General features: G+C 45.5%; 2 protein-coding genes across 2 annotated transcripts; both read right to left on the bottom strand.

Annotated features, from left to right (window-relative positions):
- Positions 1-17,413: 17,413 nt before the first annotated feature.
- Positions 17,414-23,879, bottom strand: LOC311324387 (aquaporin-3-like; the record flags this gene model as incomplete). Its single annotated transcript, XM_084456849.1, has 6 exons — positions 17,414-17,630; positions 18,120-18,337; positions 18,445-18,560; positions 18,695-18,832; positions 19,172-19,298; positions 23,772-23,879. 6 exons carry the CDS (start codon positions 23,877-23,879, stop codon positions 17,414-17,416), a joined length of 924 nt encoding a protein of 307 aa, XP_084312975.1.
- Positions 23,880-27,933: 4,054 nt separating this feature from the next.
- nol6 (nucleolar protein 6 (RNA-associated)) lies at positions 27,934-39,398 on the bottom strand. The gene is made up of 26 exons (XM_084457614.1): positions 39,284-39,398; positions 38,840-39,052; positions 38,435-38,551; positions 38,152-38,331; positions 37,846-38,014; positions 37,364-37,492; positions 36,937-37,100; positions 36,688-36,808; positions 35,779-35,837; positions 35,553-35,654; positions 35,344-35,459; positions 34,797-34,974; positions 34,512-34,634; positions 34,182-34,330; positions 33,972-34,059; positions 33,721-33,861; positions 33,438-33,555; positions 33,145-33,299; positions 32,834-32,997; positions 32,437-32,589; positions 32,139-32,236; positions 31,899-32,023; positions 29,507-29,596; positions 28,674-28,874; positions 28,457-28,558; positions 27,934-28,253 (listed from the first exon to the last, which is right to left on the bottom strand). Exons 2-26 carry the CDS (start codon positions 39,038-39,040, stop codon positions 28,104-28,106), a joined length of 3,393 nt encoding a protein of 1,130 aa, XP_084313740.1. The 5' UTR covers positions 39,041-39,052; positions 39,284-39,398; the 3' UTR covers positions 27,934-28,103.
- Between the last annotated feature and the right edge of the window lie 32,691 nt (positions 39,399-72,089).

Genomic DNA, 72,089 nt, shown 5'->3' with positions numbered 1-72,089 from the left:
TTCTTATCCTCAGTGTCTACCAAAACAGGTGAGAAAGCATGCATGTGTACACACACACACGCACACCACTGCTGCTCCAGAGATGCGACCAAAACAACCTGGATGACAGTACTGCAACACAATACATGGTAGTTCAAAATAAACTTTTCTAATGCCCTGTTTCCTAATGCACTGTTTACCTGTGCCAGGAGGAAGAAGGTGGTGTGTGTGCTGAAGACATACACCCCTACTGGGGATGTCAGTCAGCCGGGGTCCCCGGTGCCCAACGATAGGGCCCCCCTCACCAAGCACGCCCTGCGCCCACCCCACTCACCAGCTCTACAGCGCGGAGAGATCCTGATAGAGTGGAAGGATGGCACCGTCACTCCGCTGTTTGACAACTGCGTCATTGAGTGAGACTGTGTGTGTGTGTGTGTGTGTGTGTGTTTGTTAGTGATGGGAAGTTCAGATCTTTTTTGCTGAATCAGCATTCAGTAAAATTCACTCAGATGACGGTGAGTAGCGATAAATGTACTAACCCACTTAGCCATAGCTTATGTTAATGGCCTAATGTTAGCTGTCGACGTTGTTGTAACAGTCTGATTTCGCTATAGGCTATAACGTTATCAGAAACCTTTGTGGTAATTGTGAAAACAAGTAGCTAACTCCAATCACTGCTGTCTGCTGCTATAGCTACGCCAACGGTACTTCAAGTTGGCCTCTAGCCTATTACAGAGTGGTCTACAAGTAGGCATGTTAGATCTAGACCGTCCAGGTTTATTAGGCTATAGTAGGGACCTAATCATAGCTATTCTACACAGTGATCTACACACCAAAAAGAGGATTTATGCAGACAGGCTCGTCAACAGCCTCTCGTGCTGTGCTGTCATTTGATTGTGACGTGCTTGTCAGGCCAGAGAAAATTGCAGAAAACGTTTCGCTTTTGGTGTGAAGAGACTAATTGAGAAATATGGGTTTTGATTTTATTTTATTTTTTCACAAGAATATTCGCGTTTGGGGTGAAAATACCTTTATGATATGTAAGCCGCAACGTAACACAATTAGACACTCTCCATGCTCAAAAATGCAAGACCGCATTTTTTATAAGTAAAGTGATTGTGCAGTGAAGGAAAATGTCTTGTCCAGCTGTCTCCCACAGTTCATGGCCCAGTGCGAATGATTTGCTCGTTCTTGTTTTGGCCATATTTCACTTAAATGCTATTTGAAATAAGTTGTTTTTCTTTATTTTTTTTTCAAAAAAAGTAGCCTGGCATACTCTGTACATTGTATGCAGTTTCTTGTATCAATGCCCTCGGCCATTAGTTTTATATTGGCACCGAGATCGAAACCGTGTTTTGGTGGCCTACTGTACTGTACTTTCTTGCTCGCATGAAAGACAATTTGCCGACCTTCAACAACGAGCAAACTCATTCTGGATTGGAGGTCACACGATGAATACACGGCACTGAATGCTCAAATGACTCACTGAGGCGAAAAGATTGGTCCTAAAATATTGAATGTCATGAATCACCCATCACTATTGTGTGTGTGTGTCTGTATGAAAGAGAAATAGAGGGAAAGAGAATCTGAGAGGTGCTCATTACATTGCAGATGCTCATTACAACAACTGCTTGTCTAAATTTCATCTTAAAGATGCACTGGTGCGTGTTCGCTGGCGTGCATGCGTTTTACCCAGTATAAGCACTTGTTGGAATGTGTGTAATGCACCTTTCTCAGAAGTAGCTGGCATAATGGAGAGGAAAGGTATCAGAGAGGTGCCAGAGAATACAGCAGGTCTTGGAGTGAGTTACAGCAGAGTACACGCCCCAGATGAACTGGACTAACAGGCTCTCTAAGCTACTGTGACCTATGGCCAGGTGCTCTGGTGTGAGAAGGTGTGCGTGCTGGCAAGGACCAAGAATGTTCTACTCATTATTGGTAGAAAATAAGGCAGAAGTATTAGTGTTAGTATGGCACCAGAGCTGGATGGAAATAGGACAAGCTCATAGAGAGGGACAGTGATCATAGTTTACAGTTTGTGAAGTTAGGAGCATATCAGTATTAGGCCAGGGTTAGATTATTTGTAGAGACACTGGTTAAAGGTGAAAAAGAAGTACTGTAGCTTTGATAAATGTCTGCCTTATAAATTAATAATGTACTCACTGACTGACATAGGTAATGTTTTAAGAGACTGACCTAATGTAGATATTTAATATATTCAGCAAATATTCAATGCACTTTATTTTGCTAGTAACAAAAATACTGTATACCCTCTTACATTCATTGTTACAGTATGTTTGCTTTTCAAAGCCATACTTTCTTTCTCAGTTGTTTCTGTCAAATGTACAAACAATGTATATCACTCATCTCCTGAAGTAAAGTGCCTGAATATACAATAAATACAGTACCGAGTTGACATTTGCAGTGCTTCTGCGTATTTTTTTGCACAGTGGCTAGCCGTTGCCCATCAACTCCATATCATGTTTCCCCTGTGTAGCACAGACTTCCATATAAAGTGCATGACTTAATTCGCAATTGACACCACTGCACCACGAAGCTTTAGGGAAAGGGGAAATTGAAGCTAAAAAAAGACCTTGTAAGAATGTTAATGTAAGGTCTTTAATGTGCGACTGTACAGTATAGGTCACAGATGTAGTCAGGCTGGTGATGGGATTTTAGTGAATTTGGTATTTCCTGTGGCATGGAAAGTTCTCCACAGGAGTGTGTTTACTGTTAAAGGTTGTTTTCATGTTGGTTGGAGAGGCAGGGGTAGAAAGCATTGACTCTGTTGGGCAATTGATATACTGTATGTATATCATATGTACTCTCACTCGGAGGTCTCTGATAAATCAGAGTTTAGCAAATGTGCCTATAGGTCCGAATGTACAATGTGTAGATGAGTGTGTAAATAGGATGCACATGTCTTTTTCATAAAACAATATAAGTGTTGCACAGTACTCATAATTCAAACATGACTCCCTTTTCATCTAATCTTATTCTTCCTGTATAATTTCACCCTCTGGTAGACTAACGGTTTGACAGGCTGGTTCCCTCCACCCTACTGTGAATGTTTAGGTTTAATGAGAGGGGTGTTCAGGTTTAATATGCAATAAACATCACCCTGACAATAACAACACACCCAGGAGCACCAAAGACACCAAGGACAACACGCCCCAAAACAACAACTCCTAGCTTTGTGTTGCTGCATTTTGTGGTGCTCGGTGCTGTTGTGTGAGTCTCTTCTCTTTATTCAGGAGGCCACATCACATACATCTCTCTATTTTGATTGGCTTTGTCATTGGTTCTTGGTTAGTCATTAAATGATCACACAAACACAAATTTGGATCGAGACAATTACAACAAACAACAGATGATTGAGGAGATAAACTGTTGCTCCTGTGGTTGACCTCCATCCTCTTTGGGTTGGAGAGTGTGGTTGTGGATTTCATTGAGTAACACACAGGACAACATAACACCACAAAGTTGTTATGGAGAGGATTTATGATTTCAGAGGCCCTCTCTTTCTATGGACCAGTTAAGGAAAGCACCGTTGATTCAGTACAATGAGACTGTTAGAGCATTCATGTTCTGGGGACAAGGTTGACTTTCTACAACCACAGCCACATCCTGCTCATCTCTGAAGATGTCACTACACCACAAAGGCACAGTTCACTGAAGAGGCAGAATCCATAGGGTCAAAACTACTACAGTGTATGGTTTTTAACATTGTAAAAGATATTGTGATAAGGTACTGTATACACTACATCCAGAAAGTGCTCACACCCCTTCACTTTTGTTACAGGCTTATTCCAAAATTGATCAAATTAATTTTTCCCTCATTAATCTACACACGATACCCCATAATGACAAATGAAAAATTTTTGTTAATGGATTAAAAATCAAAAACTGAAATATCACAAGTACAGTACATATGTATTCAAACCCTTTACTCAGTACTTTGTTGAGGCACCTTTGGCAGTGATTAGATTAGTAATTAGTTGATTGGAGTCCACCTGAGGTAAATGCAAAGTAAAAGGCACATGACAGCCCCCTTGGAGTTTGCCAAAAGGTACATAAAGGACTCTCAGACCATGAGAAACAAAATTCTCTGGTCTGATGAAACCAAGATTGAACTCTTGGCCTGAATGCCAAGCGTCACATCTGGAGGAAACCAGGCACCGCTCATCACCTGGCTAATACCATCCCTACGGTGAAGTATGGTGGTGGCAGCATCATGCTGTGAGGATGATTTTCAGCAGCAGGAACTGGGAGACTAGTCAGGATCGAGGGAAAGATGAATGGAGCAAAGCACAGAGAGATCCTTGATGAAAACCTTCTCCAGAGCGCTCAGGACCTCAGAGTGGGGCGAAGGTTTACTTTCCAACAGGACAACAACCCTAAACATACAGCCAAGACAATGAAGGGGTGGCTTCGGGACAAGTCTGAATGTCCTTGAGTGGCCCAGCCAGAGCCCAGACTTGAATCTGAATCTCACTGGAAAGACCTGGAAATAGCTGTGCAGCGATGCTCCCCATCTAACCTTACAGAGCTTGGGAGGATCTGCAGAGAAGAACGGAGGAAATACCCCAAATACAGGTGTGCCAAGCTTGTATCATCAGAATCAGAATCATTCCTGTGGGGAAGAAGCTGCCTCTGTGGCGAGCGGTCACAGTCATGGTCCTGATGGACCGCAGGGGGGAGAGGCACAAAGAGATTGTGGCCGGGGTGGGAGGGGTCGGCCGCAACCGTCCTGGCCTGCTTCAGGATCCTGGAGTTGCGCAGGGCAAGGAGGGAGGCCAGCGGATCGGATGATACACTGAGGTTTGGCCCTATCTTTGGCTCCAGAAAGTCGGTGATTCACCTGCAGGTGGGGTCAGGCACGCGCCGGTGGTAGAGCACGTACTCCAGTGTGGGCGGGAGGATGGTGATGAAAGCAGAGCTGAAATCCACAAACAGGATCCTGGCGTAGTTTCCTGCTGCGTGCTCCAGGTGCTGTAGAATGTAGTGAAGGGACATGTTGACTGCGTCGTCCACAGACCTGTTTGCCCTGTACGCGAACTGCAGGGAGAGACTTGCACTACCTAAGATGACTTGAGGCTGTAATCGCTGCCAAAGGTGCCACAACAAAGTACTGAGTAAAGGGTGTGAATACCTCGTGTCGTGGCAGCCGTGTATTTTATGAATTACAATTTGAAGTAGATCTCATATATTTACCAAAGCAGAGCGGGAGCAGGAAGAACCAGAGGAACAGGAAGCACGTGTCCTCAGGAAACCCGGTCTGACACAGGACTGTCATACAAGAGCCAATCTTATCTACATGAAAAACAGACAGAGAATGTTGACTGTCAGAGTGACATACACTCAACATGTCTAAACATCTAACTTTACAGTCCTAAAGCCTAGTGACAAACTGTTTCATATTATTCTACCGACCTGTTGTTGTGCAGTCTTGGGGTTGCTGGATGACAGGTACTTGTTTTCTTGTGGTCTGTCTGAGACATCCTTATGCGCAATTACACTGATGCTAAAGTAAGGAGGCATAGTCCCTCAGCCTATTCCATGGAATGTGTTGCAACTCAAGCACCAAAACACCAAAGGTGCCAGGAAAAATAGGGTAGTGTTGTGCTAATAAATTATTGTGCTGAGGAAGTATCACCGCCAATCACCATAGTGACATTGTAATAGTCTCTGTACAGTAGCATGTTTGAGGTAATCAAAATGGCATTAAGTAAGATTGAGGAAGACTTTCACTCTGTCTTTAAGTCTCTAAATGAAGCACAGTGCTGATAAATAACAGAGGACCAATAACAGAGAACCAATCACATCCTCTGAACATTGAGTAAACAGCACTACCATGAGGATGTAGACTTGGATCTCTAACCTCTCAAGATCCAGTGATACCAAAATAACTTTGTACCAGCAGGCTTTCAAATGAATACCTACTGTACCGATCGCTTGGTGTTATGCTGTCAGTTTTTGAGCATTTGTATTTCAACGGATTTTGTGTGTCTGTTAGTACGATCATTTTTGTATGTTTTTATCCAAATGCCACACATTGATTTTCCATAGGGAAAAATGCAGTGATTCTGCTCTATTCTACCCGGCCAGAGCAGGTACAGTCAGGCCGAAAGATTGGCCAATTCTCTCTAAAGGAGTTAACTTTAATGTGTTAGAGTTAGGAAATACAAAGGAACGGACAGTAGCCTATGTGTAGGATCAATCAACAGACAAAACTGTGGTTTACTTTAGAACTTACTTTCAGCAACGTTAATTCATGTGGGCTTTAGGGTTAGCAGATTTTTTGGGGATATATTTTTACTGAACAAAAGGTTACAGTAAGGTAAAGGTTTTACTTCCAAATAAAATTGAAAAAAAAGACCAAAGCAATGTCCCGAATGTTCTTTTAAACCCTGAATCCCTCCCTCAATGCCCACCCTCAACAACCTCCCCATATTAATCTTATAACCCACCCCCCTTCCCAATACCAGAAAAATAAGCAATTATTATAAATAAATAAATAAATGTAACATGAGGTGATAATACCGATACGGTGAGCCGTATTACAACAGTAGATATTATGAAAGACTGCACAGTAACCCATTGAAAGAAAGGAAGCAGGAATTGGACAGTCTTCTAAAGGAGGCGTTTGACTCGGGCATCATCGATGCCAAGGAGCTGGGATTCCTGACGGTGTAGCACCCGGTGATGGCAGCTTTTTACCTGCTTCCTAAGGTACACAAGGACCAGGAGAACCCTCCGGGCCGTCCAATCATTTCAGGTAACGGGACTCTTATTGAGCCTGTGTCCCAATATATAGACTCCTTCATTAAGCCCTTGGTAAAGACAATTCCATCTTTTGTTGAGGACACCACTGATGTTATAAACAGTATAGCCACACTAACTAATGTGGGATCCCACTATCTGAGTACGATGGACATTGAGAGTTTATATTCAAACATTGAACCAGATGAAGGGCTGTTTGCCGTAAGTCATTTCCTCTGGGAGAGGGAGGAAGACACACCCCCTTCAGATTTCCTTTTGACTCTAACAGACTCGGTTATCCACAACAATGTGTTCTTGTTTATGGATGAGCTGTATTTACAAAGGATAGGGGTCCCTATGCGTTCAAGTTTTTCACCTAATTATGCATGTTTGTTCCTGGGATGGTGGGAAAAGGAAACTGCAGTCAAGTGAGCCGCACTTTTTTCTTCCAAGGTCAAGTGAGCCGCACTTTTTTTTTTCTAAATTCAAAACAAGAACTGGGTGCGTACCTATTAGTAGTATTACGGTAAAACGGTGAAACGGTTTCTGCACTAGATATTTATATCGTCGCTGCTTCTTTTTCTTACACTGATATTGCTAATCGCACATTGGGACATTAATTTATATAATTAAGATATAATGTAGAATAAATAAATGTATGTATTTCGGAAAATAGGTAGGCTAGACGCAGAACTAGCCTATTTCTCAACCACTCATGCACTTGACGTCAATTCTGACTCTCTCTCTCTCTCTCTCTCTCTCTCTCTTCTCTTGCTCTCAGTCTCTCTTCTCTTGCTCTCAGTCTCTCTCTGGCTAAGAATATGTAATGCTCATGTAGTCAATATAATGTGAATTATCCAAACCTCTTCACAGGATGGATTTTGAATAATTTCCTCACAAAGTATTACTGTACAAACATTGTGTACAGTGTATTTTTCTCGTTCTTGACAAGCAATAAAAGGATAATTATACGGTGTTCATTAGAGTCTCTCATACATGCTTTCAGGACCTCTCCCTCTACCAAACTATCATTTTGACGGTCAATAATCCCATCACAAAATCCTACTGTAAGAACATTTTGATGGTTTTTCTGAATTTTGACAGGTGATTATAAGAGAAAAATAATTTTGTTCATGGGAGTGTCTCATATCCCTGAGTTCAGGACCTCTCCCTCTATCATGTCATGCAGGGATATTAGACTTTTACAGTGTAGATTTTGAATAATCCCATCACAAAATCCTACTGTAAGCACATTTTCACTGTTTTTCTGAACATTGACAGGTGATTATATGAGAAATATAATTTTCTTCATGGGAGTGTCTCATATCCATGAGTTCAGGACCTCTCCCTCTATAAATTCATGCAAGAATATTTGACTTTTACAGTGTAGATTTTGAATAATCCCATCACAAAGTCCTACTGTAAGCACATTTTGAGGATGAACACTCCCATGAACAAAATTATATTTATCCTATAATAACGTGTCAAAATTCAGAAAAACAGTCAAAATGTGCTTACAGTACGACTTTGTGATGGGATTATTCAAAATCTACACTGTAAAAGTCTAATATTTTTGTATGACATGATAGAGGGAGAGGTCCTGAACTCATGGATATGAGACACTCCCATGAACAAAATTATATTTCTCCTATAATCACCTGTCAAAGTTCAGAAAAACAGTCAAAATGTGCTTACAGTACGACTTTGTGATGGGATTGTTCAAAATCTACACTGTAAAAGTCAAATATTCTTGCATGAATTTATAGAGGGAGAGGTCCTTAACTCAGGGATATGAGACACTCCCATGAACAAAATTATATTTATCCTATAATAACCTGTCAAAATTCAGAAAAAGTCAAAATGTGCTTACAGTACGACTTTGTGATGGGATTATTCAAAATCTACACTGTAAAAGTCAAATATTCTTGCATGAATTTATAGAGGGAGAGGTCCTGAACTCAGGGATATGAGACACTTCCATGAACAAAATTATATTTCTCCTATAATAACCTGTCAAAATTCAGAAAAACAGTCAAAATGTGCTTACAGTAGGACTTTGTGATGGGATTATTGAAAATCCACACCGTCAAAATGAAATGTTTTCATAGTTTGGTAGAGGGAGAGGTCCTGAAAGCATGTATGATAGACTAATGAAAACCGTACAATTATCCTTTTATTACTTGTCAAGAACGAGAAAAAAACACTTCAAATGTTTGTACATTAATACTTTATGAGGATTGATTCAAAATGCATCATGTGAAGAGTTTTGTATAATTCACAGTATATTGACTACATGAGTATTAAATATTCTTAGCCAGAGAGACTGAGAGCAAGAGAAAGGCGAGCAATGGGAGAGAGAGAGAGAGAGAGAGAGAGGGAGGGAGGGGGGGGCAGCTCGGAGGAATCAGATTGACGTCAGTGCATGAGTGCATGAGAAGTAGCCTAGTTCTGTGTCTAGCCTACATAATTTCCGAAATACAGACATTTGTTTATTCTACATTATATCTAAATTATATACATAGATGTCCCAATGTGTGAGTCAGTTCTAAGGAAAAGCTGCAATGACGATATAAAATTGCATTCCAGCAACCGGTTCACTGTGTACCGTAATAGGTGCGCACCCCATTTTCTTTTCTGAAATAAGAAAAAAAAAGTGCGGCTCACTTGACCGTGGAAGAAAAAAGTGCGGCTCACTTGACTGCAGTGAAAAACAATGTGTGTTAAATTCCCGTAACCCCTTTTATCAGGTGTCCTATTATCGTCGCTATATTGATGACATCATAATGGTATTTGAAGGGAGTGAATCTGAACTTTTGGAATGTCACAAGTACATGAATTCTATCAATCCAAATATAAGGCTATCTATCGAGTATTCTCAGGACAGTATACATTTTTTAGACTTGACCATCTTTAAAGGAACCGAGGGACAGCTACTCACCACTCTATATAGGAAAAGCAGTTCTCGTAATACCATCCTAAGAGCTGACTCGTTCCACCACAGCCACCTCAAAGATAATATTCCATATGGCCAATTCCAACGCCTGCGACGTATATGCAGCCAGGAGGCAGATTTTGTGGGGCAGGCTAGGGCTATGTCCAATAGGTTTTCAGACAGGGCCTATAAACCCAGGGTTATCAAGCAGGCTCTAGACAAGGCACAGTGTCAGGAAAGAAACTCATTGCTTCAGAAGTGTACAGGACAGAGACATTTACAATCTCGCCCATTCTTTGTCACCACATACAACACACATTCTGAACAAATCAAACAGATTGTTATGAATAACTGGGCCATTATTGAAAGTGACTCTGGACTTAGGCAAGTTTTTCCTGAACCCCCCATTGTTTCTTTTAGACGGGCACCCACACTCAGGGATAGGCTCATGCACTCACACCTGCCACCTGACAGGGCGGCTATTTGGTTAACCAAACCAGTGGGAAATTATAAATGTACGAATTGTCCTCATTGTACAAATATGTTACAGAGTAAAAGTTTTATTGACACTAGAACAAACAGAACTAATAAGGTGAATGATTTCATTAATTGCAACACTACATTTGAAATCTATCGTCTAACCTGTCCGTGTGATGAAGGCTTTTTCTATATAGGACGCACAAAGAGGAGGCTGAGGGATCGCCTCTCTGAGCATAAATATGCCATTAGAATAAATAATCACAACTACCCCATGGCTAGACATTTTAATGTATATCACAATTCTAATGACAGTCATTTGCGCATTGAGGATCTAGAACATGTAAAGCCTGCCCAAAATCATCACTGATCACAACAGACTAAGCACTCTTCGAATAAACATAAGTGGAGAGAGGAATGGGACTCACAAAAAAGAGAATACATTCAGCATATGAGAATGACCCCTTGTCACGGACCGTGGTGGGGACAGATTGAGAAAACTTAATCAGAGGGAAACATTTTGGATCGATAGATTGGGTGCTCTAAGATACCCAGGGATAAATGAAGACATTGATTTTACATGTTTTTTGTGAATCACAAGGGGTCATTCTCATATGCTGAATGTATTCTCTTTTTTCTGAGTCCCATTCCTCTCTCCACTTATGTTTATTCGAAGAGTGCTTAGTCTGTTGTGATCAGTGATGATTTTGGGCACATTGTTTCCATTTGGCCTGTAGAGGGACCCATGGAGACCCACAAGTGGTCACCCATAGGGTGAACCTTTGAACCTTTGACCACAGGTGCCTTGATTTTACATCTCACCTATGGATGTGTTGGTGTCCTCCTATTGGCTAGGATATGCTATTTCAGGGTGTTAAACCCTACTGATCTTTATGACATATTAGCCCTGAAGAAGGTCCTGTGTTGACCGAAACATGTTGGCTTTTTTAGAATTTTGAGCAGCCATGATTTATTAAAGGCTTTTTGATATATCCTATTCCCTCGTTTTTTCACTTTTTGGAGTGCCTGGATTTATCCTCGTCTGTTTGGTAACTTAGTTTCCTTTGTCCAAGAGCACCTAACCAAATATGAACATTACTGGCCTATGATTAGAGCCATCCAGTGATTTTGCTCTTATCTAATAAATAAATAAAGTTGATATCTAAGATGATATCTAAAGCTGACTTGATTCCTCATTGTAACAAAGAGCCAACTCTAAAGAAAAATCAACATCTTCCTCACGGCTTGAACCCGCGATGAAAATTATTTGAGACTAACGCCTTAAAGGTATTATGTAGTATGTGGATTATTTCCCCCATCTAGTGTCTAAAAATAAGAACTGCAACAACACAACGTATTGGTTGCCAAAATGCCAGAGAATGCACTGTTTCAGTCATACTGTGATAAGATCTTCACTCCGAGAGGAACACAAGTTACACTAATCAGTAATCACAATCAAGTATTTCAGAGTGCCATGTAATAAGTTACGTTAGATGTTGTAGTGTGGAGATAACGTTAGGTCTGGCTATGCAGATTCCAAGAAAGATAACGATAGCTAGTTAGATAACTAGTGTTGGCCTAGTTAGGAGAGGCGCTCATATTAAAACATGTGCCCATATTTAAGATAAACATGAAACTTAACTTACCTAAGCAAAAGGGTCTATTTTAACAAATGCTGGGTTTTGAAGCCTCGGCGCTACTTATTTAGACGCGTTCTGTCCGAGTGAAATTATTTTTCCCGAGGTAGTCTTCTTCTGTGGTGGTGGCGGTGCTTTGAAGCTTCAACCCAGCATTTGTTAAAATAGACCCTTTTGCTTAGGTAAGTTAAGTTTCATGTACATATGAGCGCCTCTCCTAACTAGGCCAACACTGATTTATTTTGACGGCAAAGTGAATGGACCAGGAAAGGACTGTTGTCTGGCATGAGCGAGCGGAATGCGTCAACGGGACTGAGAAGGGCTACATTTCAACCAGACATTCCAGTGAAACCAGGTAGTCAAAATAACTTACCTGATATAAAATGGGCACTGCAAACGCAGTGATTATGTCCTCAGTCCAGTCCGTACGTTTAATAATGGCGATTTCGTCTGTCTTCCTCTGCTACTGTTTCAAGAATGCCCGCGCATACTTGTGCTGACTAGGCTGTAAAAGGGTCTATAATTAACAAATATGACCCACGCTCGTTACATAACTTCTATAACATCCAGTGACAAAATATGTCATGGTACCTTGGTATGTCCACACCAAGGATTAAACTCACAACCTTCGCGGTGATAGGCAGCGCACTATCCACTCGGCCACCGCTGACCTGGGAAAGCTGTGGAGTCTTTTTGTTTTGATGTTCTGGGACCACTGCCTCTTGTGGTAGCAACAATAGAACTGCAGGTCAACAACGACAACAGGGAGGGAGTGACAAATAGGATTCCCTCTTCATGGTGTGTCAGCTTACAGCCAACACACAAAAAACGAAAGAGTGAACGGTTGCAGGCTTACAGTATGTCCCCTTCACCTCATCTCTCAGTCACACAGCATATCATCTTTGACAGCTGTAAGCTAATGACAGGATGTTATATTGGGAGGTGGGTAACACAGCACTGCCAGATTAATTCAGTAGTATTCAGTATTCAGAAGTCCATTGTGGACAACCCCTCCCACCCACTCTTTAACGAGCTGTGGCAGATGAGGAGCACCTTCAGCCACAGGCTCATCTCACCCAGGGGCAAAACTGAGCGGTTCAGACACGCCTTTGTGCCAGCGGCCATCAGACTCTATAACAGTGCCTGAGCGCTCCTGTGGATATGTATGTATGTATGTATGTATGTATGTATGTATGTATGTATGTATGTATGTATGTATGTATGTATGTATATGTATGCATACTGTATGTATATATTTCTTCTAATTTAATTTAATCTATTATGTATTATTCTCTATGTATATTCTTTATTCTGCTGTAGGCCTACTTTCCCACTGCTGCTGTACTTTTCCACTGCTGGAACACCCAATTTCCCCCCACAGGTATTATTAAAGTATCTATCTATGCCTGGCCAGGGGCACTGATGAGACTGGCCAGACAGACTGGCTAGAACAGGCACAGACAGGCCTGACAGAGCAGCCGGCCAAGCTCTCCTAATGGAGTTCTCACAATAGTGATTTCGATTTTAAAACATGTTAACACGATAAGCACATATTGCAGTGTAAGATCATTCAACAGACAAGAGACAAGAGTGTAAGATCATTCAACAAACCTGAGAGATATTTTACAACTATACCAGTGTGCTATTCTATTCTATCATGCTTATGCACTACTATTATATATAATACTGTATAACATGCAAGGCAGTGAACATGTTTATCTGCAGCAAGGTAACTATAGCTAAATAACTAGCTAAAATAACTTAAATAAATGACAGGAACAAGCTACTAAAACCAAGTCATTCTTGCTGACTCCAAAGCCTTTCTAGAAAAATGTGTTACACAGTATAGACTTAAATTGGAATTTTACGCCAGAGATCACCCCAGGAAGCCTTGTGGTTTTACAAGCAATTAAGGCTGACAGTACTCCTATAAAGTCACAGGTATGTATCACAAGCTGTGCTATTGATAGAAAACACATGAGCACTAACAGTCAGTTTGGTTGATGCTGGGTGACAGCGAAAGCCTCCTTTAAAGCTGCAATTATAATTGAAAAGTTCATAGTTCTTAAAGCTGTATACTTCCTTGGAACATTACGTGCAGCTCTGTGTTAATTATACCTGTCAAAAACATGATTATACAAACATGATTATACAAAACAACTAATGATATTTTACATGAATCATGAGTTGACCTAAGTTCAAGTGCAGGGAGTAGTCAAATATGAGTGTGTACTCGTAGGCTGTGTGTGTGTGTGTTTACGCTGCTTAAACAGTATTACTAGAGGAAGGAGGAGCATTTGTTTTGTTTTTTAAGGGAAGCAATACATCTTTCCAATACCAATACTATGTGCATCAGTGTTTATTCTCATCATCATTGTCCATTAACGAAACACACACCTGCTCCCTTAAGGTAAGGAAATCACATGAACACTTAAGGCCTACATGTCCATGATGGAGCGCTGGGGAGAGGCAGGCGTTTATGTCATTGATGAGGAGTGATTCTGTTTTCCCAGAGGTGCTCTCTCTTCATAAATGTCTCACTGCTGGATACTTCACAGGAACACATAATATGATGTATCTGTTTAGAGACACTGGAGTGAATCGTGACAACAAATTTGGGCTGCACACACGCACACACATTTTTTTTTAGCCAGCAGCTCTAGGCCTATAACTCACTCTGTCATTGGTCGGTCGGTCTGTCGGTCCACAAAAATATCCGCAAAAATGTGTCTGGCTACATGCACTACGGTCTGGCAGCACATGTGTACATGGTCGCAGTTATATTGCGACTTCACGCTTGTTTAAATGCTTTTTCCCGTGGTGGTCTACAATCAGAGAAAAACAAGTATGAACCAGTCTGAATTAGTGATTTCAGGAAATAGTTTTCAACTACCCTTATAGACACGCTTTACATGCACATTACACACAAACACACACACACTCCTTCACTCTTCACTTGATAGAGAACCTGAACATGGTTAGAATTCAGTCAGGAGGTCACAGGAACTAGCATATCTGTGTTGCCCTCTGGGAAGGGATATGTTTGTCATGACATCAGTATTCAGTGCATCCTGGGATGGGTGATGGAGGAGCATGTTAGAATGGTGAGCAGGGTCTAACCTGTTATAACCTCCCTGGGTCTAACCTGCCCCTTTACATTGGGGGACAGATGGTTTGGAGGATGAGAAGGTGTGTCTAGAACTGATTTATTGTCCCCCACCCGATGAAATTGAGGCGGGCGACATTAGATTGACCCCTGTACATTGCTGCGTGTGTGCGTTCGTCCGTCTGTCACATGTAGGCTACCGGAGCTCACCACTTGGGGGCGCTCACCACAATTCATTTTTCCCATTGCCAAGTATATTTTGGTTTGTACATACAAAACTATGCTTGCTGTTTCAGTAAAAGTATAGTCTGTTCTACTCAGGAGCCCGTCTACTTTCTAAATCCACCGAGTTCAGAGCTTGAGGTGTTTAGTAGCTCTTTTGGTGCTTGTTCTAGTATCAGGGTTAGGTGCATTGTGGGTACAATTATCATTAGATATAGTCGTTATATTCACAACGTAGATCATCAGATAACCTATTTAGATAGAGTATGGCTAGGCCATAGGTTTTCCAACCGTGACAAAGTTAGTCATGCGGTTAGGTGAGGAGTCTGTGAGGTTCAGTCACAGGTGGCAACATAGTGATCCCTACTTCTTTGGGTCAGGATTGGGTGGACAGATGGACACAAACCTCACGTATAAAAGCAGCTACACTCCTTAAAAAAACGGACTGGTGCACATTGCATCTTTGTCAGACAGTTGAGCAGAGTCATTTATGCTGTTTTCTGGATTTCCAGAATTGAAAGTAAGAGCTCAGGGACCCTTCTACTTTTCACACAGAGTTTAGAGCTCTAGGAGTACTACATTACATTACATTACATTAGTCATTTAGCAGACGCTTTTATCCAAAGCGACTAACAATAATTGCATTTAATGTAGGAAAAGCCAATGTACTACTACTTGCCAGAACTCACAAGTGCATCTTCTCTCTAAAACAAGTGACTAAGAGCATAATCTAGTGCTGAAGGCAAAGTGCAAGAATTGCAATCTAAAATACAATGCAATAAAATAAGTGCTCAGGAGGGAGGATTGTTGTAGTACTTCTTGAAGAGATGAGTTTTGAGCCTGCGACGAAAGATGGGCAGCGACTCTGCTGTTCTGACATCAGTGGGAAGTTCGTTCCACCACTGCAGGGCCAGGACAGAGAAGAGCCATGACCGTGTCGATCGACCACAGGGGCCTCGGAGTGACGGGGCAACCAGTCGCCCCGAGGTAGCAGAGCGTAGCGGTCGTGAGGGGGTGTAGGGTTTGACCATGGCCTGGAGGTAGGAGGGGGCTGTTCCCATCATTGCCCTGTAGGCTAGCACCAGAGTTTTAAACAGGATGCGAGCCGGAGTAGGGAACGGAGTAGGGAAGTTGTGTGTGGAGAACTTGGGGTGGTTGAACACCAGGCGTGCAGCAGCTTTCTGGACAAGTTCCAGGGGTTTAATGGCTGACGCCGGAGTACTATGCACATAAAACGAATAACACTTATTAATAACAGCAATTTGCAACAGTAAACATGTTTTGGTACAAGTTTTGAAGGATTTAGATTTTAATATAGTTGTCTTATTGTGGTATTACAGTATCCCTAACTGATTCGGACATTAGACAATAGGATGTGTCTTTCTGTCTACCCCTCAGGCAGCATGATGTCAGGTGGCTGCTTTTAGACAGGAAGATAATAAGATGAGATAATTATCCAGGCCTGAGCACAGTCACCCAGGTATGCGCACAGACCAGACGTGGGAAAGCAGTGGAGGAGAACAGGAACACACCACAAAAAGAAATGAAACTCCATCCCATGACCCACATTTAAACAACGATAAAATAACTTTATTATGACAGTACAATACAGAGCTCCCAAGATGAACAAACAAAACACAACAAGGTCCTATTACTGCACAGGAACGAGCAGTCTGTCACACAGACACAGAGTGTTTGTTATACAAGGCACACTGATTCTCAGATAGGATAGGACAAGCCTGACCCAAAGGTACAGATCTTGTGTTTTCTGCTAAGAGCATAGTGGACCATTTGGCTGTTGGATTAATTACAAAAATAGACATCAGAATCCAAGGATAATGTTGTTGAGTCATACTCTCTCGAACAGACATTTTAAGTAATCGTTAAAACTTGACAAATGGAAAAGTTTCAGGAAAGTGGCCATTGAAATTCAAGAACTCAGAAAAAAAGCACAAATTCTGGTCAGGATACACATGTACATCTATATACAACTAGATTAGTAAAACTACGTCAGTATAAAAAAATAAAATACTGTTCCAAATAGGAGACACTAGGATACAAAGCTAACTTCCATTTCTTTGAAGAATTAATGTAATTCTGTGTTGATGAAGACACGATTTAATCTCTATTCAATCACTATAAAGTGATGTTGTCGACAATGATATCCTAGCTGATACTACTGTATAGCAAGAGTGCATAGAGATTTTTATGTCCATGCTGCATGTGTGTTGCAGTTCTTATTGCGAACACAGCTCTCTGAGTTGGAGATGGATGATGGATGAGGAGCAGTCACATGTCTCATTCCATTTCTTTGGTGGGCTCCTTGGGGTTGTCATTGTTGGAGGTGACATTGGTAAGTTTAAGTTTGACCTGGTCCTCCTGATGCTGGTTGGCCTCCCTGTCGCGAGCCTCTCCCTCCACATGGAAGCCCACCATCAGCTGGTAGACCACAACCCCAATGATGGTGCCCAGGAACGGGGCGAAGATTGGCACCAGGAACCAGCAGTTCCTCGCACTAAAGGAAAGCACAGAGGACAGCATCATGAGTATAGAGGCATCATGAGTATAGAGACATCATGAGTATAGAGACATCATGAGTATAGAGGCATCATGAGTATAGAGGCATCATGAGTATAGAGACATCATGAGTATAGAGACATCATGAGTCTAGAGGCATCATGAGTCTAGAGACATCATGAGTATAGAGACATCATGAGTATAGAGACATCATGAGTCTAGAGACATCATGAGTATAGAGACATCATGAGTATAGAGACATCATGAGTATAGAGATGGCCAGAGAGAGAACAAGGGGAAAAAGCTGATTCAATTCGATGTCTTCTAATATCTGCAAAGGGTCATTCTTCTACGGCAAATCTTGAATCTGATCATTAGTGCCCCTGGTCGTGAACGTCAAACATCGTCGGGTTATATTCAATTATGAAAAGATGTGTGTGGAGCCATACACAGAGAGATGGAGAGAGAACAGTGAAGGCTGACTCACGTGAAAACCTCAGTGCCCCAGCCTGCCAGAGAGGTGAAGAGGCGGGGTCCCAGGTCCCTGGCGGGGTTGACAGCGTAGCCTGAGTTGAAGCCCATAGACAGGCCGATGACCAGCACCACAAAGCCCACTGTGAAGGCCTCTAGGCCCTGGGGGATGGGGTTGTTGTAGGGGTCCACGATGGCCAGGATGCACACTATCAGCGCAGCCGTGCCGATGATCTATGACAGAGACAGATTAGAGGGTTTATTTTTATATTCTAGTATAGCCAGGTCACATTATTCTACATGAGTGAAACAGGGTTTTCAAAATCTATTTTCCGTGTTACCTGGTCAAAAAGGCCGTTGACGAGGGTCAGGTGTTTCCCGGGGTAGGTGGCGAAGATCCCAGCCGTGGCGTTTGGCCCAGTCACAATGAGCTTTCCTGCATAGTCCCACAGAGCGTCTGGAGAGAGCATAGACATAGGTCAATAGCATGACGCGTGATTTTATCAGCACAGATGCAAGGTTAAGACTCATCAAGGAGACAACTTCCATATAAAGCAACAACTTCCAAGGCACCAACATATCATCACTCACCATAGTAGAGACCAAAGATGATCCCAGAGCCGAGGAAAGCGCCCAGCGTTTGGAAGAAAAAGAACATTGGGAACTTCCTCCAGCGCTCTCTACCCAGCAGGCAGAGGGCAAAGGTCACTGCAGGGTTGAGATGGCCCCCTGGGAAATGCACCATGACAGAATGTTAACATTAAAGTACGACCGCTTCTCAAAATACAGCAAGAAAAAACCTCCAAAATTAGATCAACAGTATATGGTTGTTCATCACAAGACAGATTCCTAAAGTTGGCTAAACCTTAGAAAAGCTCATGGGAACCAAACTCCAAGGCGTCTGGGATCTCTGTGTCTGAACATGTTGGTGACATTAAACGAAATGACAGCAAACACCACCTAATAAAACAATTTATGACTGAACGCCTATAACTCCACCATACCTGGCAGATTTACGTAGCCAAATCTCTATGTGTTGCTAGCATGATGTGCCTCATGCGTGCCTACCTGACACCTGGCCACAGACCAGGATCCCGAGGGTGGCAGCGAAGCCGAAGGCAAAGTTGACGGTGAGGAACATTCCATGAGATCCTCCACTCAGCACCAGCTGGGCCACAGCACCACAACCAAACATCTGGGGGAAGGGGGTACAAACACAGTAGAGCTTTATAACACTTGAACCTAGAACACACCTCCACAATATCATAACCCAGACCTCTTCAGGGAGAAGAACGATATGTCTCTGTGTAACATTCAGTGTACAGGAGATGCACCGTAGTTACACAACAGCCATACTTACAAAGATCAGTAAGGCACACCGTTACAGCACTACAGGTTTGTGATTCCCTGAAGGTCGTGTTTGGAGTGAGGAGAGAGGGAGGATACGATCGCTATCAGTGAAACTGGAAGCCACGGTGATTTAAATGAGCTCCATTGTGTTTCAAACTGGACAGAGAGGGGAGGAGAGGGGAGGTGGGCTGTGTTGGAGTGTTGACATTTGACTCTCTCAGTAACATTATTTGATAACTTGATTCTGCCATGCATTGGGGAGGTAGTGTGTTGGGGGGGAGTATATTTTAAGGTATGGAACAGAAACAGGATCAATACAGTGTATGCTGTCATGGCTTTTAATCAACTATTGAATTGTCGTGTGTGTGTGTGTGTGTGTGTGTGCGCATGCCATGTGGGGATAACAGGAGTGCGTATTGTCTGAGCCGAAGCCAACCGTCTGAATTCCCTTGAAGTGGATGGAGTCCTTTCAGACCACAGGTCACATGTGTTGAGGTTAGCTGCAGGGAACCACACATTCAGCCAGAGACGGAGGGGCTGGAGCCTCAAAGAGGTTCACCACCACTAGGCCCAGTCTAAACTCTGGCTCCTAAAAGAACCAGCCTTGTGTCCTGCTGGAAAAATACAGGATATGGGCCCCTGGTTAGACATACATTCTTAGCTGTTCAAAATAGGTCTTATATCACACAGGGAGGCAGTGGGCAATGAGAACTAGGGACCGGGAACTCAATGTTTAAAATGAATCTCCACAAAGCCCTCACAATGTTGTCACAACAACATACCACGTCAACATCCCGCCATCACATTTGTCCAACTGTGTGGTCACTTCATGCTGTGTCCTCCTCACTAACAAGGCAGTGTCCTCCTCACTCCAACAAGGCAGTGTCCTCCTCACTCTAACAAGGCAGTAACGTTGAATCAACTGACACACCTGGTCACTCATGCATCCCCTCTCAACTAATAGCTCAGCAGGAAATGAGTGAGTCACAGGCAGGGAACATTTTAAGCTTGAGTCTTTCAGAACATCCCATGAAAACTATGGCTCTTTCTTTTTCTCTGCTCACATTCTGTCCATCGGTCCATTTCACAGAGATCGTCTTTTGACAGAGCCAATGTCACCACGGTGACCCTCGGAGACAAAGGACGCCTGTTGGCGCGCGCACGCGCGCGCACACACACGCACAATGGGGTGTGATTAGTGCCAGCACACCATACTGAAACGCTTGACTTGCGCCTACTTAAGAAGACGCGATGACATCAAACGTCTAAACGCACGTGTATAATTTCCATTGACAAACAATGGAGAGACAGACGTCTCATAGCTGTAACGTACCTGTAACACAGACGCTGTGCACATGTTGTTTACACGTATTGCGCATCGTGTGCGTGACGGCAACACTACAGGTTAGATGCGCCTCACATATGCGACACCAACACTACACATGACAGTTTGGTAAAATCATAGATGTACGTAGGTCTTGTAATGTGTGCAGAAATTGCATAGCGACGTGTCAAACGTGCCAGTGCCTTGCTAGCGCAGCAGACGTGTTAGCGGCCGCACGTGTAAGGTCAGTTGCCTTTAAATCATAGCTGGTTCTAATCTCGTCCTTTCCAATTGGTAATGCATTCTCAATAAATGGAATTCGCACATGTTAAGCAACTTGTTTTTAATAAAGCCTAATATCTGAATGACTCTTTCTTCGCAATTTAAAACAAATGTTCAGATACACGTGTTTCTTGTCAATAGAGGGCGCTGCAGCACCGTCAGCACCAGTTCGAACAGCCACAACCTATTTGAAAATGTAGCGATAGTGGAGATAAAACGACACATATCTAGGAAAAGTTATGCAAGGAGGGTCCTGGAATTTGATTGAGTGCAAATAAATATTCTTAATTTTGTATTCAATATGGACAAATGAGCCCCGCTCGCAGCTTCTAGTGCCCGCTGACTTAACACGAGCGTGCAAACGTTACATGCATGTGCGCAAAAGTGGCACGGCACTTTTTACACGTCACCCTCTGAGAATGTGAGCGACTCGTAACGCGTGCGTATATGCACGCCTATTAATCAGCTCGCCAAAGTACCTTTATACACGCAATGCAGGCGACGAAAGCACTGAGTGTTTGTTACGCTGGCACGAATCACACCCCATAACACACACACACACACACACACACACACACACACACTTAACTGATGACTCATAGTGGTTTATTCATCACTACCTGGGGCAAGGCTCACCAGAACACAGACCTGGTCTCCATATGCAGGCATTTAGGAAAGTGTTCACACTAAATGAGACACTTACACACAGACATCGAACCTCTTCCCTGCCCTCACCCCTCCCAGGCTCTCTCCAGCCTGCTTATTCTCTTAGTCATTAGTATTGGTGCTGTCGAACTCGATCAGAGAGGAACAAACAGGAGGTGTGCGTGTGTGTGAGAGAGAGAGAGAGAGAGAGAGAGAGAGAGAGAGAGAGAGAGAGAGAGAAGAGAGAGCACATTCATGTGTTGTCAGTGTCACCTATTGTCTCGTTGGTGTCCCACCCTGTTACACTAACGTGCCACACCTGCCTCTAACACCTTACATTTGACAGTGACATAGTTGGCTTGATGTGCCGTGTTTCTCCAGCTAGAAACCCTACTAGTGGAGAGCTGGAGTGCAGCTATAGTAGCACATGGCTACATGTATCACTTACAGTAGTGGCTAGATCAAGCTCTGGCAGGGAGGTAGTAACAAAACCGTAACACACCAGTAACAGAACCGTAACACCCCTCATGCCTTTGAAACACTCTCTTAAGCAGAGCAGTGAGAGTCTAAGTAAAAGAATCTCGAGTCATTCCAGCTTTCTGAGCCAAACGGTGAAAGTGACACAGACAGAAAGCCTGGGGCGGTATACTGGGCTGATTGTCCTGTCCTGTCCAGTAGGTACTCAAGGTATTAGCCTCCGCTAATTAAGTGCCCTTTCACAGCCAGTGGCAGGAAGAGATAAGTCTCAACCTGAATAATTGCCTCTCTGTAGAGCCTAGTGTAGGACTGTTTACTTAAAAGTGTTGTTTGTTTATTTATCATGGCAGACAGCCGTTGTCTGGATTCATTAATTTCTATGACCGAGGGAAGATGCGTTCCCAGAGGGTAAACTTCTCTACCAGGGTGTCCTATCAAATCCCTCATACTGGCTTTCTGTGGTCAAAGTCTTCACCCAGTCAAGTGTAAAGACGACGTAAGCATTGAACATTAAAAAAAAAAACATTAAGAAAAAGTTCAAACAGTGCCTGTTAACTCATGTCACAAGTGTAAAAAATGGAAATAAAACATTTCATGCGTACCTAGGTTCCTTTGCAGTGTGTGCGCACACACACACGCCCACACGCGTGGTCGTGGGGCGAGTTGTGTCCCCTGGATGATAGTGCAGGGTAAATATCATGTGTCCACAAAGACACCAAATGCTGTTCACAAGAACCTGTACCTGAACTGTTTGCTCATAACACCCATGGTTGCTGTGTTTAGGTTGGCACTACATCTGAAGGTCTGCCAGGCCAAAGCGCAACATATAAGCATTCATCGCTTTCACACTTTCAGATAACAGAGCTCACACAAGTCTGTCACATATGATTTACAATACTGGACTGAAAAGACTGGAAACCAGGTACAGTTTGCAGATAAGAAAACAAAAGGTCATGTCTAGTGGATGTATCCATCACAAATCTAGCAAGTAGTTTACATAATATGTTAATCATCACTTCATCCAGGAACACTAACGTCAGAGGCTGATTATCATTTATTTCCACAAATGGAATAAAGATAAGTTTGGTGCTGATGGCTACATAAGCACACAGACGGAAGCGACAGACACCAGGGTAAAAACAGCTAAATAACGAGGCAAAAATCCAGTGGGCAACTACAAGGGCAAAACAGGGGACTCGAGAGCAAGACGAGCCCAGGAGAGTGCAATGAACCAGAAGGGTGGAGGACGAGGATGGAGGTGAGCTTTCCAGCAAAGGTACCGGTAAGTAGGCTAGACTACACAGCACCAGAGAGCTGTGTAGGCCACCAGGAAGTCGTTTAAATGGACCGCCTTGCAGTGAGGATGGGCTGTGGTTGGATAATAGATTGAATGATTGAAACACAAGATTGCTTAGCAGGCTGTCAGCTGATTACAGCCGAGGCACCTGCCCTGTGTCCTGCATGAAATTACGCCACGCTACAAAAGACATTCAGAAACTTGACTTAAGTGGATCTTGAGGGCTGTGAGAGAAGTAAATAGAGAGTGGTGGTAGAGAGAGAGGGAGTAAAGATGGAGTAAAGTGTTCTTACCACCAGGATGAGGGTGCCCAGACACTCTGCCAGGGCCTGGCGAAGCAGAATGTTGCGGATCTGGAACATCTGTGCCAGCTTGCTCAGGTAAATTTTCTGCCGTCCCATGGTTGAGTGTTGATGCTTGGTGAGTCTCTCTGGAGTGCTGGGGGCAGCCAGGTAGGTCCTCCTGAGTGTGACTGTAGTGTCTGGTGCTCTGGCTGGCTCCTCTTATAGAGGCAGGGCCAGGAGCCAAACCAGCCTCCTCAAACCCGCTACTCCACCCTATCCGGGCCCCTCCCTCCCTCTCTCTCTCTCTCTCTCTCCACACTTCCCTCCCCCCTCCTCCACCCCACCCTCACCCTCCCTCTTTCTATATTCCCACTCTTTGTCATGCAACTGCACACACCCATTATCACAGATGCCAAGTCTCTCTTCCGACACTCTTTCTTTTACTCTTGCATTTTTTTCTCATATCTTTTCCCTGTGTTGTTTCTTTGTCCTCTGTCTGAAATTTCATCACCTTGTATTATTCCTACTTTGTCAGCTCTGAATAGAGTTGGGAGACATTTCTCCTTTCACCTTTTCTTTACTCTTGTTGTACACCTCCTCTCTTCCTTCACGTTTTACCTTTTTTCTTGATTTGATTCTACTATGACACCTTACCTCTAACTAGGTTCTGACCAAATAGATTACAATCTGTTCTTGGTCAAGTTGTGTGAGTGTGTGTTTGTGACACAAACAAATTTACACGACAGACAATACGACAGGTATCGGAATATTCCATGCTCCAGTGCATTCCATTCCTGTGTCAGTTGTCAACAGTTGTTCAACAAATTACCAACTTCTTCATGCCAGATACCCGACAGTATAATTCTGAGGCAGTGTGACTCAAGGATGTCAGTCAGGCAGTGTGACTCATGTCAATCAGGGAGTGTGATTCATGTCGATCAGGGTTGGCTGCGCAGGAATCACTCTCTCTTGCGTCAGGAAGATTTCACAACTCAACTGCCTGTTTGGACCAAGGTCTTGTTTTATCCAAGCTCATGGGTAAGTCTTTTATTCTAAATAATATAATATGCAGTATTTCTTTATTATTATAATAAAAATATAATCTAATTTGATCCTTTTCAGTACAGAAAGGATGCAGATTCTATCATATGCCAGAGAAAGAAACAGGACTACAGGCCTCGCTGCCCCTCCTCCCGTCGAGCCCAGCCTAGCTCGGCCCCGGCCACATGGAAGCACTTAAACCACACTGTTATAATCAGACTTTACTGGAATAGTTTGGCTTAGGATTGGGACACGGAGAAACCAAACAGGACAACAGAGTTTCCCGCAGGGTCGCCACGCACAACACAACAAGCAGCTTTTCTATACGTTTGAAGGCATACGGGCTGAGGCAGATGATTAGCAGATGGTCCATTGAGACTGGGATGCTCTCTTGCAGGGACATCGTGAGTGGGGGTTAATGGTTGTGGGCCGGTGTAAATATTTCAAAAAGTGAACCCAAGAAGGCTCTAGAGAGACATGGGGCTGAACATTCTCACTGTTGAAAATGTTCCATGGGAAAACAATGGTGCCACAGGTGTCTCTGTTGACTTGAGTGGTGTGTGTGGGCGTGCGAATCATACCAGATGTGCCAGTCTGCAGGTGGACCGCCTCCCCGGTGTTGCTGATGTTGGGGGTTGGAGCGGACAGGCGGGGCACGGTGTAGATTGATTAACAGACCTTCCAGTGTGTCAGAAAGCCTCAGGTGAAAAAGCTCAGCTGGTTTGAATCCCGGCTGTTTGATTTAGGTCCCTGGTCTAGATCTAGATCCCATGATTTAGACACCCCATCTCTGTTTTCCTAAGAGCAATGGGGCAATAATACTTGTTTTTTAAGCTTAAAGTATATGGCATAGCATCTGGCTGAAAATCTATTCAATCTAGCTTCCATGTGTAGGAGTGGTCATCATGCTGATGCAAGACGGCATAAGCTTAAGGGTGAAAAGAAAACTCAATCAAAGTATTGCTCAATCCACCTGCTTTTGTGATTCAGAGTCTGTGGTTGTGTGAGTCTGTGATTGGTAGCACTACAGAAACACACACATACAGAGATCTTCACTTTATCAGCAGCTTGTGACACACACACACACACCGTACTCATGCAAGTGTTGTGAGCGCAAAGGCAGTCAAGTGGGCTAAACTAGGCTACGCTAGAAGTTAGCAAGCTACAGCTAAACATAGCCAGTGAGCTAGTACATCATAGAAGCAAGCAAAACCACCATCCTTAATATCAGCTTACACTAAGCATACTGTAAGCCTAAAAACCATATCCTGTATGGTTATGCAAATAAAAGAGCTGTTGGGTTGACACACTACATTCATAATTCATACAGTGTACTAAATCACTTTGTGTTCCATATGGTGCAGTAAGACAGTGAGGCATATATAAGATTTCCAGAGTTTGAGTTGAATATGGAGTTTGATTCCCGGTGCTCCTCTTGCTCTACAGTGTAATTACACATAAAAGGTCTGTGATTAACAACCCCGGAACAGCCAAAAATGAAAGGCTACTTGTATCCACATAGAGAAAAGCAACAAAACTATGTTTCAGTTGAAACATTAAGCAAAATTCAGTTGAGCACCAATACTCTTAAACAAAATAAAAATAAATGTTTTTGGCCATTCTGATGCCCCATCACAAAAAACTTTTTCTATGAATAGCAACATTCTAGCTGACAAATTTACTTGAATAGGACCATGGACTGACGAGTCTTATGAGGATTTATCTAGGTATTTTACCCTTTTCAAAACCTCTTCTACATTTTATGCCTTTCTTAAGCTTTCTGAGAGCCAAGTGTCGCATTAGATACCGTTTCTCTGAGGATAAAAATGTAGGTGTTTCTCTCTAAAATGACAGACTGGTGCAGTAACCTCATATTTCTGACAGTATTTTACCTCTCAGAACTCTACGTTAGGCCAATGTAACACTAGCTGATAACCAATCTAGGTTATCAGATTGTATCGCATTTACTCAATTTACAATATCTATTGGCTTAAACAAACATGCACATGCCAATATATTTTTAAGCTAATATTGATTTGGTCACCGATATATTGTATATCCCTGTTCATGATGACTGAATGAAGCTGTATCTGTGGCTTCAATTACTCAGGCTGGCTGATTATATAACCTTGTTCCCAGGCTCTCATCTCGTGAGAAACCCTGATAAAGGACAGACTTCCTTCAGGACCGGGGGGAATTGAGGAACATCCATCCAGAGCTTCTCAGAAAACTGCCTTACCTGTCTGCATCATGTCATGATCAAAATCAGATATGTGGATTTTCTTGGAATTTTCTCTGAATGGAAATAGTTTGGAGGAGAGCATATAAAAGACCAATTTATGCAATCAGTCATTCAGTAGCAGTAGTGAGAGGCATGCACAGTAGGCGTTTCTAAAAAAAAACACAATATGAACTGGAAATTGATCCCATCTTCTTGACATCTATTTGTGAGAGTCACAAGCCACAAATGAGACACTAGGACTAGAACTACACCAGCAGCTGACAGTGACCACTGCTCCCTGTGGGCAAGTACAATCTAGAATGAACGCCTCCACAGATCTAGCGGTGACGGCATACAGTACTCATACTTTCAGGGAAGAGAGAGGAAGTCTCCAGGACTGATTGGCAGGTCTAGGCTTGCAGATCACCTATTATTCCCCATTCTTCTGTTTGGTACTAGAGGTCTCCGTTGATATAGGTGAGTCAATTGAATAATTCTCCAGTTCCGTGGAAGACAGGATTGAGCTTGGCATGAAATTGTGTCACCTCAACCTTACTGGCAGCATACTTAGAATTTACATGCAGTCTGACTCAGAACTCAGTCTAGTCAGGTCAAGATCAAACTACGTCTGACCGTAAAGTCAAAATAAAATCAAGACGTTTTCCTACAGTATAGGCCTACATATTGTTTATCTCATGGACAATGCTAATAATAAAGTGTATCGCCATCTACTGGTAAGCGTTCTAATTTCACCTTTACACCAATTCTATGCAATCAAATCCATAGAGTAAATGTAAATGTATTAATAAGTATTTAATAAGGTATCGTTCAACACCAACAAGACCAAAAGTCACATGGTTAGTCATATCACATGGTTATATCATTTTACCTCTGTGTGTATCCAGACTCATTATTTATTCCTGATAGACTTTTCAAATGGCTGGTTAGATTATATTGTTTTTATTGTCGTCATTATACATCATCCTCAACGAGATGCATTTTGTGTATGTGTGTGTGTGTGTCCACATCTCTCTGTATCTGTATATCTGTCCATCAGTCCCGGGACAGTGGACATGGGTCTACACCACCCATCTCTCAGTCCTGGGTTCCACTGACTTGACCAGGCCCATGCCCAAGATCCGGAAGTCCTCCAGAATGGCCTCCACATTGGGCATGGTGCGCGCCTCCTCCCCACTGACCTCCACGCGCCGGGCCGCCATCTGGGATGTCTGGGGGGAGATGCCAACACAGGACAGTGAGACAGAGAGACAGAGAGAGAGAGTGAGACAGAGAGAGAGAGAGAGATTGATATGAAGGCAGTGGTATAGATGGGAGATGGGAAATATCAAGAGGGAAGGGAGAACATACTAGAAAGAAGAGAGCAGCAGTAGACGGGGCCTAAGCTAAGCTTCATTCAGTATCTGTCCCGCACCTTGAACGGCATGGGGTTGAAAGCCTTTGGTTTCCACAGCACTGCGATCACGGTGCCGCCATACGGGTCACAGAAGAACAGGGCCAGGTCGCCGAACGCGTCCTGGGGGAGCGAACGGGAGAGAGCATGATGGGGGGGGGGGAGGGGCTACATGTAACATGAGCCAATGATGAATCAAGACATAAGCGCGTGCGCATCCGCACGCATGCAGACTCACCCTGAGCTCTACCAGGTAACAGCTGACAGGGTTGAAGTCGATGACCGGCAGGGCCCCTCCGGGGGCGGGCCCTCCGCCAGCCACGGTGCCCCGGCTGAAACTGATCGGGCTTGGGTCCACCGCTTGGCTCAGCAGCGGCACCTGCTTGGGGTTCAGGTGGATCAGGACGTCGTAGGCGTCCAACGGGGGGCGCATGGCCACCTGCACACAGCGCAAACGCGCACAGAGTGGGTTTGGAGTAAAACTAATCACTCAAACAAAACAAAACCAGAACGGTTTGTCGGGTACATTCTTTTTTTAAAGCGATGCGTGAGGGCCCCTGTTTCTCTTCGCAGATCAGTCTGGACTTCCCCCCTATATCTCGGACGATTTCAGCGGGAGGGAGTACTTGCCTTGACAGACTACTCCTTCAGCTAATCAGCATGAAAACTTAAGTCGAATCCTGTCAGAAGAACGGTGAAAGTGTCTTTTCCTCCAAAAAACTCCACTAGTGCATACTCATTCTTGTTTAATTGTTGTTATTGAGTCTATTTCTGAAATAACTGCACTTATTGCAGTGTACATTCTACAAAAGTTACCGCTCGTTGCTCTGGGAGACTGTTTTGCCAGAGGTCTGTATTTCATTTTCACGTATCAACTAGGGGAATCAATCAGGGGCGTCCCCACTGGGGGGCAGAACGCAGTCCCTGATTGGCCCGGTTGCAAATGCACTTTCTGGAAATCGTTCGAGATACCTGGAAGTTCCAAAGACTGATCTGCGGAGAGAAAGTGAATGTGAGGATGGCCTGTCGAGGTGAGGGCGTGTGGCGTGGTCATGTGTGTGTTTTCCTGACCCTGACATCCTGCGTCTCCCTGGCGTCCATCAGCTGAGGCTCCAGAACCTTCAGGCTCTCAGCAGCCACCATCACCACACGCTGCAGCATCTGAACACACAGAGCGCGCGCACACGCACGCTTCCTTTCACATTACAGGAATAGAATGGAGCAGCCGTAACCATCAACAGTGGTCATGCTGAATATGGTCACATTCATCTTCACAAAATATATCCATATCTATTCAATTGTATTTGTTTTATCTTGTTTGAGTCTGATTTCAGAGTGGTTTCTCTTTTCACCCCCCCCCCCTTCCACAAACATTGTACTGAAATGTTTATAATAAATTACTGTTCCCTCAGAGAAATCTAGGACATTGACAATGTTGCATGTCCCCATGTGATAATGAGCTCATCTGACAACTGACTGCACAGTTAAAGGTTATCTGATTGTCCGTCTCACCAATTATTGCCTTTCACAGATTCAAAACATGTCGTTTATCCTCCACAGAAAGCGCGGTGCGTAGAAATCTTTAAACTGCTTTTATATTAGCTGAACGCGCGCAGGTTCAGTAGGTCCTGTGGCATCAACGAAAGACTCACGTTGCAACACAAACCCAACACCCCGGTTCCACCCAGACGTGCGTTTGGGTCCATGACGCCCCACCAGAGGGGCGTCACAGTGCTGGCCGGGGAGCTGGGGTCCTCTATAAAGATGCCAGGTTCTGAGAACAGCTCAGTATCGAGTCAGAGTCCAGGAACTGAGAAGCAGGAAGCCTATCTGGGTCAGACCGGCACCATGGGGGGCTGTCGCCACCACCTCCTGCTCCTTCTCTGGGTCACAGCCATGTTTATCAACGCTCGGGGAGAAACTGCCGACCTCAAGTTGCGATCTCTGGCTGGTTTCAGCCATGCAGAGGACAGCGATGAACAGCAACTGGTGAGTTGAGACGTGACATGAATCCGGTATTTCTGGCCTTTGTATACTATCTGAGGTTAACACTATCTGAGGTTATCACTATCTGAGGTTAACACTATCTGAGGTTATCACTATCTGAGGTTATCACTATCTGAGGTTATCACTATCTGAGGTTAACACTATCTGAGGTTATCACTATCTGAGGTTAACACTATCTGAGGTTAACACTATCTGAGGTTATCACTATCTGAGGTTAACACTATCTGAGGTTATCACTATCTGAGGTTAACACTATCTGAGGTTATCACTATCTGAGGTTATCACTATCTGAGGTTAACACTATCTGAGGTTAACACTATCTGAGGTTATCACTATCTGAGGTTAACACTATCTGAGGTTAACACTATCTGAGGTTAACACTATCTGAGGTTAACACTATCTGAGGTTATCACTATCTGAGGTTATCACTATCTGAGGTTATCATGTCTGTATTTGGCTGGATGTCTGTTCAGCTTTAACCCAATGTTGTTGTTTTTTTAAACACAGATTAACGACCTACAAGGCGTTCTGGAGAGACTGAAAAACAACAGGTTTCTATCTCATGGGAAGAAACTCAGTCTGCTGCCTATGGTGAGTGAGTGACTACACAGTCAATCAAGACGAGTCTTTGCCGATTTATCTGAATGACTTTCAAACGGCTGTATCAATCAAACCGGCGATAACGGAGTATTGTTCTCCAGTGTGACGCAGGAGAGCAGTGCGCCCTGAGGAAAGGCTCCAGGATAGGGAAGCTCTGCGACTGCCAGCTGCCAAGAACCTGCAATTCCTTCCTGCTGCGCTGCTTGTGACTCACACTCTCGTTTACAACTGTGCGTGTTTTAGTGATTTAACTGCTGTAGATGGGCATGATCTTTGAAGACAAGTGTACCTTTGATAATCAATAAGCTTGTAAATTATGTTTCGTTAATTTGCCTACGCGTGTGTCCTATTTCCTACACCCGAGTTCATCCTTGTCATGTCTGGGTTTTCCCTGGCTTGTTTGATGTTCTGTGGGAATAAAGCCTTATTTAGTTTAACAGTTTGACCGTTGCATTGCAGTGTGTGTGTATAGTCTGTGTGTGTATAGTCTGTGTGTGTATAGTCAGTGTGTGTATAGTCAGTGTGTGTATAGTCAGTGTGTGTATAGTCAGTGTGTGTATAGTCAGTGTGTGTATAGTCTCTGTACACAGGATATGGCGCACTCAACCCACAAGACTTGTGGATTCTTACCGGGTGCGATTGTAAAACATACACAATCAAAAAGGGGAAAATCCACTCTCACAAAATAAATGTAAATGCTTCTTTTAATGCAGTGTAGCAGCAAACAGCGAACACTGACTAAGGCTGGAGGGCTGCAACGCGTTTGTTATTTACTGCTACGGTGCAATAAAAGAAGCATTTTAACTGATTTCCTGAGTGAGGATTTGACCCTTTCTGATTCTGTGTAGTCTCTGACCTGCACAGAGGGGGCCTGCTTGGTCCAGATAGACAGCTTCTTGTCGTTGGGCGTGGCGATGAACATGACTGGCAGAGACTCTCTGGAGGCCATGAAGTCATTCTTGATGTCGGTGTAGTCAGCAGCTACGGGCCAGGACAGGAGAGAGGGTTAATAACATCTCTACATTAGGGTGTGTGTTTGGATTGCACGTGTCTGCTTGTCGTGTGTGTTTGTGTGTGTGTGTGCGCACGCGCTCACCAGTGAGCTGGTTGTTCAGGTTGACTACCAGGGGGTTGTTTCTCCAGTCAAAGGAAGAGAGCAGATGGAGGAAACGAAGGAGGCCCACCTGAGGGGAACTGAGGGGGGGAGAGAGAGGGAGGAAGGGAGAGGGAGAGAGAGGGAGGAAGGGAGAGGGAGGAAGGGAGAGGGAGGAAGGGAGAGGGAGAGAGAGAGAGGAGGCAGGCGGGAAGTTCATAACTTGACACACTTACAGAGTGGACTGAGGAGACAATGGGATGACTGGTGGTGGTGAGTGGAGGGAGGGAGGGAGCGTTACCCGGGAGGTGTGAAGGGGGCGGGCCGCAGGAACAGGGAGGCCACCAGCAGGTCCGCTGTGTCCTCCGTGATGTCATCAGCGAAGAGCTGTGCTCCGAGCCAGCGCTTGGCCAGGCGACACACTGCCCCGAAACACGGGTGCTGCTGCTGAAGCCTGCCACACACACACACACACACAAAATAAGAGTGATGGACAAAAGCCAGATAAGGGAGATAAAGAGCCCTAATAAGAACCGCTTCAATGATAGCTTCAGTAGACTTATGGTAGATGCTAGCTGCGTTAGCTTCAGTAGGCTTATGGCTGATGCTAGCTGCGTTAGCCTCAGTAGGGTTAAGGTTGATGCTAGCTAACATAGCCTCAGTAGGCTTATGGCTGATGCTAGCTGCGTTAGCCTCACCCGTGGAGGGTGCTGGTCAGTAGAGGTCTATGGATGGTGGCCATCTCCAGGGCCTGGGCCTCCTCATTATCCCTGACGATCAGCAGCCCCTCCGGATTCACACTCTCCCTCAGCACCTGGGGCTCGCGGTGGTACGCCACCTGGATACGGAACACCAAGCCAGCCTGTAGACAAACACAAACACACATTTATTTTTTATATATACACTTATACCTGTCATGAATCAATCTTTAGCCAGCGAAAAAACAGTACCACGCACAGATGCAAACACATAAACAAACACACAGACCAACAGCCAACAGGGGTCCCACCTTGCAGACGTCCAGGTGTGTGGGGCAGGCCTGGTAGGTGTAGCGGTGCTCTCTGTTGAGCAGCTCTCCCAGGCTGATGTGGAACGCAGCCTTGATGTGACGGATGGCCTCTCGGTCCTGAGGCCACTTCCCACTGCCCTCCATGTGACAAATCACTACAGCCATGGGACACACACACACACACACACACGTACACACACACACATTAGAATACTAGTCTGGGGCCCTTATTTTAACACACAACTACACGTGCACGCACACACGCACATACGCACACACACACATAGTGGTACCTTTGATAGGGGTGATGTAGGCAGGGCAGGGTTTGCCCTCCCGAGGCACCAGAGCTCTGGACGGTTTCTCCCGGTCGAAGAAGGAGTAGTCCATCTTCAGGGCCACCGGGGGGAACACCTGTGCGTTGGGGAGGAGAAGGGAGAAGGCGTGCGGTGTCAGGCTGTCCTCCATGCCATACCTGATCTGACTTCAGCAACAGAGGTTAAGGAGGTTCAATTGAACTGTCATGTCTGTGTCTGTGTGTGTGTGTGTGTGTGTGTGTGTGTGAGTGGGGGACTATACCTGGGTGTAGCGGAGGGCAGGGTGGGCTCCCTGTACGGAGGTGATGGACAGAGGGAGACCCTGCAGCGCCCACAGCTGCCTGCTCAGGTCATCGTAGGACTGGACCACGTTCAGACTTTCCTCCTCGCCTGTGCCCAGCGCCTGAGGGACACACATGCGCACAGACAGTGAGGGAGTCGTCAATCAGTCCAGTAAAACTACCCAACAGCACCCTCTGCTGGTGAAACATGGGACGACAAACTCAGGCCTACCTCACGTCCTTCTTTAAGTCCTCCTTTAATGACATCGTCCAGCTGCCCCCCTATGTATCGCACACATGATTCAGGGATGTCAGCATGTCTGAGAAAAGAGGAAAAAAAAGAAGTTAGATCCCCTTGTTCAGATAAAGAAAAATATAGAGCATTTAAACCCCAAAACTTTTTCCATTCCTTCCCTCCTCCCTCCCTATTGTGGGTACGTACAGCTGCAGCAGGTGTGTGAGGACCTGTCGGGGGACCAGTCTCTTCTGACAGGCGCTGTCCCCCTCCCACAGCACGGCCTCGGTGATGGCCCCGTCCTGGAACCGGCGCAGCTCAGAGCGGGGGCCCCACATCTGACGGAACTCTATCGCCTGCAGGGACACACGCGCGCGCACACACACACACACACAGTGTAAAAATACACACAAACACACACACCTTAGAGAGACTCTAGCCTTCAAACACGGCAATGAATAACCCACATATTGTGCATATGAATGCAAACACACACACCGCACACACACGCGCTCACACACACTGATGCTACAGTACCTTGGGGCTGTCAGCTGGGGGTCCTCTCTCCAGCACAGAAGAAGCCTGCTCTGGGTTGAGCAGCAGTCCGAAGGACAGGGGAGGCTGGGTCTTGTGCTTCGGAGCTTCACTCTCCACTGACCACTGCACACACACACGCGCTTACTAAAGAGGACTGCACAATTTCTCATCGCAGCTCATTCCTTGACTACCTCAGCCGTTTCACAAATTGATCTAACAGTACATAATCAGCTAATCAATAGCATCCATTATTTGGGTGCTCTACGAACAAGGGGGAACGCTCACCTCAGGGTCAGGGGAGAGGGAGTGGGTGAGGAGGTGGATCCTTTGGCCCAGGCCTCGTTGCAGGAGGGACAAGATGAATGGGAGCGCAGTGTGGACGTAGTTCCCGCTGCGGTCCATGAGCTCGCTGAGCAGGTTCATCTTCTTACAGCTCGACTGCAGCTTCGCCAATTCACACAGCCTGAGAAGGAACACACAGGCGGGGGCGGGTAGAGGAACCGTCTGGGAATCCAAAGGTTCCCGGTTCGATTCCGGCTCCTCCCGGCAGCGTGTCGAAGTGTCCTTGGGCGAGACACTGAACCCCAAATCGCATGCCTTGCATGGCAGCTGCCGCCACTGGTGTGTGACGGTGTGTGTGAATGGGTGAATGAGAGAGGCCGTTGTAAAGCATGCACCCCATTTACCAAAAGAGGGCCGACCAAGAGTGAGTGTGGGTAAGTAAAGAGCATGAGGAGGCGCTGTGAGAATGAGCATGAAGATGTGTATATCTGAGTGGACGCAAGCTTCCGTGTACGGAGTCAGAGACCAGGCTGGGGGCGGAGGGTCTTACTGGAAGACGTGGTCCGCGGCCCTGACCATGGGCTTGGGGGTCATCAGCAGGGCGTGGAACCCGTCCACCGTGGGGTCGTCCCAGAACTGCAGAGACAGGGACGCCTCGTGCTGCACCTGAGAGGCGGAGAGAGAACGCGTTCCGGCCAATCAGAGAGCGGTGTGGCGACCGGCCGACGCGAGGGTCGATGGAGAGACGGGGGCGCTCACCTGTTTGTAGGTACAAGCCGTCATGTCGGCGCACATGTTGAGGTGTCCGGAGGGGTCGATGAAGACCACCTGGAAAGAGTTGTAGAACTCCGACAGAGACGGCTGTGGGAAAAGAGGGGTAGAGTAAGGGGAGGAGGAGAGGGAGTGTTCCTGCTGCGACACCCCGACGGGGGTGCATCACTCACACCCCTACGAGCCACTGCTCATCTGGACTAGTGGGGCTCACCGCTGTCGAGTCGGGGTCTTTGGCGAGGGTGATTCCATTCTCGGTCAGATCGGTGGAGGCTGAGGACGAGGAAGAGGGTTCAGTACATGAGACCAAGATGGTGCTCAAACCCTGTGAACACAGTCAAGCTACAGACATGGCAGCAGTCGTTGACTGTAGTTAAACTGATGATGGCCTGATGGATAGGAAGTGAAGCTAAGCCTTTGTTCGAGTAGGTACATCCGTATCGCATTGACAACGCATGGCCACTAATATTAACCATATCACCATGACCAGTATTTAGACTAAAGAGCAAACAGACTAACCATTTTACTCCGTAGCATATTTTAGCTGTATGCACTGTATACCCTTTTTTTTTTGCGTGGCTGTAAGCCAGCGCACATAGGATAGCGTTTGTCCGGTTATCACTCCCTCCGTCACTCCGGGCAATGTTCACCTGCATTTCTCTGTTGGCACCACAAGAGGTCTCGTTGAGAGAGGTCAAGGAAGAATTTTTACAGCTCACTTTTCTGGCCCCCGATTGCTCTCAGATTACAGATTGCTCTCTGTAAAGCGCATTGTGTTGCGTCTGGGTACGAAATGCACTATACAAATAAGTTTGATTTGATTTGATATATGTTTGAACTGTATGTATAAATTGTGTGTATAAATTTAGAATTGTAGGACTGTGGTATAAATGTAAAGGTTGTACTTTATCTGTTACATGTGTTTGATGGCCACCAGGGACTACGATGGAAATGAGCCCTGGACTTTATCGTGTCTATCCCTGTCAAAGACAAATGTTGCTTCATCTTTTATCAAAGCATTCTGCTCTTTTTGACATTAATCAAATCAGATCTAATCAAAAACTATACTGCTGTTAAAACTGTTAAGTGTTAGATCTTGAGACATGTCCCTCCTGCTGCTCACCTAGGAAATGCAGGCTGTTTCGGAGCAGCTGATAGGCCGTCATGCTGTTACTGACTCTGTGGCTGGAGAGGAGATAGGCCAGCAACATGGACCCCAGGAAGCCACTGAAACACCCTGTGCCCTGGTGGGAGACAGAGAGGGAGGGATGGAAAGCCAGCATTTAAACCAAGTGAAGGCAGCGACGGCCTGGTGCATCAGCTCTGCTCGCGGGACAGGGAGCAGTTAGCCTAGCCTAGCCTAGCCACCCACCTGGTTCAGCTCTCTCTGTCTGAGCCAGACTTTGAGCAGGGCGAGGCCTTCAGAGAAGCTGGGGCACTGGGAGCTGACGGCAGACAGGAAGTGCAGGTGGGCTCTGGGCAGCAGGTCCCCCAGCACTGAGCTGTTGTAGTGGGGGGTGGGGGGCTCGCTGGACTCTGCAGGTACAAAGGGACAATGCAGAGGCCACAAATGGATCGCTGTGTTGCTTAGACATACTCCAGTATTAAAGGACACATACCAAGGCACCGGTTCTGGGTTAAGTCTTCCAGCAACCCGTACTTTTAGTAATCATATCAAGCGTGTGTTAGAATAGGATGCGTTATTCTCTCCCGCCTTCCAGACGCGTGTAACTGAGCTGTCCGATGTTCACATGTACTGTAGATGCAGATGGGTAGAGCTGTATGTGCCGTGTCCCCACCTGGCTGGGAGGCTTCCTGGCCGGTGTACCACTCCGTGCGGATGTTGTTCCTCTGGGGGTGGAAGCGGCTGGGCTTGAAGAAGCCAGGAGGGGGGCAGGCATGGAGCCGCACCGTGAAGCTCGAGGAGACTTTAGAGTTGGGGGGAGACGGCATCATCAGATCTCATTAACAGAACTCATACAGTGCTGTTGTTGTTCAGCCGTTCTGTGTAAAGCACGTAGTTAATAACCAAAGACTAACCAGGGGGGTATTTCACAAAGCTGGCTGACCGAGTAAGTCTGACTTCTGCAATGAGTAAAACCTAGAAACTCTTCAAATAAGGAACATGGACTTAAGAGAAAAATAGCTTTCTGGGTTTTACTTTATGCAGAAGTCAGGCTTACTCAGTTAGCCAGCTTTATGAAATACCCCCCAGGCCTCATCAGCTAACTATGCTGCATGAGCAACCAATAAGTATGAACGATGTTGCTAGGTGCAGTACCTGCGGGGGTGAGCAGCAGGAGAGGGCGGAGGCGGTTGCCGTGGAGACATGAGTAGCGCATGGTCCCGATGTCGGGAGAGGAGGCTAGGTGCTGGGCCAGGCCTGCCAGGTACAGGGCCCTCTTCCTGGGGTACCTCTGGTTGAGGGCGTCCCTAGGGTGGAGCACCTCCTGATACAGACACAGAGACGGATGACGGAATCGTCAGGAAGGGACACGATGACCAGACAACACCAGTGTCTTCTCACAGTGGACTAGTATCACGCCCCTCTGGGCGAGCACTACTGGAGGAAAACACCATCACGTACCGCTGGGATGGTGACTGCCAGGTCGACAGAGATCCGCGGTTTGATGCAAGTGCCGAGCGGGTAGCTGCCAATCATGTCGACAGAGGCGGGAGGGGCCATGTGAAACTTTCCGCTAGCTGCCTTGGGCACCAGGAGAAAAGGCACCTTCACTCCAGCTGACAACCATGAGAGGTCGCTCAGCTAAGGAGACAGAGGTGAGGAAGATGGAGATTTGAAGTTTATTTTCAAGACACTTCCATATAAGCCATCACTGTTACAATCCTCCTGTCACACACAAACATACCTCCAATACTGGGGACTCGGGCACAGTGTGCAGCAGTTCAGTGACCTTCTGGACGTACACATCAATCTGCTTCTTCCTGCGCTCGCTCAGGGCAACTTCCTTCAACAGCTCATCCATCTATTAACAAAGACAGAGCTGGTGAACATGCTCTATTCAAGTGGAGGATGTACTGAAGGGGGTAGGCTTCACTTTAAAACAATGTAGCATCATGATGCGTTGAGTGACTATACCATAAGGTCCCTAGCATGTTTGGCCATGATACACAATGATGCTTAAAAAGAGAACGTGTGATGTTGGTGGCGTTTGACATCCATCTAGCAACAACTGACATGTTTGTGTCATTATGTTTCAATGATTTGCTATATAGTGACTGTTTTGAAGATGTTATGTAGTAAGCATCCTAACCTGCATCTTGAGCAGGCTGCAGTGGAACAGGCTCTCAGCCTCCTTCAGCTGGTTCAGCTCCTCCGCTGTGGGAGGTCGGTACAGGTCGCCTCTGGACAGTTTGACTGGACGGAGGAACCCGTCCTCCTCTGGCTTACTCCTCTTGGCCTTCGATGGCCCCTCATGTTCCTCCTCGACAAGCAAATACTCCGACTGGTCCATCTTTGAATAAACCTGCGAAAGATAGCTAGATACTAAATATATACTGGAACACATTAGGGCACGAATGAAAATGAAAATTCAAAACAGTACGCTAGCTAACTGGTTATCTATCCAAAAACTAGCAAGCTAACGTTAGCCTCTCAAGATGCCACATGAAAAGTATTCAGGAAGCATGCATAAACGGCTACATCTACTTTGAGTTGTGATCGCAGAATGAAATATCAATAGCTTATGTAGGCCTACCTCCTTAGTTGTTGTTGTTGTTGTGTTGTTTTTTATTCAGGTTTTCTCTGTACAGATTTTAATTAATCAACGATGCATAGACACCGCTCATTCTCACATGTGCAATGGGTCAACCTAGCCCATTGTAAAACATTTTTCTGAATGGACGATACGCGATACATATTAGTTTACGATTGGCTGCAATTTCCCCTCTGCCATGCTAACTCCTCCCCACTAGTCAAGATGAGTTGTGGGAGCACTCGCGACTCTACACTGCCCCCTAGTGTAGCCGAGTGCCATACACTTTTCTATTTTCCTGTGAATTCTATCTATCTATCTATCTATCTATCTATCTATCTATCTATCTATCTATCTATCTATCTGTATCCACACATTAAAACTTTATGCCTGTCTAGTCAAATACCTCCTGTTCACCTTTCCTTTATTTTGCCTTGAATGATGGTTAGTAGAATATAGCCTGTTCCCCAGTGAGTTGAGGAAAAGGTTCTGGTTGGGTTGGTTTCCTCCTGGGGCTCATTTGTGTGTCAGTTGTAGAGTTGCAGTGCTATTGTCTTTGTTTGCCCACAGTTACAGGTGTACTAGTGGTGTGCTGTTTTAGTGTGGGTTGCTGTGATAGGCAGCTACTTATGAGGGGTGGAAGTAACAAAAATGTATTAATAAATATGTTGTCGATTAAAATGCAATTTAATTAAATGTGTGATCGATTAAAATGCAATCGAATTAAATGTGTGAATGATTAAAATGCAATCAAATTCAATTATTCATTAATTCAATTCAACATTCATTCATTAAGTTAATCATTCAATTAGTCATTAAATTAATCGTTAAACTGCACTTTTATCATTTGAGTGCGCTTTTATCATTAAAAGTGTGCTTTCATCATTAGTGAGCTTTTATCAGTAAACTGCACTTTTATCATTAGCGTGTGCTTTTATCATTAGATTGTGCGTTTATCATAACAGTGTGCTTTCACTTTTATCATTAGACTGCGCTTTTGCCCTTTCCCAACACACACCACTCTAACGATAAAGCCTTTATCATTAGACTGGCGTGTGTTGTATGTGTCAATCACCTGACCACGCCCACAGGCGTACAACCAGGCTATCCTTGTTGATTGGACATGTCTTTTGATGAAAAATGTCATGCGCATGTCCAGGAATTTACATCCAAACACCTTAAACCTTTGTCCTGGTAATTCATCACCTTCCCCCAAGTCCCCTGCAAACCCTAGTTTCAATCTCCCTTTGTAATTCATCACCTCCCCCTAAGTATTCACATAGCTGTGCTAACATACAAAATGGCTTCCAGAAGGCCATCTGTCTGCTCCAGAATAACCATCCTTTTGTTCCTTTGTCCCTCTTAGAAACTACCGCCTTTTTCTCATGTCACATGTCTTTACTCTTGGCCACGCCTGCCATTCATGTACAATGCAGTAGCCAATCACATCCTGGAAGCACTGTACCTTTGTTTGGACTGTACATAAGCCACAGCTAGAAGAGGCTGACTTCACTTCTCTGACGAAACCACCTTTGTTTGCGTTGTTCAGGAAGTCCTTGCGCAAGTATTTGATTTTCACAATAAACCAGACTCAACCTTTTGAACGTATCTTGGTAAATCTTTGGACTAGACCAGTCTAAAATAACTATCACAGTTTGGCGACGGGGATGGGATCACTGCCTGCGTGTTGCCGGGATTCCAGTGGATGAACTGATCGACAGACGTGTCGGGTCCATAGTGGGTTTTGGAAAATCAATTTTCTCTCTTGCGCCAGAGCGCACGCAGAGATTATTTCCTCAGTTCTTACACTGGATTCTTGAGGCTCACAAGTATGTTTAAACGAACCCTCTTATGGGTTGAGTTGTATTTGCCTTGATTTGGTTCAGCTTGTTGGTCTGGATTGTTTGAAAACAGAAAACCCCAGCGTGGGTATTTTAGTACTATAAGTTGTGTAATTATCTAAGGAGGTTGTGAACAGCAATAGATATTATATCGTATTGTCCTTCGACTTCGTCCTTGTTTCGTTACGAGAGTTAAGCTGTTCAAGTGAGAGTTTGGCACAGAACAGGTTCCCTTTTGGCCGGTCGCGGGAGAGTTTAAACCGCAGAGCACGTTGAGAGAGTTTTTGCTCAATGGAGATGTAGCTACAGGGCGGAATTGAGAGTTTTGCAATCCGCGTTTCTGGTAGAGATTTTGACCAGAGGGGCTGTACATATTTGGTAGGATCTAGACATCTGGTTTAGCCTGGACCAAATTGCTAGTGCAGCCGAGCATGTTTTGTTAATTTTAGTCTGTCTTGTATGTGTTGTTTTAAGCGCTATATAAATAAGCGTTTGTCCCTTTGTTCCTGGGTGACTTGGTAAACCTAACGAGCGTTAGTTTTCACCAAGTGGCTGTACATATTTGGTAGGATCTAGACATCTGGTTTAGCCTGGACCAAATTGCTAGTGCAGCCGAGCATGTTTTGTTAATTTTAGTCTGTCTTGTATGTGTTGTTTTAAGCGCTATATAAATAAGCGTTTGTCCCTTTGTTCCTGGGTGACTTGGTAAACCTAACGAGCGTTAGTTTTCACCAAGTGGCTGTACATATTTGGTAGGATCTAGACATCTGGTTTAGCCTGGACCAAATTGCTAGTGCAGCCGAGCATGGTTGTTGTAAACGTGGGCCTTTGTTTCGTCGTGTCTTATGTGTTCACTGTTTGAGCCTCGGCTCTTGATTGTATGTTTGTTATGCGCGCCATGGATCCAGGTAAAGTATTGTTTTGTACATTTTTTAGACTGTTAATATTCGTAACTGCTAGATTCCAGTAGGCTAGCTGGTTGCCTAGGAGACGCAGGAAAACACTGTCCCGGTGATCCGCCATTGAGCCAGAGGAGTGAGCCAGAGGAGAACAAAGAACTTCGCTGACTAGATGAGTACTAAGCGAATTTAATGTGTCTTAATGTTTGTTTCTTCGAAATTGTATTCTTTCCCGCCGTGAGTTAACCATAAGGTTTCCTTTCATTGCTGTTTTGGGGTTTTAGGCTGCGTCGTGATTATTAGGGATTTGTTTTCTTTAAATTTCCCCGCGCTGCCAAAGACAACTTCCGGGTCATACATGCAACATTTTGGGAGCACCACTAGGTGTCAATGTAACCCCGGCTAATAACATATGGCTAGAGGATGTAACAGAATTCTACTGCAAACGTCTAGCCTGATGTGATTGTTGCACTGAAGCATATTTCTGCGAGCGTTTGTGGCAGATTTCGTTATGTGCTAAAGCATTTTCGATTTCTTACATCCACATCTGACATTTTAGTGTTAAATTCTAAGATTCGGGCTCAGCTAGAGGGTTAAGGGAAAAGCCTGTTAATTCTCTAGACTGGTCTGTTTTTAAGATTTGGGAGAGTAGCACGAGAGTTTTTTTTGAGGTCAGGAAGGAAAGATAAGAAGATTCAGCAAACAGTCTCTCCACCATTTCCCCAGCAGAATAACTCTGATTTAAAATTAGATTCCCCCCTCGACTTGTTGCGCCATTAGCACGCCCCTTTCTACGAGGTATTTGTCCGAACAGGTCCGGAAGGAAGAGCCTCCGATTTTGGGGTCGAGCGCCACCTGCTGGAGTTCCCTTGAACAACCCATAAGGGAGATTTTAAACTAGCCAAGATAGAGAGTTTTAATTTTTTAAGGTAAATAAACAGGATAAAATAGATGTAGAGCGAACTCAAAAGTCTGACAGGGTTTTGAATAGGTGTTTGATTCAGGAGTTTGTTTCAATAGTCAATGAATGGCCATAAGCTGTTCGTTTTATGCATTTCTACTGTATGAAATTTCATTCATATAATGATGTGTTTTTTGAGGAGTTGGCATTAGGCCTTCCCCTCTGCTATTGAACCCAGTCTGTGTTTGAGTCTTATTCTTCAGGTGCTATGGACCCTGGGCGGCAGGTCTTTGAGAAGCCTGGATCATGCCTTCCTGGGGACTGCTTGGGACCTGCTGTTTGTCTGTTTAACTGTTTGTTTTGTCTCTCTTTCTGATATGTAGCTTAAGACATAAGGGTTGTGCATAATAGTGGGGGGAATAGATAAGGGTTGCTAGTGTCTTAATCTGAATGCAGCATCTCATAACCCAATTATATTTTTTAAATGGTTATGTTAAATATCTCATGTTTATAGTTTGAGGCACATTCATCGGGCCTGAGTGTTTTTTCTGAGTGGTTTTTTTACAGACAACTGTCGTTCCGGGAGTGATGGGTGAATGCCGAACCAGGAGACGGGCACAGGACACCGGAGGTGGAGATGGAGGTTACTGGCCTGTTTCCCTACAGATAAGCGATCTGGGGTTCGTGAGATGCAAAGCCAACGCCACGTCACCAACTCACTGTGAGCGACAGATAAGTATGAAACAGAGAAGAGACCATTTTGTCCGAGGCAGTGCCCAAATACTCTGTCCTCAAATGCAGAAGAGGGAGGGTTTAGATATACAAATTTTAGCTATACAAATGAAGCTTTGATGGAGTTTTTTGATTAGTTAATTGTAAATGAAGCCAGTTCATTTTAGTGTCATTTTCTTTGCCCCATCTCTATTTTTTATCCTGACTTCAGGAAATTTTTGCTTTCACCCTTAGGGGGTGTTGTTTTGTTGAGACGAGAATGTGGTTATTTTATTTTATTTTTCATAAAATCGCGAGAGAAATGCTAGAGCCAAATCCAATTGCCTTGATCATGACTGGGGACTGGGCGTGTTGAAGTCATTCTAACGCTGCCCCTGATGTCACTGTAGGCTACTGCAGACTGGCTCTAAAATGACACTTGAACAGACACCCTGTTTAAGTTTCCTGACTGAATAACAACATTTTTCCCCAAAGCAGGAGCTTGCGCTTAACCATGTTTCTGAGTATCTCCTACAGACTGCTGATAACCGTTCCTGACCAAAGAAGGGAACAGGGAGACCAGACCAGAGGACACTCCTTTTGCTCTTCTGTTTTGTCTCTGTTTGTCTCTCTCATCTGTGGATCCACAGATGGAGCACTTCATCAGCCTGTACTGGGGGAGCGGGAGCGCCGAGGTGAGCCCTCCAGCAGCACGACCCGGGCCGGCCCTACGTGGAGCAGTACAGGGATGGACCGGGTTCAGTTCAAGAGCCTGTACGTGCTGCTGGCGCCCTGGCTGTGTGGTGTCCCACCGCACCTTCACCCTGCTGAACCAGGACAGGGACTCCCTCCTCACCTGCCGAGAGCTCGCTGGCTGACCGCTCTATGTGGACCTGCCCAGTGGGGAGACAAGAGACTACCAGGAGCAGATAAGCAGCCTGAGAACAGGCCAGAAAACATGGAAGAGAAGTAGATGTTGCGACAGGAACCTACCCGTCAAAAATGGAACTGTCAGCACATCCTCGGCCAAGTGGGCCATGGGAACATGTAATAATGGATTTTATTGAACTCTCTCCATGCCAGGGATGTCTTCAACAGAGTGAGGACGGCCATTCCTGAGGCTAAGGAGGGGTTCCTGCATCACATCTCTCCTGGGGATTGGGTCCTGGTCCGCGACCACAGACGAAGGAGCTGGAACTCGCCGAGGTGGCTCGGGCCGTACCAGGTTCTACTCACCTGAGATCTGAGAGGACTTCGTGGACCCATGCAAGCCATTGCCGACGGGTCCAAGCAGCAGAGGACGGTCCACCAGGGGATCGCAAACACCAGGAGATCAGAATGCAGCTGAACCAGAGGGCTCAGAGGCCAAAACCATGGGCCATCACACTGTCCTCTCCTCTGACGAGGAATCGGAGGAAAAATGACCTTGCTGGTCACCTCCTCACAAGATGCACCACACACGCACACACACCTGCACACACTAACATTGAACATAACTGATTTCAAACAACGCGACATTGAAGTTGCGATCTAGAAGAGAAGACGCCTTGCATTCCCCAATGACATTCTATTGCCCAAAAGAGAAGTGCCACCTAAATGACTGTTGGGATACACTGTGAACAAGAGTGACCTTGACAGTCACCGCCACACTCTCCTCTCCTCTGATGAGCAATCGGAGACTGACCTTGCCGGTCACCTCCTCACAAGAGTTAATGAACTTTGAAATAATCTGAAAAATATCATATTTGTTTACAAGAGTTGCAATGGTTGAAACATGAGTTGATAAATAAGTTTGGGTTTTTCCTCTAAATTGACCAAGAGGTTTTTTGCCCCTCTTACACTGGTAACCATTTTATCTTTTTTTTGCCTTGTTAAATCAAGTTTCTTTTTTGGTGAATGGTTGTCCACTCTTAGACTATAAATAGTATATAATCATGTCATCTTTTTTATCTTGTTTCCTGTCAAATTTCTGAAGCAAGGGGTTTTGGTGCGTGATTTTGCACGTTGAAAGAAAATAATTAAAATAAAAAAAAAAGAGATTTTTTTTTTTTTTTTTTTGCTCCACCTAGTGGAGAGATTATTTCCTTTCCACATGTATAGCATAGCTGACTGTTTACACTGTGTTTGGATTTTATATTTTATTTTTGTGTGCCTGTTCAGGCACAAATGAGGGATTGTCCAGGAATTTACATCCAAACACCTTAAACCTTTGTCCTGGTAATTCATCACCTTCCCCCAAGTCCCCTGCAAACCCTAGTTTCAATCTCCCTTTGTAATTCATCACCTCCCCCTAAGTATTCACATAGCTGTGCTAACATACAAAATGGCTTCCAGAAGGCCATCTGTCTGCTCCAGAATAACCATCCTTTTGTTCCTTTGTCCCTCTTAGAAACTACCGCCTTTTTCTCATGTCACATGTCTTTACTCTTGGCCACGCCTGCCATTCATGTACAATGCAGTAGCCAATCACATCCTGGAAGCACTGTACCTTTGTTTGGACTGTACATAAGCCACAGCTAGAAGAGGCTGACTTCACTTCTCTGACGAAACCACCTTTGTTTGCGTTGTTCAGGAAGTCCTTGCGCAAGTATTTGATTTTCACAATAAACCAGACTCAACCTTTTGAACGTATCTTGGTAAATCTTTGGACTAGACCAGTCTAAAATAACTATCACACGCATCACCGCAGTTTTCAAACTGTGGGGGGGCACAGAGATGTGCCAGAGTGGCAATTCAGTTGTTTTTTTCTGCATGCGTGCATGTGAAGAAGCAAAACACACGTTCCCAAAGCACAAGTCATACCTACAAGCTATAGTGGCCTAAGTATATATATTATTTTTTTTACAAACTATATTTCCACCCACTACAGGAATCACAATAATTAACTTCACTATAAGCGCCTACCATAATTTGTACTCACTGGTTCCCCAGCCTCCTCAGCACACACATCACAGGAATCGTCCATATTTGTCATGTTTTGTGATTGAAATGTCAAAATCATGACACCAAACAAATGTAATCAAGTGTCCACTGTCCATAATTTATTATTTTAACATGGCACCTCCATATTTAGGCTACATTCAGAAAAAAAATTCATCAGATCACGGCATTCAGCCAGTTTATGAACAACAATACTGCAGCAGCTGAATACGTACACTAGACAGCAGTTAATTGAAAAAGGTCAAAGAGTGCCGAAATGCAGTTTTATTTACAAAACTTGCATTGCTCCCTGCCACTTCCTGTAGGTTCTAGTGATGTGTGTGGTGTGAGCCAATAGTTAACGGGAGTGGGCGGGACTGAGAGGAAGAATACCCAGGAAGAATGTGATTTATGAGCGCGCCAAATTTAACAAAAGGGTGCAGCAACCATCTGAGACTGTGGACTCATTCATTACTGCTCTGTACGCATTAGCTGAAAGCTGTGAGTATGGAGTGCTTCGTGATGAGCTGATGAGGGACAGGCTAGTAGTGGGGATTAGAAACACGGCACTGTCAGAAAAAATGCAGTTAGATGCAGGCTTGACACTATCTAAAGCAGTCACTATGGCTAGGCAGTCAGAGGAAATTAAGAGGCAGCAGACTGACCTAAGGGGGGAGATGGCCAGTGCAAACACTGATGCTGTGGATGCTGTGCATGTTAAAGACAGACAGCGCAAGTACGTAGGCAAGGGGCAGGCACAGGGGCAGGATAAACCCAAGCAAGGCTCTCCAAGGGGAGAGGACCAGAAAATGTGCTACCGGTGTGGGAAGACACCGCTCCACCCAACGTCTCAGTGTCCTGCTAGAAAAGTAGACTGCCACCGATGTGGTAAAAGAGGGCATTATGGTCGAGTCTGTAAATCAGCTGGGGTGGATGCTGTGTCAGAGGACAGCGAGAGTGACCTTTTTCTAGGTGCTGTGGATGCAGGAGATGGTCCATGGACTGTAGACATCCAGATTAGGGGCTCACCGGTCAGATTTAAAATCGATACCGGGGCCGATGTTACGGTCATGTCGGAGCAGGTGTACAGACAGATAGTACAGCCAGGCACAGAAAATATGCTGACCAGTGTACGCAGACCACTGTACGGGCCAGGGCGGGCGCAACTGGAGGTTAAGGGGGCTGCCAGAGAGACACTGTGTTATGGGGACAGGGCAGTCACAGAAGATGTCTACATAGTGAAGAACCTGCATACAGCCCTGTTGAGCCGGCCGGCCTCAGTCAGGCTAAACCTGGTGGCTAGGGTAGATAGTGTTAGCCTAGACACGGTGAAGGAGATGTACCCCAAGCTCTGTGAGGGGCTGGGTTTGATGCAAAAAGAATACACTATCAAGCTCAAGCCAGATGCCAAACCATTTGCACTCAGCGTGCCAAGGCGGGTAGCGTTACCGCTGATGGGCAAGGTCAAGAAAGAGCTCCAGAGAATGGAGCAGCTGGGGGTCATTACCAGGATTGAGGAGCCTACGGACTGGTGCTGCGGCATGGTTGTCGCTCCGAAGAAAACAAAAGACGAGGTCCGAATCTGTGTGGATTTGACTCCCCTGAACGGAGCGGTCTGCAGGGAAAAGTTCATCCTGCCTTCGGTGGACCAGACCCTCGGTATGCTAGCCGGGGCCCAGTTTTTCACAAAGTTAGACGCCAACATGGGGTTTTGGCAGATTCCCCTGGCGAAGGAGTCTGCTCTTTACACCACCTTTATCACCCCATTCGGGCGCTACTACTTCAACCGCCTGCCATTCGGAATAGCCTCTGCTCCGGAACATTTTCAAAATCGCATGATAACAGAGGTCACAGAGGGCCTTGAGGGGGTAGCCTGCCACATGGACGATGTTCTTATATGGGGCTCATCCCAAGAGGAGCACGACACAAGGGTGCATACGGTCCTGGACAGGGCCCAAAAGGCCGGCATCACACTCAACACTCAGAAGTGTGAGTTCGGAGTCCAGCAGGTGAAATTCCTCGGGCACGTCCTCTCCGCGGAGGGGGTGAGACCGGATCCGGACAAAACGGAGGCGGTGCGGCAGATGGGACTACCGACGAACATGAGTGAGCTCAGGAGCTTCCTGGGTATGGTCAACCAGCTCGGGAAGTTCATTCCCAATCTCGCCGAAAAGGACAAACCCCTGAGAGATCTACTATCCAAGAGGAATCAGTGGGTCTGGGGACACGAGCAGCAGAAGGCGTTCTCTGGCCTGAAACAGGAACTCATATCTGCACCGGTTCTCAAGCTGTATGACCCAAACCGAGCACTGAAGATCTCTGCGGATGCCTCGTCCTTCGGATTGGGGGCTGTGATGTTGCAGAAACATGATGATGCCTGGTCACCTGTCGCGTATGCCTCAAGGTCGCTCACACCCATGGAGCAACGCTACGCTCAGGTGGAAAAGGAGGCGCTGGCCCTAACCTGGGCTTGCGAGCGTTTCAGTGACTTTATCCTGGGTCTGCATTTTGAGCTGGAGACAGACCATAAGCCACTGGTGAGCCTGCTAGGAGGGCAAGCGCTCGATGCTCTCCCGCCGAGAATTCAGAGGTTCCGGATGCGGCTCATGAGATACTCCTACTCTGTGACTCACGTCGCAGGGAAGCTCCTCCTCACAGCCGACGCCCTGTCCCGTGCACCCCTCAGTAGCGGAGTGACAAAGATGGACAATGAACTGATGGAGGCTACCAACATTTACGTCGACGCCGTCATGGGGGACCTGCCGGCGAGCAGCGGCTATCTGAGTGAGCTCAGAGAACAACTCAGCAATGACAGCGTGTGTGCGGAGGTCATGCAGTACTGTGTGCAGGGTTGGCCTGACCGCAACAGGCTGAGTGCGGCAGTGAGGCACTACTGGGCGGAGAGGGGTGTCCTGAGCATGCATGATGGACTCCTACTGAGAGGCACAAGGTTAGTGATCCCCTCATCCATGAGGAACAGTGTGTTAGACAGAATACACGAGGGCCACCAGGGGGTGGTCAAGTGCAGGGAGAGGGCGAGACAGACAGTTTGGTGGCCAGGGCTTAGCAGTCAGATAGGGGAATTAGTCCTGAACTGTAGGGCGTGTATCCAAGGGAGAGTAAATGCACGCGAGCCACTCATGCCAACTAAACTACCCGACAGGCCCTGGCAGAAGTTAGGGGCCGACCTGTTCTCCCTGAAGGGCAGCAACTACTTATTGGTAGTGGACTATTACTCCAGATTTGTGGAGATAGCCAAGCTAGGCCCAACTAAATCGTCTGACGTGATAGTTCACTTGAAGTCTATGTTCGCTCGACATGGGATTCCAGAAGTGTTAGTGTCGGACAATGGCCCACAGTTTTCCGGGCAGGACATGGAGGCCTTTTCTGCTAGCTATGGCTTTGTCCACACAACAAGCAGTCCCAAGTACCCCCAGAGTAATGGGGAGGCTGAAAGGGCAGTCCAAACAGTCAAAAATTTGCTGAAAAAAGCTTCTGATCCCTACTTGTCCTTGCTCGCGTACAGGGCGACGCCCCTGAGCAACGGCTTCAGTCCAAGTCAGCTCCTCATGGGGCGCCGTCTACGCACCACCGTGCCGGCCTTCCCGGCAGTGTTGGAACCAGCACTCCCGGACCTGAGAAGGGTTCAACAGAAGGAAAGGGAGAAGAGGTGGATGGACTCTAAGAACTATGATCAGAGGCATCGGGTGAAAGACCTGCCGGTGCTAACACCCGGAGATCCGGTGTGGGTCACAAACACTAAGTCGCCAGGTATAGTGACATCCGCACATCACACCCCACGGTCCTACATAGTCAGTGGGCCACATGGTACCCTCAGAAGAAACCGTCACCAACTCGTGCCTCTGCCAGAAGCAGAGCACAGGTGTGACCTCACACCAGAGGACATTCCTACTGTAACGGAGCCTACCCAAGCAGTACGGCTTACAACGGACTCACATGTCTCCCCTGCCACTGTTAGAACTAGGTCTGGCAGAGAAGTGATCAAACCTCAGAGACTGGACCTGTGATAGCATACAGGACTCATAGTTGTTGTTTGATGTTCCTGGGGTTTATTTAAAATGTGATATTTGGTTTAAGTTGAAGTAAGTACATGTGTCAGTGTGTACATTGCCCCAGTAGTGTTCATGGTATGTTAAGACCTGGGAAATATATTTTGTTATCTGATTTACAGTAATGTGTTGTTTGTAAACACTTAAGAAAGGGAGATGTGGTGTGAGCCAATAGTTAACGGGAGTGGGCGGGACTGAGAGGTCAGGGGAAGACATCCAGGGTTAGATGGATTCAGTTTACGGCTTGTGAATGACTATGCCGGTCGCATTAATAAACGTATCTTAAAGACTACATTCCGTCTGCTCACTGTAGTGAACCCTAAACTTGACAATGTGCACAGCCTGCATGTAAAGAGTCACCATTGCCAGCACTGTTGTCGGTAACCTCACCTTGTCTTCGGGACCAAGGGAACCAGATTTTGCAGAACCTGGCGCTGCTGCAGAACAAGCCCGAATGACACCATAAACCAATCTCCATCCAAAAGCAAATGTTAAAATGAAACTGTTCATTTTCTGAAATTAAACTAACCACAATCTCATTGACATGATCAAGGTAATTAAATATGTTTACGAGTGGGAAGTCTGGAACTAGCAGGATTTTGCCTACCCATGTGTAAGGCTGGAGACTCCAGCTACACATCCAAGCTGGCTCTGGCTGTCATCCTTATCATCACTACAAACAGTGCTGGCTGCTCTGGCTGCTGTCTTACTTTTGAATGCTCTGATTTATTTTCATACTGTAAATAGTTGCATGACACACATCACTTTATAACACATTTCAGGGAGGATAACTCATCTGGGATGAAAAAGGTGACAAAGAGCAAACCCATACACAAATCAAACAAATGACCAATTTTGGATTAAAAAACAGCCAATTCATCCCCTCCACCCACCTTTGAGTGTGAGTAGCAGCTGCATACCTACTACTATCAATCTGATGACAAAATGGAGTATCATACTCCGAGTTCAATTCTAGTCCCACTCCCATGACAGGACAGCTGATTACCTTAAATTTAGCCTAGCAATCTGAAAAACTTTCGTTTTTTGTAACATGTTTTTCATGAAGGCTAATGTGCATTTCATCTAGCTAGCTAGCTGACTTTAGATTTACAAGCAAGTGGAGAGACGATGATGACACTAGCTAGCTTTCATTAAATCGTGTTACCTTTCTGAGGGGGAGTAAAAGAATATGTGAGACAGCCAAGTTCAAATACCTTCTAGTAAAGTTAGCTAACTGCTTGCTCCTGCAGAAAGCAGTGTCCGTGAGCTTCTGTGGTGGACTAAACCATTTTGTACATTTTGTTAAGGGGTGTGTAGGAGGCTCAACTATTTAGGGGATTAAAGATCAGTCTCTCAGACTATATTTTCAATCAATTTTAATTTAGTTATGACACTGACTCAGAAATTACACAAATACAGACAAAATCACAGGGGTGGCACCTGGGCCACCCCCTAGAATCGCCTGTCTGGTCGCGGTCGCAAGACCAGACATGTCCAATCGACAGGGATAGCCTGGATGTACACCTGTGGGCGTGGTCAGTTGATTGACACATACAACACTCGCCAGTCTAATGATAAAGGCTTTATCGTTAGAGTGGTGTGTGTTGGGAAAGGGCAAAAGCGCAGTCTAATGATAAAAGTGAAATCACACTGTTATGATAAACATACAATCTAATGATAAAAGCACACGCTAATGATAAAAGTGCATTTACTGATAAAAGCACACTAATGATGAAAGCACACTTTTAATGATAAAAGCGCACTCAAATGACAAAAGTGCAGTTTAACGATTAATTTAATGACTAATTGAATGATTAATTTAATGAATAATTGAATTTGATTGCATTTTAATCATTCACACATTTAATTAGATTGCATTTTAATCGACAACATATTTATTTATTAATTTTTGTTACTTCCACCCCTCATACATGGACATCCCCCAAAACGCTCAATGCTTTGAATATAATATCCCGCTATGACTTTTGGGTCGTTGTTTGTAGTGTATGCTTCCATCCATACCACATAACGACTATAGCCATCGATGCAACCATTGATCCCTATTCTGTACGGCTTCAGTTTATCGTACGAATTCATATGCCAGAGCGCATTGGGACCTCGAGTCGAGTACTGCCGTCGCCGCAGACGATGTGCCCATGGCCGTGGGAACTAGGGGTGCTGAGGGTGCTGCAGCACCCCCTAGCGAGCTGGTGTGAAAAAATGTTTGGGGGGCGGATTGACGTTGTACACTTTTTAATCAATGCATTAAAACATTTTACATAATTTGCCGGTTGTTACTGATCTAAAGGTAGTTTGTTTGAGGAAGATTTGGGGAAAATGTGCAATGAATAATTTAATAATTATTAATACCCAATAAACGCTGACGCTGTGCACGTAGCCTAGCCTACATCCGTTGGTGCGTTTCAAATGAACGATACGTTAGTGGAGATCAAACCGAAGCATCGCAATGGCCGCTCAGAAGCGAATTTCAGAATTTTTTATCAGACCACCTAAAAAAAGCACAAGAACTGAAGAAGTCCAGCGTCCTGAGGATGAGGAATGCAGCACTGCCACTCTCACTTCGCGGCCTAGTAGGCCTACTACTACTAGCATCATTGCCGCCGAAATCGAAGCCGGGCCTGTTAACGTACCTACTCCAGCAGCAGCAGCAGCAGCGTACGCGGGAGGAGAGGCTAGCAGCAGTAGCCTAAAAGGAATTGAGGAGCCCTTTCAGCCAACAGACTTCAATTTTCCAGGCAGGCGTTTTGGCTCAGAGATTTTTAGTCGTACCTTCAAAGCAGTGTGGTTTACAAAATGGAGGTGGCTACATTACGAGGCAGAGAGTGACCGTGTTTTGTGTTTTTTGTGCTTGAAAGCGTTAGAAAAAAAGCTGATAAACCATGATCGTCTGAGAGAACAAGCTACAACTTTTGTAAAAGGGGGGTTTGCGAACTGGCGGAAATCCATTGAAAAGTTCAAAGAGCACGAGAAATCCAAGTTGCACACAGACTCAGTCCAGAGACATGCTGCTTTGGGGAACATTCCTATCAGTGCCCTCTTGTCTGATGCCGCTGCCAAACAACAGCAAACAGCACGAAACGTCTTGGAACTACTGTTCAGAACCATTCGATTCCTAGGCAGCAAGGGAATAGCCTTCAGGGGTGACACACTACATGATGGAATACTTTATGAGCTAATGCTTGAACGCACCTATGATCTCCCGAAAGAACGTGAGTGGGTCACGAGACGAGACAACTGGATGTCCAACACCATTCAGAATGAGATAATCCAACAGTTTGCTTATGCCATCCAGAGGGATATTGTCGTCCGTGCAGCGGGGTGCAGTTTTTATGGGCTTACAGCCGATGGCACCACCGACGCGAGTAGTACAGAGCAGTTCTCGTGTAATCTGCAGTTTGTTGACAGGAACAGCCTCCAATCTCATTGCGTATTTTTGGGATTTTATAGTGCACCAGACAGCACTGGAGAAACTCTTTTCATGTGCATTAAGGATGTGTTTTTAAGGTTGAACCTTCCTATTGAACGCCTTACAGGATATTGCTTTGATGGAGCAAGTAACATGTCTGGATGTTTTTCTGGAGTTCAGGCTCGTCTTAAAAAAGAATGCCCCCAGTCACTGTATGTACATTGTAGTAACCACTCGCTGGACCTGGTTCTACAAGAAGTCGCACGCGAAGTGAGTCTTGTGGCCGAGACTTTGAACTTTGTACAGGGTGTTGCGGTTGTAATCAGAGAATCAGCAAAGCGGAAACAACTTTACGAATCGCTCTTCGGATGTGACGAGGTGACTGTCACCATCCTAGGCCTGTGCCCGACAAGGTGGTGCGTCCGCACGACAGCCATCAAACGCGTTTGCTCCTCATACAGCACTCTTCTGGCCACCCTGCAAACGCTGAAAGACGACAAGAGTGTCAGAGGGGATGCGAGGGCAAAGATCGGGGGACTATACAAACAGGCTCTAAAAGGGAGAACATTGTTCGGTCTTCTCTGCAGTGAAGCCCTGTTCGAGCCTTGCGAGGCAGTGGCCAAGAGCTTGCAGAGCCCCAAAGCAAGTGCCCTCGGCGCGCTCGAATGCGCAAATGTGCTCAAAGAGCGCGTAGTGTCACTGAGAGATGACGAAATCGTGGAGAAGATGGTCCGCAAAGTGGAAAGGTGTGCTCCAGAAATGGGCCTGAAGATGCCAGACACTGCCCCAAGGGTGAGCAAAACCCCTGTTCGCTATCGCCAAACCACGGTTCCAGAGGCCGTGGCGCACGACACAGCAACGGTGATTTGGAGACGTGACTTTTATGAGGCGGTTGATTTGGTGTCAGCGGAGCTGACGAGAAGGTTTGATCAGGATGCTATGAAAATAGCAGCAACCAGAGAGAGGGCAGTAATCCGAGCAGCAGAGGGGAAACCAGTGGACTTCGAGCCCCTTCACCTCCCCAAGGAGCTGGACACAGGCCGCCTAGATCTGCAGCTCAAAATGCTTGGCGATGTCACCAAAGGGTCTGATTGTAGCACAGTTCAAGATGTAGCAGTATGTATATCCAAGCTCCATCCACAGACAAGAGCTCTCTTTGTAGAAGCTGAAAAACTCATAGAGTTATGTCTGTGTCTACCCATCTCTGTGGCCTCATCTGAGCGGACTTTTTCTACCTTGCGTCGCCTGAAAACATGGCTGCGCAGTACCATGACACAAAAGAGACTTACTCACCTGGCCCTGATGCATGTCCACACGGAGATTCTGAACTCGCTGGACATACATACCCTCATGAGAGCTTTTATCAACACAACCCCCGAGCGCAAGGCCACGTTTGGTCTGATGTGATTGACCCGCCCTGCAGCAGCTCAAGGTAAGACATGGTTAATTATAATCTGCCGCCGTGCAGAAGCCTACTTTTATAGTCTTGTGCTGGAAAAAATGTAATATCTATTTGGATAGTCTTGTGTGCTGGGCGCAATGGCTTGGGTTTGTAATAAGACTTGTATTGCAGTGTTGGCATTGTGCTTTCTTACTGACTTGATTGTTTTCTGTGGTGAATATAGCCTACGTTATGGGCCCTGTTTTTGCATTAACGTAGGCCTACGTTTGTAAAGCGCATTGTGTTGCCTTTGTGTATGAAATGCGCTACACAAATAAAGCTTGATTTGATTTGATTAACGTATAGCCCTAAGCGGTAGGCTACGCATGATAAACGTGACGCTTTCTGTCATCAGTCTGCGGGTTTGTGTATTGTTTGCAAGCTTTGGACCTGTTTGCAATATAGCGTATGGCAGACATTTCATGTTTGCTCAGGTTTGTGTCAGTTGCGACCTGATTTTGCATTATAGGTGGTAGGCTATGCTCATTGATAAACATGACGCGTTCTATCATAATCAGTCAGCGGGGCTGTGTAGGCCTATTGTTTGCAAACTTGAGTAGGTCGAAAATGTCAATGGGGAGGACCACCAGACCCTCCTATTTACAGCACCCCCTCCCACAAAATAGTTCCCACGGCTCTGGATGTGCCCGTTGTAGTTCCACACTTTGAGGATCAATTAATTTGATAATCTGTCGTATCACATCTTGTTGCACCACAAATCCCCTCTGGATAGCACGAAGATGCAGCCAACGATAGCCTTGCATTTGACCATTCCCGGATAGTTCCTCCTGCACAAAGGATATTACCTCGTTTGAATCCGTATGATTTCTCCTTCTGAAAAGACCCAGTTCGCGACAACGTCGCTTCAAAGTACGAATACTTATAATATTTATATATAATATGGTGATTGTGTGCTAACAGACAAAGAATTTCCTTATTACTGAATCCAAGTCCAAAATATAACTTTATAAGATCATTCATGTCATCCATTTTAACGAATACTATTCGGAATAAGCCCAATAAACAACACTGACTTAAATTCTGACTTTTTTCTCAGAAATTCTGACTTTTTTTCTCAGAAATTCTGACTTTTTTTCTCAGAAATTCTGACTTTAATCTCAGAAGTTATTTCGGATTTTTTTCTCAGAAATTCTGTCTTTTTTCTCAGAAGTTATTTCGGAGTTTTTTCTCAGAAATTCCGAGTTTTTTTCTCAGAAATTCTGACTTTAATCTCAGATATTCTGACTTTAATCTCAGAAGTTATTTCTGACTTTTTTCTCAGAAATTCTGACTTTAAACTCAGAAGCTTAAAAAAAAAAAAAACTCCGCTGTTGGCCCTAATGCTCTTCCGTAGACAGCTAACAGTGCAGCACAGATTGTACACTCAATTTGACAGTCCAATATGGCGGCGGGTTCCATAGCAGAATGAATGGGAGTGTCCCCTCTTGGCATTCCATACTCTTTGTCATGATGTGCTTGGATGTTGATCTTTCCGGACCTGACATTCCTGGAGAAATGCACTGCTGAATACAAGGTGCACTACTGCCACCCAGTGTAGCCTACATGATTGTCGATGGTGTGCATGCAAGCGTTCGTGTGTTCTTGCCCCCCCCTCTCTCTCAAACACACACACACTATAATGGTTATAACTAAGTCCACTTAATGACTTAATCACCCCAACAAGTCTAGTAACTAGGGGGATAGTTTCCTTGGCGATGATGTGTGGAATGAGAGGGGCGGTGTGTTGGGTGCCGATGTCATGGTCACAGACTTGACACGGTCCGAAGGTAATAGAGAACTGACAACAAAGTTCAATTTATCAAAGAACATCAACAACAGCAAAAGGATCGGAAAGTTTGTGTGATGTCTTCCTCCTCTGAGGTCAGTTTTTTTGCTCCACCAATAATGTTAAATTCATGCGGTTCATGTCGGTCGTACGATCCTGGAGGGCCCTGACATTAATAATCACGCTGGTTTAATTATGGCATCATAAGACATCATTGGCGGCAGATATCGTAGGCAACTTCACGTGTCAAGATTTTTGACGGGATCAATAGGCGTAAGTGCCTAAAGTATGTATAGGCTACAAGTGAGACTCCTTAGTCAGGTTGGAAGTAGGCTATTGCCATTTTTGTCTCTTATTTTACCTCAATCCCCACATTTTCAACTTAAACAAGATGTGTTTTGGCACAGCTCAGAAATCCCACTTCTCAACAAGACAAATCTAGTTGTCCTCCCTTGAGTAATTTACCTAGGGTTCTGCATGTGTGGGTTTGGTATCCTATTTCTGTTTGTGGAGGCCTCATTCACAGGAAAACACAAACCACACGCCTCTGATGACTGAGGTAATGATAGTGAAGTGAGTTGGAGTTGAAGCCATCCACAGTGGATGTGTGAGAGGATGCAGCTAAACATTCATATGTTTATTACCTTCTTATTGTTTGTTTGTTTGTTGGCTTAAGAGGTGAATATAGCCTTGTCCTAGTTAGTTATTTACAGAATATGTCAATACATGCAGGAACAGTGCCCTCTGCTGCTTTAGGTGGTTCACTGTAGCACAGTAATGCAGAAATGCAGCATACTCTCCATTCATTTCAAATGACAACCAATGAAGTGTATTGTGTTCAACAGGCATGATGCTTTGAAGACTATTTTCCTAGCCATCTGACCATACAGGTTGTGTACTCTTGTCAGGGAAAACAATGTTTTTGAACTCCACAAGGGGTGAGCCACCATGTCAATCGGACAGTGTGCAATAATGACACTGGCGCCAACATCATAGTTCTACCACTGAGCGACAGCACAGCATCATCCCACCACTGTGGGTTTCAGACGCCTCATCCCGTCTTTCCACTAGAGAGTGAGACATGAACACATGCACACTGTGCAGTTTTATAATTTTGCTTAAAGTCTCGGGTCTTTCTGCCGAGTTGTACACAGTGGTGACGGATGTCACAGAATGGACCCCAAATTCATTTGATTGCTTCATCAACGACAGAAGCTGAAATCACCTCCTTCAGTTTAAGTTCATTAGTCTATCTAATGTGGTATGTGCTCTCCATGTTGGATAGGTTCCCTGATAGGTTCCCTGCTTAGAGAAAGGGCCCCTTGGTCAAGTCCAGTCCTTTATTAAGATTAATGAACAGCTTGACATTTTAAGTCCTCTGCCTGAATCGATAATTTAATACTCATGAGGGCCAATGGGGATCCAAGTCCACTGAACGCATATTGTGGCCACAGGGCGCATGTTAAATGTCCAAGTGGTAATCAATGCAGAGAAATTAGCTATTGATCTCTTAAAGTTTTATAATAGGTTATCTATTGGTTTGCTCTTTCGGAAAATTCCAATATTCAGTGGATGGGAGCGTGATGATAATATTGCTTTTGGTAGAGTGAAAGTATGTATGTGTGTGTCTGTCTTTACCTGTGTGTGTGTGTGTGTGTGTGTGTGTGTGTGATTGCATGTGTTTGTGCATCTACCTGTATGTGTGTGTGTTGAGCATTGTCACATGTGTTTGCTTGTGTGTTTTTGTATGTGTGTGTGTGCGTGCCCGTGCATGCTCAATACTGAGGGTCAGGCTCTAATTAGTACAGAGGTCAGATTCGAAATAAACATGTTGCAAGAAATATCGGTGATCCGCATCAGACCCACAGTTCGCTAGAACCCTGGGAGGGATTTCTGACTATTTATTGATTAGTTTCAGACCTCAGCGACGTGGGAAAATACACACACACAGTTTAACACACACAGAGTTTAACACTAGACTTTAACACACAGAACAAACAAAATCATGACTTTAGTTGAAATAAGAACGAGAGTTCTTTTCATCTTTTATCAATGCTAGATTTACATATGGATCACAAGCAGTCCAAACATGACCTCCATGTGTGTGTGTGTGTGTGTGTGTGTGTGTGTGTGTTTCTCCAGGGTTGGCAGCATGTGCGGGGGCAGGACCTGCTGTGCTGGGGCAGTGGGGAGCTGGGGCAGACTGGGCAGGGCAGACAGGGGGATGTCCACCCGGAGGAAGCCCACCTGAGGGACCTCACCCTGGGGAGGCTGGGCAGGGTGAAGCTGCTGGCCTGTGGATCCAGTCACTCCATCGTGGTCACAGGTATAGACCAGCGCCATGCCAGTGTGTTTACATAGTGCAGTGAGACCTCACTCAGTCAGGTGTGGGCTGTAAGGCGTGAGTGGATCTACCTGCCGTGCTTTGTGCGGAGAGTGAAAGGTAATATTTCACATGATAAACACACGTGGTCACCGGCGTCTCTAATCCCGCCTGGATGGCGTGCTGTGGAATCGTTTTTTAAGGGACAACCGAGATACTTGATTGGAGGAAGCGTATCCAACTGAGCCTGTAGGAACCGTTATCTGAAAGACTGATAGGCATGGGGGGCCGTGGTCTGGTGGCGCAGTGCAGGGATATATATAGGGCTCAAACACACATAAAATCAGAGATCTGCAGTGAGCGGGGTCTCTCTTACCCAGGAGGTAATACTGTCCTACTTATTTGCCAATTTGATGGAACCCCTGGCGAGAGGAGGAGAGCAGGGCATCTCCACTACATTAGCTGCCCGTGGTCATAAATCACCAGGCCAGTCTTATAGATCACCCCAACACTAGAATCCTACCATACTATCATCATTACAGGAAAAAGGGGTTGACAATTTTGATTGATTAAAATGGTGCTGGCCGACTCGGGCTAAATCATGTTAAGTGATGTGACATTGCAGTTTCACATATCATATTTCTGTCAAGACAATGATGGCAGAAGGCATTGTCACGGCGTGATGTCTGACAACAGCAGGCGTCTGGGGGGACGAGAGGAGATTTATGGGAAGGTTTTAGTGGTCTGAGGGAGAATAGAGAGTAAAAAGTGGTCCTTTTTGTGCACTGTCACTTTCCAGGAGACTGTAAATTCTACTTAGACCGCTGTTGAGAAAACGGGAGACATTTACGCGTCCTGACAAATTGCATGCTGTAAAAGTATTTACTGGTCTCGTCGCTTTTATACATGCCCAACACCCGCAAATGCTCACTTTGAAATATTTACTCACAGCAAATTTACGTGACACAGTTCCATACCTGGAGCCATAAGTGGGCAGGTCTTAACGGTGTCACATTGAACGTTCTGGTGTGGTCTTTATAGTTTTATATGGGAGGCCCTGAGTGGGTCATAACAGTTTAATATCAGCCACATTGTCTCCCACTCACCCGGTTCTGTTCCACAATCATCCCTGGAGATGACTGGCTTTATGTTCCCGTTTGGCGAAGAACACATTATGCTGTGAACGGGCACACATGCTCTCTCTCTCTCTCACTCACACACACGCGTGCGCGCGTACACACACACACACACACAGACACGCAGGGCTGTCGTGTTAGCTGATTAAGGTTATCATTCTAGTCATCAACTCTGGCCTAGTTGGGAATGTCCAACCCCCCAAAAGCAATTAAGACTTGCCTCAGGCAATTTAGTCATGGTAGACTTGCACCTTGCTCACATGGCATGTCCGTTCTTGTCTGTCTGGTGTGTTGTGTTTGTCTTGTGATTGGCCGTGTGATAGCTCTCTCTCAGGGAATATCAGGTGCACAAAAAATCTTTTCGGAGTCATTAACAAATGTGCAGTACGCTCAGTGTAAGCTCAAACCACACATGACTATAAAAACACATACCAGTTCATATAGGGGGTACACCATTGTGTTTTTTATGTAACTAATGTATGGAAGATGACGTTGAAAGCTATTGCAAGAGAGTAGAATGAGAGTTTCAGTTGTATACATTGTAAGGACATGGACATAATTGACTCTATCCTGTGTTGTCGTTGATAAGAGAGAAGGTTTTCAAGACTAGTAGACCTGGGCTGCTTTTTTCACGCAGGGTGAACACACTGCATGAGTTTCCTCAACGGAGCCCTGGCCGAGCCACTGGGTGGCACTGTTAGCCTGCCTATATCACAGCCCGCCTCAGAGCAGAGGGGGGTGGGAGCAGGGAGGCCCACACTTACATCGCAGACAGAGCTATAATTTACTAATAGAGCGGGAGCCGCCATTGCTGTTATCTTTTAATAGATTTGTACGGGGGGAAAGCAGGTGCCTGTTGTTAATGTGTCCAATTGCCCAAGTTGCCTACGGAATTTGGTGCATCCATCACTGTCGTCCGCGGTGACACCCTGTCGTTCTCCTTCACACAGAGGGCCGGCCGGCCCGGGCTGGTAACAGATGAGGCTTCTCTCTCCTCCAGACGCCAGAGCAGCACAGAGACGACCGCCATACGCTCTCTCTCTCTCTCTCTCTCTCTCACACACACACACACACAACTACCCACGCACACACATACACACACGCACACACATGCATTACCACATACACACACACACAGATGCACACACACGCACACAACTACCCATGCACACACACACACAGGTACACACACACACATGCCCGCTGACACACACACACACTCACGCACACACGTACACACACACACACACACAACTACCCATGCGCACACACACACACACACACACACACACACACACACACACACACACACACACACACACACACACACACACAACTTCCCATGCACACACACACATGTACACACACACATGCCTGCAAACACACACACATGCACACACCACTCTATACACTTGAGGACAAAACTCAGTTCACAACCATACAATCTTGACAATGACAATATTAATATACCACTGTAACAATGCTAATTAGTAATATTTTTTAGATTGATCATATCATGTTCAGATGAGAAGCCAGAGCAGGGTATGGCTGGAATGTACTCGTCTACCTGTATACGAGTCCACTGTTTCAACTCTGTACATTTAGAAACCTTCTACCCTCCAACAGACTACAGGCCTAGAGAGAGAGAGAGAGAGAGAGAGAGAGAGAGCGGTCTTGATCAACAGTGCCCCCACGTGCCCTGACTGCCTGACCCCCCCTGCTGCTGCCCGAGGTTGGAGCTGGGGCATCACATGCCCCTAGGACTACCATGCCCCCCCCCCTGCAGCCCTGCAGCTGTGTGCCTCCAGAGAGGGGTGGGAGGGCACGGAGAGGCAGCGAGGGGGGGGGGGGGGGGGGGGTATGGGTATTACTGTGCTGCTAATACCTTGTTAGGAGCTGTTTCAGTTGCTGGGTCTCGGCGAGGTCAGTGTCAGTACCGCTTTGGTGCGAGGCCCTTGATGAGCCGGGGGCCGAGGCCAGAGCCCATGTGCAACCTCCGCCCCTCTTACTCAGCAGGGGGCCCCCCGCCCCGTTCCCCTCCCTGCACTGCGTCTGGCCTCGTAGCCAATAGGAAGTCCGATGTTCACGGTCAGAAATGATTACCCTGATATGGGTGGTTCTCTCTGATAAGGGAACAAGACAAAAAGCGATGGGAGTTTATTGCTTTTTCTCTCTCTCTCTCTCTCTCTTTCTCTCTCTCTCTCTCTCCATTTATTTGTTCTATGTCGGGGTTTTTCTCCCTCCCTCCCCCCGCTCTCCCCCCTGTGTGTTTGGGAGTGTGGGTTGTGAACCCCGGCTAGGCCCTGGTGTCAGGTGTTAAACAGCACATGAGGACCGCGGCCCTGCCTCTCCTAACCCCCTGTCTTCCTCTCTGGCATCTCTCCTAACATGAAGCAGAGCTCCCCTCAAACAAAGCTTGCAGGTAATTGTAACCATCGCGTTGCTTTTCCACTGCTCCTCCGACATGTCCCTCCCCGCGTGCCGTCGGTGCCGCTCTGTTCTCTGAAGCTCTACTCCCATGGATGCCTGAGCGGTGAGTGGGAATGTTTACCCCCCCCCCACCCCCCAACAAAAATCCCATTACGTTTTTAGTGATGCAGTTACATCATGCACCTGTTTGTAATCAAACACGACGATGCGGTTAAGAATATTCAGATGTACTTGGATGGTAGTGAAAGGGAGTTTTGGTTAAGTGCTGTTCCTTTGAATTGAAGTACTGTAAAAAATCAGGCACAAACATGGGCATACACGTATTCTTGTCAATTCGGTTTAATGATCTCCATTAAAATTGATTGGAGCAGACACAGTCCGGCCCGAACCCCCTGAAATTCAATACCTTTCAGAAACAAATAAAATCGCCAAACATAACAGGAACAGACATTTGACCCGCTGGCCACCCGATCCTTATTGGCATTCAGGGCACAGCGAGAATGCTGGAGCATCAAACGCAGGGAGAGAGAGAGGGAGCGAGAGAGAGAGATAGGGAGAGAGAGAGAGAGAGAGGGAGAACTACCTGTGAGCCAAGTCCTGAGGGGACAGCCTCTGACCTCCGCCTTGGAATCACCAATCACAGCGTTAGCACTGCCCAAGGCCTGATGGGTAGAGGCTTCGCTGTGCATGTGATCTGGAGGAGCAAGCCCGTACATTTTCACCTAATACTAGAGGATACGAAAACTGTGTTGTGAATATACACTTAATCTGTCTCTCCATCACACACACACACACACACACACTCTTGCTCTCTCTGCCTACATCTATACATTTTATTGTCTTATCTACTATTACAAGTCCAATCTTTATAATAGTGTGTGGAAGGTATTGGCCATCCTTCTGTATGACAACTTCAATATGTCTGCTCTGGGTCCAGCACTGAGGGGAGCCTTTGGTAATCATTTGCCGTTTAGCTGTGCTGTTTTTCTAGTATTTCCCAGTTGGGAGAGGTGAATGAGGGGGAAGGAGGGAGCAGGAAAGAGGCGCTCTCTCTCTCTCTCTCTCTCTCTTTCTCTCTCTCTCTTTCTCTCTCCCCCTCTCCCCTTGATCTCAGGGCTAATTTGGTCGAGCAGGTTGAGCGCTCAATTTTGCACTCAGTTGCTTTTTAAGGTTAATCGCAGGACAGGAGTGTTTATGTTGCCGTAATATGGACTTAACTCTCCCAGTGAAGCTCAGAACATTTGAAATATGCCCCCCCCCCCCCCCCCCCATCTCCCCACCCTTCCCTCCCTCTCCCTCTCTCTGGCTCCGTGAAAAAAAAAAGACACAAACGCTACGAAGAACAAAAGATGGAGGAAAGTCTAGCCAATTAGCCGCTAATGAGACAAGCTTGTGAGGGTATCCAAATCCTCAACGTGTTAACGTTTACGACCCTCCCACCGCCAGTCCCCCCCAGCACCCCCTCGCCCTCTCTCAGCCCCGGCTCCGGCCCCCTATGAGACAGCGAGGGCAGGCCGGGCTGGGGCCCCCAGTGTGATTATTCACACATGGCCGTGGCCCCGGTGCTTTGAGCTGTGAGCGGGAGGGGAAGGAACGCCTTACGTATGGTTAATGTAAAAACACCAGACTGACATGCGTGCGCCCATGGCCTGCCTCCCTCTCTTTTTCTAACCCCCCCCCCCCCCCCCGCCCTCCCTCTATCAAACCATCTCCAAAAGATCAGGTCCCATTGATAGCAAACTCATTCGCTCGCCATACGTTCGCAATTTTCCCCAAATATGGTATGAGGGTGCAGGGGTTGGGGGGAGAAATATATTTAATAACTGAAAAATTATATGCCAAGAGAAAAACCAGCCACCCTCGTTACCTCTGACATGCTTTTATCAGATATGCCTGGGTTGGAAGTGGAAAGAGGATCTGTTTCTGTAGCCGGGATCTTTGGTTGGACAGCCTTGAATGATCTGCTACTCTTTTCCGGCCCTCAATTTTCTCCAGAGTGCATTCTGGGAGAGAGTGTGGAATCTCAGTGGGAAAATCAGACCAGAGTTGGCCTGGAAGTGTTGCAGTACACAGTGAGAAAAAGCAAACACTAGCCAGATCTGGGGATATCACTGCGTCATGTTTGGATGGGGTGGGAGAAAGACCAAATGGAACAGCACGGTCCCCGTACTCCAAAGAGGATTCTAATTAATTCCATGTTTCTCATCAGGTTTACTCTTACGAAACCACGTTAGATGATTCCATGGTTATTATCAGTGAACGCAGAACAGACATTTTACACTCGGTGCTCAATCTTATCATACACTTGTCCATTGGAAGCCAATGATCCCGGTCCATATGGCCCAAACAGTTCAGTTTCATTTTGTTTGGTGTGGAAATCACAGGGATAACTTGAAATTCAACTGTAACCTCGCCTGAACCGGCGAAGTGAAATTGGGAGAATTGAGAGGAGTGGAAGAGAGGTGGGTATTCAGGGCTGACTTGATGTGTTATTTGTTGGGGGGCAGTGCAGTACATGTGTGCATGTTAACTAACCATGCTGCTGGACTTGGCCTGCCAGTAATAGGGTTCCATAGCAAACATTTCCTCTCAGGGATTTCTATTATTAATTCTGTCTGAACACATCCATAAATGAATAATGAAATAAATAATGAAAACGTTATTACTTTTGGCAGCTGGGTCATTTCTCGTTTCCTACTTCCCCCCTCTGCTTGTTTCCCACTAATTAAGTTTCCAAGGAGTTGTCCTCCTTTCAGAAAATGAATTCCATCAGTAAGGGTGGCGGTAGAAGGCGGCCTTATACACACACTCGTGAAACTACGCCGCCACAAACCCTCTCCTCTGCTCTCCTCTCCTCTCCTCTGCTCTCGACGCTCTACTTGCCCACAGGCTTAGTTTCGTCCCTGGGTGATTTAATACGTCTCTCTGTTTACCTCCAACTCTGAAGTGCACAATCTAACCTTGCGTCGAGTCATTTTATTTTCTGCTCAACAGGTGGACTGAAAGCCGTCTAGGCAGTAAAAACCCCAGGATGATTGGACCTGGGATCCCATATCAAAATTGTTTACTCAATATTCATAAAACTGTAAACTGTAACTTTAGTTTACATGTGCTAGGTTGGCCTCTCAAGGTAAAATATACCTTTTGGAGGCATTCTCTTGAGGCAAATCAAGCCACTTACTACCCCTCTCCAGTCCAGCACCCCCATCTCCCTCCCTTTAAGATGCTTGCCCTATGCCCTGTGCTGGGCTGTTAGAGGCTTGTGTGCTGTGGGACAGAGGCTTGGTGATAAGTAGCCCTCATTTCATATGGATCTTAAAGAGGGCTGTAAACCTAGAGCCTCAGAATAGTAGCCCTCCATCCCTCTGGCATACTACACAGATGACCTCTCTCTCTCTTTCTCTCTCTCTCTCTCCCCCCCCCCCCCCTCTCTCCTCATTAGAGTCACTGCAAACACTTTCAAACTGCTCCTTCCTTCACGCAGCGTTTTACTGTTAATTAGTTTGCTTTGTAAGGTTAGACGTGCGGACGGAGCAACTTTGGGAGTGTTTGGCTGCCATCTGTGAGCGTAGCGCTCTAACTACGTACAGATGGTCTGTGCTTGGAGACAGGTTGTTTCTTGGAGGGAGAAAAAAAACGTGAGAGACGGTTTTGGTTATTATAACAAGATTTATGGCCGTTCTCACAGGTAACTATTTGAGCCGTAATGATGATTGTTAGTCAGCCGTCAAAAAAGGATGATTGAGAGTCAAGTAAAAGGAGAGAAAAGAATTTATGTATTTTCTTGTGTTGAAATATTCGTTGATAAAACCTTTGCCATGTGGTTATATTTGTTAAAGCATAAAAGCAGTGTTTTTGTTGTTTTTTCAACCGTGGCACATATTGAATCAATTGTGTTGCAGCTACTTTAGAAAAGCTCTCTTAATTTGTGCAAGTTTAAATGCCATCAGTCACCCAGTGAACCAGGTAACTGGAGAAAAAGGTAGAGATTGCCAAATAATTGTTTGACAAGGTCACAAAATTAGCAAACATAATCAAATAAGAGATCTGACACTGTAATTTATGGGTTGCTTGCCATAGTCTATACAAAGAGTTTGTCAGAAGGCATTTCAAAACAGCTATAGTTTGTATCCAACTAATTTGACTTTTAATTTATATGTTTTGAAACAGCATTGCATGCCCTGTTTTGTTTTTCATATTTATATGACAGAGAGAACCAGGATTATTGTGTTGATATGTAGTTTTCATTTGGTCATGTTCCTAGCCAGTAGCTATTACACATGGGTATGGCCTCCATGCAGGTTAGTGTCTCGAGGGAGGCTTTTCTCTGCCTGTCTGTAGCTGCCTCTAGCTGGAGGGTTCTCCTCTCTGCCTGTCTGTAGCTGTCTGGAGGGTTCTCCTCTCGGCCTGTCTGTAGCTGCCTCTAGCTGGAGGGTTCTCCTCTCTGCCTGTCTGTAGCTGTCTCTAGCTGGAGGGTTCTCCTCTCTGCCTGTCTGTAGCTGTCTCTAGCTGTGGGAACCTTGGCCCTGTCTGTCGCAGGTCACCGGCTAATGCTTTCTACCGGCCATTGGGATTGACCCTCCCTTCCACAATTAAAAAAGGGTTAGCCAAATTATTGTTGGCCTTCTGCCACATACTTTACGTGGCTTAGCAGTGGTCAGAGAAAGGTCATGAGCCCAGAGTCCCTGGAATGGGACTTCCTCCATTAAAATCTGCTCTCTGAAGTCGCCAGTGTAATTAACAAGTTAAAGGAGAAAAAGAAAGAAGATCTTGAACTGGACATAAACACACTCCAAATACATTCTCAGTTTATGGCCCTCCCATTTAAGATATGTCCGTCCAGATTTAGTAGCTTGGAGGTCTCAGGTGTTATTCTTTGGTCTGCTGTCCTCCAGGTGTACCTTTGCTAAGACTCCATGATTACTTTCACGTCAGTCCATTACTATGGTCAGATTCTCTGTAATTGAACCAATTAAATCTACAACTTTGAAATGTAGAATTAATTCTTTTCTTTTTTTGGGGGGGGGGGTGAAGTGTGTTTCCCCAACTGTAAGGAAGACAGAAAAAAAACGCTCCAGATCAATCAAACATAGCTGTTAGAAGAAGGACAAGTAGTGGTGGATGAGTAGCTGTTGTTGTGGAGAGAGAGAGAACTCTCATCCCAAGTGTGCATAAGAGAGAGAGAAAAGTATGAGTACAGAGAAATGTATTCAGCGAAAGTAAAAAGTAGCATTTTGACAGTAACATTGATTGAGGGTAACAACGATTCAGTAACAGCGATTGAATAAGGAGGTGTATTAACAATTATAATTTGCTGTGCCAACACCTTTTTTTCCTGATGAAATGGCGGGTTGGGTCTGTGCTGAAAGTAGCGTTGCAGTTTGCAGTGTCAGCGACTGTGCAGTCAGTTTGGAGAGAATCTGTCATTTCATTAGATTTGTAACAGCATTATTCATTATCATGTATTGACAGATGTCGCCGTGCTGTTGCCATGGGATGGAGCTGCACATTCACAGGGAGAGATGTTTCTCTCTCACAGAGCGTCATTATGCCATTACTGTGTGATTGTTACACACACTACAAAATAAAAAGACACAGTATACATCATGTACACAAAGACAGTTTAACTGCAATAGCCATTGAACAGAGGGACATTTTAGGAATTGTCTTTAATAAAAAAAAATCTCTTCTGTGAAGTATCTCCTCTTCAGAAACCTGAAGGAAAAAGACTGCAGTGACTGAAAAAAAATCCTTTTGTTCAATTCGTTTTTTTTCTCCCTGAGGTTCTATTAGGAAATGGATCCCAGGTGTTCGATAAGCCTGTAGTGGACATGACAGCAGTGCAATCAAGTGTATAAATTTAATTGCAGGCTCATTTTGTGCCGTTTATTAGCCGTTTAGGGGCACAACGCTCCACTTGAACCCTGTTATTGCCAGACAGAACAGCTGTTTGGCTCCTTTTTAACTGTTTGTTTCATTACATAGTTTTACAAAAGTACATTTTTAATGGCTGTTGTTCAGAAATGCCAACCGCCTCTTGTGAGGAAGAGAAATTGACTGTAGATAAAATGGTTGTAGCCTTCAATTCAATTTTGGGCATGATTTTCTGAGAGTCATTTGCAAATACAGGGTATTAGTTTAAAATGAATGTTGTTGGTATATTCTGTAGTCCTTAAATAAATGCATGAAATGTGTGGCTTGGATAAAAACAGGATAAAAATAAACATACATTATATTTTCTCATGAATTTGTTGAAAAGTTTAAAACATTTCTAGAAATGTCACACTCTTGATGATACCCTAGTATGCTTGGATAGATTATGAATTATAAAAGGATACGCACATCATAATTGACAGATTTTAAACAAAAAGTAGTAACTACAAACCCGTGTGAGCCTCTGAGACCTCCATTTTGTCTGCCGGCTCGTGCCACCCCCTCTCCGCGAGGCCTGTGGACCTGCTGGCTTTTGTTGAGAGCTCCTCGTCGCGGCACCCCATTAATAAAAGCCCAGAGAACGCAGTGCTAATTGTTACCATGCACTAGGCCCTGGCATTCCTATAAATCAACTGGCTAATTGCAACAAATTGTGGGCTGACATTAAGCTATGATTCTGAACCGGCAAATATTCATCAACATTGCAACAAGCCCATAAAACACTGAGCCGGCCATTTCCCACTCCTAACATATATCTCCCATCTTACGCTCCCATTATTTATGGATCTTGCTTGTCTTCAGCATTTTAAGTGCTCATGCTGAGTGAATGAGACGCCATCTTGTTTATTTATTTCCCCGGGGTTAGCTCTGGGGGGTTAGCTCTTGGGGGGGTTAGCTCTGGGGGGGTTAGCTCTGGGGGGTTAGCTCTGGAGGGTTAGCTCTAGGGGGTTAGCTCTAGGAGGTTAGCTCTAGAGGGGGTTAGCTCTGGGGGGTTAGTTCTAGGAGGTTAGCTCTAGGGGGTTAGTTCTAGGGGGTTAGCTCTGGGGGGTTAGCTCTGGGGGGTTAGCTCTGGGGGGTTAGCTCTGGGGGGTTAGCTCTGGGGGGTTAGCTCTGGGGGGTTAGCTCTAGGGGGTTAGCTCTGGGGGGTTAGCTCTGGGGGGTTAGCTCTGGGGGGTTAGCTCTAGGGGGTTAGCTCTGGGGGGTTAGCTCTGGGGGGTTAGCGTGTGACCAGCCTGTCACTTTGGTGCTCAGCGTTAGCCTGGAGGCCAGGGTGCTGCAGTGGCTGCCCTATCGATTACTGTGTTCTCTGAGTAACAGACGTACCCACAAGCACTTACTGTAAACATGTACTGCATACATGTTGTACACATTGTTCTGTTTTGAATATGGTATTCAATCGTGTTTACATACAGTTTACACGAGTATTTTGTGGTATAGGAATACATGACCTGTGTTATGTGTCATGCTGTGTTATACTGTAATTCTTAATACCTGGGGATTTTTTTTTTTTTTTAAAGTAAGTGTAGCCTATTTTCTAAGGTTAAACGACCCATGATTTCTAACACTGCTGTTGGGTTGTTGCCAAACAATCTGATGTTTGAGCACTTAACCTTACCTGAGATGTTGATTTCATAAAGACAAACCTTGTTAAGCTCCCATTGGTTGACAGGTTCCATAACTGTCAATGTGGATGATCTATTCAAGCTCAGTGCATTACCACTGCTAATGTTTCACTGTCCTGCCCATTGTGCCTGGCAGCATACACACACACACACACACACACACACACACACACACACACACACACACACACACACACACACACACACACACACACACACACACACACACACAGTGTTTAATAGGCTGTCCCTCAGGTGTGCATCAACAGCTAAAGATGTCTTGCCAAAGGTCAGCCTCTGATTTGTAATGTGGGCGCTCTTGAGGAATTCTGATGTGCATTGATCAATTCTGTACCCCCAACATGCACATAAATCAATGTTGCACCAGTAGAGGCCCCCCTACTGTAAAACCTATCATAAATCCCCTTCCCAACACATTGTCTCTTCTCTATTTTTATCCTCTTGTCCTCCTCTCCTCCTCCTCCTCCTCCTCCTCCCTCTTTCCAAACTGTTGAGATCCTAGCTGGCTGATAGATCACAATAGCTGGCAAAGCTGTTTGGGGGGAAGAAAAAAAAAAGATGAGGAGGAGAGGGGAGGGGGAAAAAATCCCTTTTGACACTCTTTAACGGTGACGGGCTTATTACCACGTTCTCTGATTCAGTTGGATGTGTTCAAGGATCTTGTGGGCGGTGGAAAAGGTCAGCTGCTCTTAGTCGTTCTCCGGTAGAATACTAATACTGTCCTTATTCAAATGATCTGCTCTGGCGCTTATTAAATTGATGGCCCGGCGCTCTAATTTAATAGTGTTGCAGCCTGGGCGCGGGACACAGCTGCAGTCTGCAGTGAATTAGGTGCTTCTGAGGCAAAGTTCAAGCGGGGGACCCCCTGCTTTTTGGGGATGCATTTTTCCCAGCAAATTAGCAGTCGGTGGCGGCGCGCAATTAATTAGCGCAAACCAGGAAAAGCTTGTCATTTAATAAGGTGCTTTTTTTTTTCACCCACACCTCTCCCACATACACACACACACACACACACAGATGATTTCTCTCTGTCTCCTCTATTCCTCCCTCCTTCCCTTTCTCGTTCCTCCTCTGTCTTCGTCTCCCTCTCTGTCTCCCCTTCCTCCACCCCACTTTACACAAACAGAGGGAATTGATCCATTAAGTGGTGGGCTATTAATGAGGTTTAATGTCTGTCTGCTGGTTAAATGGAGGCGCTGGGCTGTATGTGTGCACCACTGTGGCTCCGGTGTCTGAGAGCTCCCCGTGGGTTGGATAGAGTGAGAGGAGATGGGGGCCCAGTCTTATGATTTCATCCAATCAATAAATACAAGTCCTATTTGAACACAGATTTAAAGGAAGACTCTTG

This window comes from Borostomias antarcticus (assembly GCF_949987555.1).
Source record: "Borostomias antarcticus genome assembly, chromosome: 23".
Classification (NCBI taxonomy): domain Eukaryota; kingdom Metazoa; phylum Chordata; class Actinopteri; order Stomiiformes; family Stomiidae; genus Borostomias; species Borostomias antarcticus.
This window is presented reverse-complemented; position numbering and strand designations above follow the sequence as displayed.

Bases quoted from the DNA above. Each gene is read 5' to 3' on its own strand.
- nol6 (XM_084457614.1), bottom strand. From the start codon at position 39,040: ATGGACCAGTCGGAGTATTTGCTTGTCGAGGAGGAACATGAGGGGCCA. The intron at 35,838-36,687 runs GTGAGCAGCAGG...CCTCGTCCTCAG, and splicing joins AAACAGCCTGCATTTCCTAG to CCTCCACCGATCTGACCGAG. The intron at 35,460-35,552 runs GTGAGCGCCCCC...TCCGCCTCTCAG, and splicing joins CGGCTTGTACCTACAAACAG to GTGCAGCACGAGGCGTCCCT.